Below are 72,089 nucleotides of genomic sequence, written 5' to 3' on the forward strand. Positions count from 1 at the left end.
CATCAGCCTGGCTGCCCCCAGCATAGCTGCCCCGGGGCTACAGGGGATGGCCTGGCATGGAAGGCATGTGGCCTGCCTGTTTACTTTACCAATAAGACTGCTGAAGCCAGGCCTCCCACGCTCTTGCTTGAGGTAGGATGCCGCATGGCTCTTCATGCCATTGCAATTGCTCATGGCAGGATGCTGCATGGCACTTCACACCATTGCTGTTGCCCAAAGTACCACGCAGTGTCCTGCCACGAGAAACAGCAATGACATGGGAGGCCTGGCTGTGGTAGTCCTACTGTTAAGGTAAGCAGGTGTGTGGGGAAGCTTCACCCCCCTGCCCCCACCCTCGCCCCAAACTAGGCTTACTTTGGGGGGGCTTATATTAGGCCCATCCCCAAAAATCAAGCTGGGGCTTACTTTCTGGGGGGGGTTCTTTGGGGGAAACACAGTAATACAGAGAAGCCCTCTAGCTTTTCAAAGCTGGTTGCTAACACTACATGTCATGCTAGTGAATTCCAAAACTGAATTAATGTTGTAAAAAAATAGTACTTTTTGTCTGTCCTAATTTTTCCAAAATCCATTTTTGTTGGGGGACTTCTAGTTCCAATATTCCAGGAAGGAGGAAATTGTTTCTCTTTGTCCACTATATCCCTACCATGCATAAATGTGTACACCCCAAATATATTCCCTGTCATTTGCTCCATATCCTTGATCATCTCAGTTGCACTCACCTGAATTTTTTTTCTGTCTCCATGATATCCTTTTTGAGGTGCCACAACCAGAACTGCACACAATAACCCAAATGGGGTTGCACATCAGTGTTATCAGGTTGTTTTTGACTCCTAATGACCACACAGATAAATCTTCTCCATGACACTCCATCTCTAACCTGTCCTTCCAAGTCTCCTGGTAGTGCCCTCATTGACATCATAAATGAGTCCATCCATCTTGCTGCTAGTTGTCCTCTTCTTCTCCTCATTCCTTCTACCCTTCCTAGCATAAGAGCCTTGTCCAAAAAGTGCAAATAAAAGCAGCCAGTAAATTGTACTTCCTACTCAGACATTAATACATTGCCTCTCCAAGCTAAAATGTCAATAAATATTTCACACGTCTTTCCAAATGGCTCCAGTGACCCATAAGATTTAAGAAAATATGTCTAACTGCCAGTTTGGAGAAAAGCCTTGCTTAATGAAGGTCTGAGAATCTTTTAGAGACCAGAGGCACAGCTGTGTGACCCTTTGGAGAAGGACTGTCAGATCCTCTGATTGCCCCCTTATCTTAGTTTCTAGGACTTTGGCTAACAGCTTCACATCACTGCTGTATTTCAACTAATTTCTTAGCATCCCAGAGAATTCTGACATATGATCAGAAAAGGAAATGGTCACAGAGAACTGTAAGTGTTACATAATCTCTGCAAGAAAGTTAACAAACTTTTTCTCAAATTCTTAGCTCAAATTTCCAAATACTGCATATTGTTTCAGTTGCAGAAATTCACTTTTGAATTTATTTTGGAAGAAACATCTTTGGTTGTTGACACATATCAATAGAGCTTCTTTTCCAACTTGCATCCTTCAACTAGATTGATGACATTTAAATATGCTGAGAAAATATTTCCAAATAGCACATTTTATGTATTTAATGTTTTAGTGCAGTTGCACCCCCCCCACACACACACACCTTTTAGGCACCTGGGATTGGTTCCATGGAGAGAGGTGTTTCCATGAACCAGAGGAGGTGTGGTTTTGCGTGCTGCCTGCATCCCATGGATGGCGCATCAGTTGTTTGCGCGGCCTGGTTTCTGGCATGCCATGGCCCAGTGCTGGTCCATGGAGCAGGAGTTGGGGACCCCTGTTTTAGTTTTTTATTATTTCCATATAGTGCCCTTTAATTATTTTAACAGCCACATTGGTTATTGGGTGATTTACTAATATATGTCATCATAAAATTATTATTATTAATTTGCATATGTATACCTATGTAATCTTGAGGAGAAAAACAAATATTTTAAACATCCATATTTACCATTTCTATTCAAATAATATTTATACAAATGAGGATAATTTAATAGAAATATTAACACAATTAATAAAGGAAGACCATATGTGACTGAATTTTTCTTCACAATAACATTCTTAAAGTTTTTGCTGATATTTTCAATTTTCAATATTTTTCAGTAACTAACTGCAACTATAATGGAATCAATATGTTATAATGTATCAATATAAATGTTCAGATAAAAATGTATTTTACTTATAAAAATAAGTACCAGTAAATACAGTTTACAGTGTGATAATAATAATAAGATTAACTCTCATCCCATATCTTTTTCTCTTTCCACAGTTAAATTAACAAACCAACAAGCAGTATTTTGATGTTCTTTCTGAAAATAGAGATTTAAATTTGTCATCTAAATTACCATCATGCTTACAGGGGGAGATACAGCAAAACCTCTGGAATACTTTTACTGGAATATCTGTTCTAGCCATTTACAAATCAAAATGTGACCCCATTCTAATTTGTTGTCAAACTGTCCGTGCTTAGCCTTCATCTCTCCTAAAAGGCAACATGAATATTTAAGCTATTAAAACTTCCTCAATGTTTTCATAATCCTATTATGTGAAGCTTTGTGAAGACAGCAGTTGTGGTAAATTAGACCTTCCATACTTTCGTGATATTTGATGGTGGCCCTTAAAGTTATTTGTGAGAATTCTGTTTATTTTTGTGATCAGAGACAATTTGAACGCTATTTGTCACTAGCGTTTGTCTCGTTGCCTCTAGATATATTTGGCAGGTAACTACATTTCTGGACTTCACAGTGTGGGAGAACTCTATGAAAGCAATACATTGTTTAAATGTATTCTGCACACCTCCTGAACAAAGCAAACTTCAAAGTAACCTTTTGCACAAAAGGCAGCACAAAAGAACTTATTGTGCAGGCCTCCAAGACTTCCAGTGATTACTTATTTATTCTCTGATAAATAAAAAAAGAAACTTGAACTAGGAAAGGTGGAGAATCTAGCATTATAGATTACAAGGAGCTTTTGACACTGCGGCTCCCTTATCTCTGCCTTCAAGGCCCCACTTGAATGGACCTATTCAGAAACTAGCAGCTATGTGCTATAGCTAAACACAGCAACCTGAAGAAGTTCTGTTTTGCATTGTTCAGCTGCCTCTTCCCATTAAGGTCAGTATCAGTCTGTCGATCCTGTGGCTTTAGCTTGCATTGTGAGCAAAAAAAAATCAAGCCCCATTCCCCATTTATATTTCTTTTCTGTAGAATTTGAAGCACTTGAGAAAGAAAGTGGATGGGTACAGAGATCCAAAACTGCACTTTTATATTGCAAGAACTGCACTTTAGTTGTCTTGTAGTACAATTCTGGGAGTTTGGTTTAATCCATATTTCATTAGAAGGTTGATATCCAACTTCAGAGGTATTTCAGAGTTGGCTTTGGTTGGCAGAACCTGATGTTCTTGTTTATTCACTTGAAAATATGGCTATATGAAAAGTTACAGATGTTCCTTTGGTAATGTAAAAGCTGACTTACATATTCTTAAATTTATGCACATTTTTCCATAAGCCATATCTAAAACTGTCAAGGTTTATAAAAATGTGCATTATATATATATACTGTAATGCAAAATGGTATACCATGTGGATGAATTTTCTTGGGGGGATTATAAAGTAGGCATCATGTTCCAGAAGGCACATGGTCACATGTTCTCATAATTACCATGTGGATGTGTATTGCTTCATCTCACAGTCTTTAATGTTATTTCACTCCATATTGCAATCATTAATGGAAAGAGATCAAATGACAATAAGAGTGCAGAAACATATGTGTAGAGTCAATGGTTTAGGTCAGAGCCCAACAGCACTTTTTGAAGACTGGTTCATCAATTATGGAACAATGGTGCAGAAAGAAGGACATTTAAGATTTCCTTGTCATTGATAATGTTCCTGGTCATGCTACATATTTAGATAATTATTATCCAAATGTTAATATTCATGTTCCTACTTTCAAATCAACATCACTCACCAGCCCATTAATTAGAGGGGTCATTGCATATTTTGAGGTCTATTATCTATATACAACATTTGCAAATGCATTAGATGCAACACGCACAATCAATTTGTACAATTTCTGAAAATTGTAAATATTTCCTAAACTATCAGAAATATTGCTAAGATCCAGCAGAATTTTCTCAGAGTTGATTAATAGATTATTTAATATAGATTCAACTTGTAAATGTGCTATCCAACTTAAAAAAATGTGACTCTGGGCTGTTAAAGTTAGATTGAAACAGCACCACACATCACACACACACATACAACACATGCACACCACCACAAAACTGCATTGTGTCCAAGGTCAGTCCTATATTTGTCTAATCACATCTTAAAGATGGTTTCATCTTGGCCCGATGTGCAAGGAAAGTCTTCAGTGCTATACAAATGATCAGCAAGGTCAGTGCTATCCAGATCATATAGATATATCCTTTTCCATAAGGCAGATATTACAACAAAGAAGGTATGTCTCCCAAGTCCCATCAGATGGTGTAGTTTAGTAGAGAGGTTTTGAAATATGCCCATCCTCACACTATCAAAATGGGTGGGACATACTAAAATAATAGGAGACAGGTGGTCACACCAATAACTGGCATGAAGGGTTTGTAGGTTATAACCAGCATCTTGAACTGATTCCAGAGGCTGATGGAAGCCAGTACAGCTAGCAAAATAAAGGTGTTACTTGGCATACTATGTAGAGCAAAATTGTTTGCCACTTTAATTTTCACACATTAATCCTTAAGAAATATTCTTAGCTGTGTGTAGGTGGCTTTGTTCTTCATCTTCCTCCAGTGACCCCCCTCCCCTGGAATAGGACAACTTGCCATGACCAACTTGCCAATTTTTGTCATTCACATTTCATTCTGTCCTTCCTTTTGCATCCTTTCTTTAATTATTCCATTCCACCATCACTTTAATATGTGTAACTCTTATCCTGGGGCAAGTTAGGAGCCGTGACCAGGGGGGCTTTTGCACAGGTTCGCCTGGTGCGCCAGTTGCGTCCCTATCTGGACCGAGACGCCCTACGCACAGTCACTCATGCGCTTGTGACCTCCCGTTTGGACTACTGTAACGCTCTCTACATGGGGCTGCCCTTGAAGACCACTCGGAGGCTTCAACTGGTGCAGAATGCGGCCGCGCAAGTTGTAATGGGGGTCTCCCGATACTCCCATGTAACACCTCTACTCCGCGAGCTGCATTGGCTTCCGGTTGCCCTCCGGGTGAAATTCAAGGTGCTGGTTATCACCTATAAAGCCCTACATGGCCTGGGTCCGGGGTATTTGAGGGAACACCTGCTGCCGGCATCAAACGCCCTTCGCCCAGTGCGCTCCCACAGGGAGGGTCTGCTCAGGGTCCCGCCGGTGAGAGATTGCCGGCGGGTGACACCCAGGGATAGGGCCTTCTCAGTGGGAGCGCCTGCCCTCTGGAACCAGCTGCCGGTAGAGTTGAGGACTGCTCCCGACCTCCGATCATTCCGCCGGGGCCTGAAGACCTGGCTCTTTGAGCTCTCGGGCCCAGGCTGAGGAGAAAATTTTAACTGGGGTTTTAATGTACAGGGTGATTTAATGCTTTTTAATTGGTTTTAACTTTTGTATGTTTTGATTTTTAATTCCCTGTAAACCGCCCTGAGTCCTCAGGGAAAGGGCGGTATACAAATGCAAATATTAAATTAAATTTTAAATTAAGTTGTCCACAGTGAGTTGTTCTAGACCCATGAGCCCCTCCCCCAGTACCTCTTCTACATTTCATTACCTAGAGGTGCTCTGAGAATGAGCAGGAGGAGACGGATTCCTTAGGATCTATAAGTCACATAGATGTAATCTGAACCACAGCTATTGATGTGTTCTCTTTCCTAATTAAAGCTAAAAGAACTTTTATCAGAACCAGAGGAACAATCCCAAGGTCCCTCTGAGTAGGCTTTTTTGGGGGGGGGAATTTGGCAAATGGCATTAAAACCTCTCTACCTTATAAATTAAGACTATACAAATACTGATTTGGCAGCCAGGTTGACCTGGGAACTTGATGGGCACCAGGACATATGGTGATATATATTCACTAATATATGGTACCTGTAGGCATCACAATCCTATCGAAATAATAGAAGTTGGCTGAATTCCCTCCTATTTTGATTCAAATGAGCTTTTCCCCAGAATGTCTTAATCAGAACTCTTATGAATTCTCCAAAATATTGGGACATGCTTTTTGGACATGCTTCTGATCTACTTTTCCAACTTCTTACATTGGTTTCTCCTGCCTTCCTACAAAGCTATCTGAACAAAGGTTCTTTTTCTTATTTTTCTACCACTTCCATTCAAGGGCAACAGATCATTGAGAATTCTCAATTGCTGACATATTCTGGATCCTGATTAGTCTATGCTAGGAGTGACTTTTTATGAAATGTAATCTATGTTTGTGCTGCACCCCATCTTTGCTGTAGAAATATGTTTTTTTAAGAGAATGAAGATGATGATTAGAAGCTGAGTCTTTTAAACCATGATTTCCCAGTTTTGGTGGCTAGAAATTCCCTTGTCATAAGCTCTATTCAACTTTCCTGTACATTTATTCTAATGTGTTATTTTATCAACTCCATCCTTCCATAAAACTCTCAGTCTGACAAAAAAAGATGAGGAAGGCTTTCAGAAGGATTCCTTTTGGTTTCACAAAGCCTGGTTTATTTCAGAACTCTTCAAGAAACCATTTGACAGGTCATAACAACTGAAATTCAACAGATGTGCTAAGAAATGTGTCTGAAAATATATAAGTATCCAGCCACCTCAACGCTTCTTCGCACATCAGCCTAGGACACCTTGAAACAATCCTGGAAGACTGTGAGGGATAGAATTAATTTCTTCTGAATTTTGCTGAAAGTTTCAGAAAAAGCAGGGACACAGATTCTCCCTCTTCCTCCTTCACAATTCAGGGCCCACTAATGGAATTAATTGGCTAGAGATACAGGATAGACAATCATGTTTCCCTTTCAAACAACATTTCATTATCTTAAAGAGAATAGACAGTGCACAACTTGGAAGTATTATTTCCCTCCAGCAGAACTAAATTCAGCACATCCTCAAAACAGATTTTTGAGTTAAAGAAGAGACTCCCTTCAAGCAGCAAATCAAATCAAATGGCTTTGCAGCACATCAAGCTCTTTCAAAATGCTTTAAAATCTCAGTGGCTCTTCTATTGCTTCTGGAGTTGTCACACATAATATATAATACAACTACTTCACTTCCATACAAGAAAAATGCTGGAAGGGAAAATAGAATGTTCTTATGGGCTCTCTTAATGAGTTTAATACCTCATTACATTTTCTGCCTGTTACAGCTCTTTTGGAGTGATGAGACTAATCTTGTTTTGGGCTTAATTCACTTTCCCAATTCGCAAGTAAAACTAGAATCCACTCTTGGATCAAACTTTTCTTTCAAATTTTCCATAATTGTACTGAATGAGTGAATAGAGAGCAAATTGAGAAGTTCTTTTTGGGAATTTGGCAGGGTGTACACATGGGGTTAACTTTGAGCAACTCCAAGTAATGTGGATCTTATTTCTTTTCTGACAGAGTTTTTAGCTTAACAGATTGGAAAGATGCTTTGAACACAGTGTACTTTGACCTCAGGCAACTATTTGATCAAGTTGTTCACAATATCCTCATGAATAAAATAGTAAAGCATGAGCTAGATGTTACAAAATTGGCTGAGTGGAGAAAACACAGAACAAAACTGGCTTAGTAGAGAACACAGATTGGCTGAGTAGAGTAGAAAGAACACAGAAATGGAGAGTAGCCCTGAAGGGGGTGTCCAAAGCAATATTCCCTGTTTATTAATGAGCTGGGTGAAGGGATCAAGGGATCAAGGGGACAATAATCAAATTCACAATGATACAAGACTAGGAGGAAAGTCCAAAAGAAAATTTTTTTTAAAAATCCAAACAATGAGTTGAAAAGAATTAAATTTAATAGGGGAAAATTAAACAGTTCATCTGGGGAGAGAAAAAATGGAAGGCCTAGGTTTACCGAGTCTCCCGGTACTCCCATGTTACACCTTTGCTCCGCGAGCTGCATTGGCTGCCAGTTGTCTTCCGGGTGAGGTTCAAGGTTTTGGTAATGGTTTTTAAAGCCCTACATGGCATGGGTCCGGAGTACCTCGGGGACCACCTGCTGCCGGCGTCAACTTCCCTCCGCCCTGTGCGTTCCCACAGAGAGGGCCTCCTCAGGGTGCCACCGGTCAGAGAATGTCGGCTGGTGGCCCCCAGGGGGAGGGCCTTCTCTGTGGGCGCCCCGGCTTTATGGAATCAGCTGCTGGTTGAGCTCCGGATGGCACCTGACCTTTGTTCCTTCCAACGCGACTTGAAGACCTACCTGTTTGAACAGGCCGGCCTGGCCTGATGGGGGATGCGTTGGGGTTTTTTATTGGGGATTTTTTTACATTTTTCTACTGTTTTTAGTTTGGGCTCGTGTTTAATTCTTTTTTAATTTTTGTAATTTGTATTTTTATATATGCCCTGTTCACCACCCTGAGTCCTTCGGGAGAAGGGCGGTATACAAATATAATAAACTTTAAACTTTAAACTTTATAACTGTGGAGCTGGTTTAGCAAAGAATTAATAGATGCCAAGCTAACACCTATAGACACTAGTCTAAGTATTTATTGTTTTAAAGCCACAAGGTGTGACACAATTATTATTGGTATGTTTTCCATGTCAAGTCCTGTCTCTGACAGTCTGTGTACCAACTCATTATATTTCACTGTATCAGTCTCCTTTCTGTGACCTCTGTTAATATAGGACATTACCAGTGAATCACAACCTGAATACAGCTGAGTCCTGCCAATGATGGGGGAGTTCATCAACTTTGCCAGGAGATTCCATACAGCCCAGGGCCACAGGTGACAAACTGTATCATCTCACAAGGAGAGGTCAATAGCCACTCTTTCAATTCTTTCCGAAAACTTAGTAAAGGCAGGTGGGGGTAACCTTGGAAGACAGGAGGAAGAGACACAGCCTAGACTACTATCATGCCAATGGTATCTCAGCCTACAAACAGAAAAGGGGACTGGGGAGGGTCTCATTATTTTCTAGAAAATAAAAGAGGGGCAAATGTTTTCAGACTTACAAGATTCTATTACTGTAACCTTACAATTAAGGTAATGTTGGTACTCATGGTTTGTATTTCTTGTCTGGATTACCTTGAAGGGCTGACAGAGCCAATTCATTAACACAATGCAATATAATAATACAGTAGCTCTTTTCAGGAGGTGTCAAGCTTGGAACCAGATGTGCCAAGCATCCTGTCTCCCCCCCCCCCAGAGACACATCAGTCCGACAAACAAAAAAAATGATACAAAGCAGTAAAACATTTTCATTAATTTTAAAGATGTGCAGAGGGAATTATTCAAAACATTATCATAGTGAAACCCTTGAAGGCATCCATATGAATCTCGGTGGCATTAATGTCGTACAAAAGGCTCATCGTCCCAGTTGTTTTTACACTATTCAGCTGAAAATGGGAGCATCTGCAGGTGTTTCGATGTTTCCATATTACAGTGGATGAATTCATTCTGAATCAAACCTCAAAATAGTAGTGTAAGTAGCATCTCAAGTTACAAACTTGAATTACATCAGCTCTTTTTAAGTCACCTGTTCAGACTGAATTAGGCTTAGAAGAGATGGCCACTTGTTTAAATGGCTTTTTAAAAGGAATTGAACAAATCACACGGGTATTTCCCTCTCACTATTCAGTGGCTGTATACTATTTAAGACTAATTATACTGGAAGAAATGATAGTTGCTTGTCAGCTTTCTGGACAAAGTTGGTTGGTCATTATTGGAAATGAGATGCTGAACTGGATGAATTTTAATTAAATTCAACAATGCTCTGCCACCTACTCAGTTCAGTCCCGATGGCACTTTTGTACATAGACTCCTCAAACTGCCATAGTCTGACTCGAAAATAATTAACCAAGATTTCTGGGAGGAGAAAGATTGTCTCATTGGTCAAATTCAGTGTTGGATTTGATTCAATTCAATTGAAGCAATACAAGATAGCCATGTTATCACCTGCCATGCATGTGAGTTTATCAAAGCCGGGCACTCCACAAGGAATTCCATCACCGGACACATTGACCTACAACCAGCCTATGAACCCCTCAGAATTCAAATCAACTGCACAGCCAGCTAGACACTGTACTGACCCTCAACCAACCCACGCAACCCTCCCCAACCAGCACTTCAGTTCCCAGTGACCCTCATTTAACCTGACCTCCCCATCACAAGATCTACTGACCACATGAAGCCCTTATAAGCAGAAGAATACGGACACTGGCATCCCCTGAACTCCACTGGAGATATTACCTAGCCTGGTAACAAAACATTCAGAAACCAACCCACAAGCTTGGAGAACAAACTTCCACCCTCATATCCCTTCATGCAATATCGTGCAATATCATTGGTCAGCAAAGGGTCAGTAGTTTGCTTGTGCATATCCACAGTCAGAGTACGTTTGTCTTAATATATAACTTCCAGGATATAGCAGAAGGCTCTATTAGATGTGTATTATTCCAAATATATCTAAATTCAGAAAAAAAAATAAGGTTTAAATGACTTTATTTGCTTCATTCTCCTCTTTCATGTATACCATGGTCATAAGGATAATAACTTGATGATGCTCTGTAATTTATAAAGAAGCTGAAGCACATGGATTTATAGCCAAGAAAGGATATTGGGGCTCTGTTTTAACTTTTCACCTTGTTCTTTTTCTGACATTATTTGATTGCAATCTTTGTTGAAAGCAATTTTTGCCTAAATACACACCTGCAAGAAAATAAAACTTCTTTAAAAGGATCTCATAATTCTTCCTGGAACTGCATAGAACAGTATGGGCTTCTTTATGGCTTGTAAAAAAAAGATCAAGATTTTTACAAATCTCTCTTGTTCCCAAAGCAGAAGATAAATAATCAGGGGGGAAAACTTGCACTGGTTAGGGCAGTATAATTCAATCCTAATTTCTCAAATCTCTGTACAGTTTATGTAACCAAATTGTCTGCACACCATTTAAACAAATTTAGAGAAACTTTTGGATACAAAAGAAATCAAGAATAAACTAGATATATTATGCATTTATTTTCAGAGTAGATGGGGTGGATGAGAGAAGGAAGGAAGGAAGGAAGGAAGGAAGGGAGGGAGGAAGGAAGGAAGGAAGGAAGGAAGGAAGGAAGGAAGGAAGGAAGGAAGGAAGGAAATATTTTCCTCACATTTTTTTAAAAAACTGTGGAAGATGATATTTTAAAAATTATGAAGAAAGTAAAATGAATAAATTCATCCATTCAAGCAGAAGGCTGATTGCTTTGTTCTTAGAAATCCCATTTTCAGTCTCAGTGTGTTTAATTTCAAATTCTTTAAACAAGTTTGTGATGTAAATTAGGACTGCTATTTCTTCATCTCAGATAGCTACATCACAGCAAAGATATACAGAAAGAATTGTTGCACTTCTCATATGTCCCTTATCATAGGAATTTTGCAAATGGAGTTCTTGAAAATGCCCAGAGTTGAACAATAGGTTTTAAACTTGCAATTTGCCTAATAAAAATCTTAAGAAAAAAACAGAGTTGGAAGAGAACTTGTAGGTCTTCTAGTCCAACCCCATGCTCAAGCAGGAGACCCTATACCATTTAAGACAAATGGCTGTCCAATTTCTTCTTAAAAATCTCCACTGATGGAGCACCCACTATGTGCCTTAGACCTTTTGACTTATTAAAGAAAAGCTTAAATTTGTATTTACTTATGTACTAAAAACATTTTTAGACTTTTTCTCACTGAAGCTTTTTACAAAACTGTAGAATCAGTCTAAAGAAAACAAGAGACAAAGAGAAAATAATAAATTCATTTATGAAGAGGTAACAAGGGGGCCAGAGGTTAGAGAAAGCAAATACTGTATTAAAACTTAAGTATCTTCTTGAAACAGCAAAGTGAGGCATGATTAGCTTTTGGATAAGAGACCTCTAGAAAATCTTGGTGCTGTAGATTTGATGGGAAATTGAAGAAATATCTCAGAAGAAGGCAATTGGAAATAACTTCTGTATTGTTGTCAAGGATGTTAAATAGCGGGTTCTTTGGTGCAGGAATGAAGACGAGGTAGCTGAGTACAGGGAAACTCATATTTTATTTTGTGCAGAATCTGTACTGAGGAAATGGCTGCAGCTAGCTGCAATATATAGTCTAGCCCCTAGGCGGCAGCCAATAGGCTTGAAACAACCATTGCCGCCTAGGGATAGCCAATTGTATCACTGGAGACTTGTAGTCTGGGTTGCTGGAGAGCCGTTAGCTGCTCCAGCGAACCATATGGTATGACTATAAGCCCAGTACATAACAAAGGAAATCTTCCCAGGACCCTTTTTCTTCTGTGGGTTGAAACATGGGCCATGGATGATATATATATATACTATGAAAGAGATCTAGGAGTCCTGGTGGATCACCATTGAAGTATGTCAGCAGTGTGCTGCAGCTGCCAAAAAAGACAGTTCTAGGCTGTATCAACAGAGGGATAGCATCAAGATCATGGGAAATGATAGTACCACTTTATACTGCACTGAGACTACACTTGGAATACTGCATCCAGTTCTGGTCACCACAATTGAAGAAAGATGCTGAGGCCCAAGAAAGAGTGCAGAGAAGAGCAACAAAGATGATAAGAGGTCTGAAGACTAAATCATACAATGAATGGCTAAGAAAACTAGGTCATTAGTAGTAGTAGTAGTACAACATTGTTTCATTAGTCAGGAGACTACAATGCAATTGCAGAGTAGTAGTTTGGCTGCCTGTTTGCCAGCCCTGTAGGTACATGCTTCCACGCTTCCCATGATGTTCCACAAGAAGGTGAGCTGGCTTCGCACCAAAAAGAAAGACAAGTAGCTTTTCCTGTAGCATCATCTAAGGCCCCCTCTATCCCTGGAGCCCTTCACAAATGGGTGCCACAATTAGGAAAATTCAGAGGGAAGGAATCTGACTGCCTGCACAGGGCACCAGCTTGTCTCCCTCTGAAGTGGTCCCTATTTATTTACTCAATAGAACATGCTTTTAAACTGTTAGGTGGACAGAAACTGAGGCAAGTGACAGGAGCTCACCCTGACACACAGTGCTAGAACTCAAATTGGTGAAGCAGAAACCATTTTCAGGATCATTAAATCACTGAGCCACTGTGCCTCTAGGAAACTAGGTATGTTTAGCTTTATGAAGAGAAGACTCAAGGGAGACATGACAGCAGCCTTCAATAATTGAAAGTCTATCACAAGGAAGAGGGGATCAGTTTGTTCATAGCACCTGAGGGCAGGACAAGATATAATGGGTGGAAACTCATTAGAGGGAGATTCAACATGGACATAAGGAGGAATTCCTGACAGTGAAAACTATTAAGCAGTGGACAGTTTGATACCCAGTAGAGCGGGTGCACCATTGCTGGAGGTTTTCAAGAAAAGATTGGACAACCATTTACCTAGGCTGGACTCCTGTCTTGGGCAGTGGATTGGACTTGAAGACCTCCAAGGACCCTTCCAGCCCTATGATTCTGTGATTTAGGTTTGAGCATAAAGGACATTACAAAATGTAACATCCCTGCGATTGTATCGAACCCATGTATTAGTATGCCCTTGCTCATCTTAAGCCACACAATATGTTAGCCCAGTTGCTGTGGTGGTGCAGTGGTTAGAATGTGGTATTGCAGGCTAATTCTGCTGATTGCCAGCAGTTTGATCCTGACTGGCTCAAGGTTGACTCAGATTTCCATCCTTCTGAGGTCAATAAAATGAGGAACCAGATTGTTGAGGGCAATACACTGTAAGCCACTTAGAGAGGGCTGTAAAGCCCTATGAAGTGGTGTATAAATCTAAGTGCTATTGCTATTGCTAGTCATCAATATATACAGCATCTTCCTCCATTATGCAGACAGAACAAAGTTAATACTATTTGGGATCTTTTCCACAGCTATATCTCTAGGCTGCTTTGACATAAGCAAGATGCATTAGTAACAATTTTGGGCTTATCAGTCCTTGTATTGGAGAGTCAGTTGCCTCAAAGGTGCTTTTTCAAAAGGCAATTGGGCTGTGTGTTTTTGTTGTTGTTTTTGAGGAAGAAGATGTTTTGCTTCTCATCCAAGAAGCTTCATCAGTTCTGAAGTTTTGAACTGATGAAGCTTCTTGGATGAGAAGTGAAGCAGCTTCTTCCTCAAGGGGAAAAAACAACAACAACATAGTCCAGTTGCCTTTTGAAAAAGCACCTTTGAGACAGCCATGACCTGGACGACTGAGAATCTCCACAGACAGTTGCATTTTTACAGGCTCGTTTTAATTGCTCTCTTCCCTCAATACTGAAGCAATCTACCTTTTCACGAGCTCAACAATCTAAGGATAAACACTGTAATAGGGCAGGCTTCCAAATGATCCACCTTATAGATCAGACATGTCAAACACAAGGCCCGGGGGCCGGATGCGGCCCGTGAAGTGGTTTCATGCGGCCCGCGAAGCCATCCTGGAAACAGTGAGGGAATGGCCCCCACTGCCTTGGCTCTGGCCCAGAGACCCTCCTCCTGCCAGAGACCCTCAGATCTGTCCCACCCCTGCCCAGGCCCCCATAGGCACCCTTGATGCAAACGATGTAGAGCTGGCCACACCCACCCAGTAGGCCATACGCACTCTAGCCACACCCACCCAGTAGGCCACACCCACCCAGGCCACACCCACCCGGCCCCCTGAGGGCAACCGCAATGCTGATGCGGCCCTCAATGAAATTGAGTTTGACACCCCTGTTATAGATAGTCTAGTTTGGTCATACTAAATGGCTCTGCTAGAGCAGACTTAAATGGAGACTAACCTTCTGGGACTGCAAAGGAGAAAATGAGGTCAAATATTTTATGGCTTCATGTACTTATACCCATCCAATAACTTATTTCTATGTAGGGAAACATCCAGATAGTAGCAATTTTCCATTGTTCTGCTATCTGAATCCTAAAGTAACTATTAAGTTCCTGTCTCCCTGGCGCCACAACAGAAAGACTCATTTGGAATAATGGTCTTCCAGAATAGCAAAAACTTGTCCACTCTGTTAAATTTAGAGCCCCCACCCCGTCTTTAACTCTTCTCCCAGATTTGTTTAGCAGACTGCTCTGAAGAGATATTGCCACATTGCTAGTCTATTATTCACACTCTCCAGGCTTCACTATGTAGAATTTCTTCAAAAGCCCCCTTCATATGAAATTCAAAACTTGGTTTGTCATAGATTGCAAAAAAGCCCCTTCTTTTTGCAATATATACTTTTCGATCTGACAACTCATTATGTTCCTTTCAATCACTCAGAGAGCATAAGAAGTTTTATAAAGCACTTATAAAATCTAAGAAAGAATAAGAACTAAGAGAGTATTAGGGGAGATTAATTGCAGCAGCTAAGTTTAAGAACCCTGCTTGCTTCTGGCATCTAGTTAACTGCTCACCTATGGGTAGTCACTTACAGTTGGTCCCATTTGCCAAATACCTGCAGATATTTTGGAGAGTTACTTTCAGAATATTTTTGCACACAGAAATATTAAATAATCCACTTTTGGTTTTCTACCCAATGGTGACTTCTCCTGAATGGCCTCCTGTGCATAGCCAAAGCTAAGGATCTCATTGTACAAGTGAAAGTGGAGATGATTTTATCCTTCCAGAGTTGCTAAAAGAAAATCAAGATTGGTGGGCTTCTTTTTTTACATATATTAATAGAACAGCATGTTTTCCATCTGAGCTGAATGACACCATAGATATCCTTCTTTATAAGAATACAGGAAATAGATTTAACCCTGCCAACTGTACGCCAGTTGCTTTGCTTAATACGGTATGCAAACAATGTGCAAAGTATTTTTGTTTAAAACTATTGAGTTGGATCCAAAGTGAAAATATTCTTGAGGACCAGGTGGGATTTAGAGGAGACTGTTCAACCTTAGACTGCTGTCTGGTCTTGTACTATTTAGCTGAAAAATACACCTCACTGCCCAAAGGCACCTTTTTGCAAGCCTTTGTAGATTTCAACTCAGCTTTTGAACAGCTTTTAGCAGAGACTATGGTAAAAACATTAGGAATCCTCAATGGATAAAAGATTGTTCGTCCTTATCCAGACTCTTTACCTCACTGAAAGTCAGATGTTCCCCTTGGAGGCAGCTTTCTAGAGCTGTTTCCATCAGCTGTATTCTAGGCCCCTTTCTTTTTTTACTTGTACATCAATTCAATAATTTAGGCTCCTTCATCTTCTAATCATCACTTCCAAAAGTAGCATAGCATGCAATTCCAGGCTTGCTATATGCAAAGGATTTCTTAATTTTGTTTGTCTCTAAAAGAACACTTTGTAGTAAATTATTAAAAAAATAAAATAAAGTACTAGTGCTTGTCTGACACAATCACTGTTTATATAAATGGCAAATTAATGGGATCTGAATAGAGCATCCTGGGCTGCAGTTCCAGGCTTTCTTATCTTGGAGCGCACATTTCTTCAACTGGTGCAGAATGCGGCCGCGCGAGTTGTAATGGGGGTCTCCCGATACTCCCATGTAACACCTCTACTCCGCGAGCTGCATTGGCTTCCGGTTGCCCTCCGGGTGAAATTCAAGATGCTGGTTATCACCTATAAAGCCCTACATGGCCTGGGTCTGGGGTATTTGAGGGAACACCTGCTGCTGGCATCAAACGCCCTTCGCCCAGTGCGCTCCCACAGGGAGGGTCTGCTCAGGGTCCCGCCGGTAAGAGATTGCTGGCGGGTGACACCCAGGGATAGGGCCTTCTCAGTGGGGGCGCCTGCCCTCTGGAACCAGCTGCCGGTGGAGCTGAGGACTGCTCCCGACCTCCGATCATTCCGCCGGGGCCTGAAGACCTGGCTCTTTGAGCTCTCGGGCCCAGGCTGAGGAGACATTCATTTTAATTGGGGTTTTTAATAGTACAGGGTTGATTTAATATTTTTTAAATTGGGTTTTAACTTTTGTATGGTTGATTTTTAACTCCCTGTAAACCGCCCTGAGTCCTCAGGGAAAGGGCGGTATATAAATGCAATAAAATAAATAAATAATAAATAAAATTTCTTTCATTGGGCAAACGTGGCCCAACACAGCTCCCCAGCTGTCTTAACATTCTTCTATTCAAAGGGGCACATTTTATTCCTGCAACTTACAAGACTTTTTTTTTTTTGCTAACTTAATCTCTTAAACTTCTTTATGATGTTCCAATTCACACTTTTGCAAAGTTTAATATCCTGGAAGCTGTCCAGTCCAAATTTATAAGAGCAATACTTGCGATTTCAAGATGCATCATGAACAGAATTTTATGGTTATAGGATGTTTGCTTTCTGTGAGTCCCAGAATCTGGTTCCATTTCCTTATTTTCTAGTTGAAATTGATATTTTTTTCTCCAGTTTTAAAGAATGACCTTGTTAGAGAGCACAATGTCTGTCACTTTTTCTTCCTGACCAGGACCCTGAGACATCTTGCCAGGTTGCCTGACATTGTACTACCATTTGTTGTATCCATCTAACTACAATTTAGCACAAATGTTGATGATTGTGACAGCTATCTGTACTACAATTACTATAACAACATATTTTATGTAATTTTATTACCATTTTTAAAATGTTATTAATAATTACAGGTCTATGTATTTTATGGTTGTGCCTTCTGGCTTATAGGCTGTAATAAAGGTTTGATTACTTCATGTCAAAGGCCTGTTTTTCTCAGAGCTTTTTGCCATCTTATATGGTGGCAGAGAGTCCCCCAGTGTACCTTCACTCTGCTGTTTCAACATGACTCCCATTGAATTCACAACCATGTCTCAGCATGAGTTCTTTGCACAGGTAGTCTATTTATCTCAAAGCAATAATAAATATAAATATAAGAACCACTATTAGTATAACAAACATAAATTAGTCAAATCTTAGGTCTGGCTCTTCCTTGGAGCAGCATAATTAATATTAGTATAGAAAAAACATTTAGACCATGTTTCTCTCGACAAATCCTTGCAAAATCAGTCTGGCATCCCTTATGTATATTGATGGCATGGATTCAGTTGCTTCATTAATACCTTGCTAATATTGCTGCTTTATTGCTGAGGATGTGTGTTTTCTTTCCTACCCCAGTAGAATCTTAACAAACTCATTTTGTTTTTCTTGCAAGGTTTTCAGGCATTCATCAGAGTAATAGACTAATCAATATTCATTCTTTTGGTAATTATTAATATTAATTACCCAATTTGTTGGCTAATGGGGTGAGAACACAGAGAAAGTAATTCCAAAACTGTCTTGCTGAATGTTGAGTTTCATTTTCACAACATGTTGCTTCCACAGGTTGCAGGAAACTCTGACTACAAAGAGAAGGGAGATTAATATTAAGGAAAACTTTCTAAGTCTGATTTGGGAACAGGGGAAAGGGGTAATGGACCTCCTCACAATGCTGTCTTTAATTTCATTTTAAAGCTAGAAGAATGACTGGCGCTATTTCTTCTTTTTTTTAAAAAAAAAAAAGCCTTGCATTTTGGCTGCTTTTTTAGAAGTCATTTTTGCCACTACTACTAATAGTGTGGGAATGAAATTTCAATGAAATGTCAGATTCCACTCATACCTCATAAATAAGATGGTCAAAATGAAGAAACATCTGAATCAAGATCACTGCATTATGTTCTGTTTTCTCTTTTTTCCTCTTAAATTCTGAGATCTGGATTTTGTTGTAGGTCCAAATCCAAATCTTCACCAGTCTATGATGTACTGACCACAGATGGGAAGTAGGAGATAGGTAAAGAGCTAACCTAGATAGTGAGATCTGTATTCCTTCCTTCTCTGCTGATTCTTTTCTGTTTCAAATTGCTTCTTTCTGTCTTTCTTCCTAGGCATGCATGTATGGAGCATATAATCTTTTACTTTTTTCGATAACATGCAATTGGCTAGGTGTGAGGTTTGCCTGTCTCTATCATGTATTTCCTATAAAGAACATTTTCTTTTAAAATAATAAAATGTGCTTCAGTAATAATTGCTTATGTCCATGTCTTGCAGTCAGTAATACTTTACTCACACAGAAAATGCCTCCACTTCCAATCAAAATGTTAGTATTTTCACACTGTCACCTTCAAATTTAGTTTTTATATTATTAAAAAAAAGATTCCTGGCTGTTTACAGGAGAAGATAAAATTTCTAAGAAAAATAAGGTAAAAAGTAAAGTAAAATTTATAGTTCTGACAGAAGAACTGTAATATATTAATATATATTAATCGTTCATCCTACAAATGTTTAATCTTCATATCTAAGGCAGGCTTAATTAATTCTGCTGCTTGAGGTATAGGCTAAGATAGCAACTGTTCTCCATTCTGTGTTCAGAAACTGATTTGGCTATTTGTTGGATATTTATTTATTAGATTTTTATCCTGCTTTTAATTCAGGAAGTCAAAGTGTTGTACCTAGTGCTCCCTCTTGCTATTTTTTCCCCACAACAGCACTTCTGAGAGGGAAGTTGGACTGAATGAAATTGACTGACCAGAATCACCCATTGGGCTTCCATGGCTTAGGGGAGGCCTAGAATCTGGCCCAACACCTTAACTATGTTCTCACATTGGCTTTCATGCTAGAACTTTGGAAGAATTTGATGGGGTAATTCAATCTGATGGCCATGCATTTGAGTCACTCTAGAGAAAAGTACTGTGAATGAAGCATCAATGGGAATTCAGGAAGAATAGTAAGGGGGCACTGCTGCTGCTCTTCTACAATGAATACTTGAGATAGAACCATACTTATTACTGTATAGTCACTGAACAGTGATTTGAAGCTCAGTGTGTCAACATGATACCAATACTACTTCTATAACCTTGGGGAAGATCTTCTAGTCCAAAGAAAACTTTCCAGGAAGGAATGTTTTGCATTTTAATATCTTCAGGTATTTTCTTCAGACAGGAGGAGGCAATATCTAACTTCCTTTGTTTTGTAGCTTTGAGTATGTCCCCTTGAGATGTTCCCATTTGACATCATATACTAACTGAATAAGCTTTGCATTTTTGAGTTTCCTTCACTGCAAATTTGCCCTTTGTCCCAGGGAAAAACATAATAATGTTCAGGTGCTTGGCTTTGTTTTGTTTTGCTTGATCTCAGTTCATGGTTTAATCTTTCTATCATTTATGAATTGCAACAAGCCTAGAGGAGAATTTATATCACAGAGTAAAGGGAGAGGGGGAAAAATAAGATAAGAAAAAAAAGAAACAAAACAATATAGGATTCTCCAAGGACAATATTGTAACTATATTTGTGCAATAGTTTTCCAACCCTTGGTTTAGTAAACAGGGTTGGAATTAGTTTAGCAAATTAATTAATTATATTTTTATTCTGCCATAATCTTGTAACTCTGTTACCAGCTGACCTGATATGGTAATTATAAACATCCGTGGTGAATCTAAAGAGAAGAACTTAAAAGAAATTCAGATCACAAACCCAATAAAATAAGTAAATAAATCATTTAAATCCACCACCTACAAATCAAATTATAAGAAGAACAATAAATAATGAAAGATGGCAGAGTTCACTAACTGATCAGAATCCTGTCCAAAACAGGTTGGCATTTACCACACTCCGGGAAGCCACCAGAGAAAGCACCAGTTGCTCTTTTGCCAGGAAGCTGCTCCAAAATATTGATGCTGCTTCTGAAAAGCAGCTCCTTTTAGATTTAATTCCCTTAACTTCTCAAAACTGGGGAACTGGATCAGCTGTAGTTTCTTAAAGGTACATGTTTCCCCTGACTAGTTGTGTCCAACTCTAGAGGGTAGTGCCCATCTCTATTTCTTAGCCAAGGGAGCCAGCATTGTCCAGACACTTGTGTGGTCATGTGGCATGACTATATACCAAGGTTCATGGAATGCTGTTACCTTTCCACTGAAGTGGTACCTATTTAACTACTTGCATTTGCATGCTTTAGAATGGCTAGGTTTTCGGAAGCTGGGCAAGTAACAGGAGCTCACCCTGTTGTGTGGTGCTTGGGTCTGAAACCCATGCTGTCAGTTTTCCAGCTGACAAGGTCAGCATCTTTAACTGCTGAAGCACTTGTATATAGAGCAGAGAAACAGCTGGATGGTCATGAGGGCATGAGTTATTGTAGCCAGATTGTCCTAGCCAGATATGGCTGCAAGTGATACACCAGCCCAGGCTGGGTAAAATCCTCTCTAGTTCCCTTTCACCCACTGCCCAAGCATAATCCTGGAGTGCAGATGGATTCCCAAATTGCAAGTCTGCTCCTTCAAAGTTTGTGCCTACCCTTTATATTGCTGTTGATGGTGAACCTGGATGAACAAATCAATCCGTCTTCAGCCGATTCTGTGCCATCCACATTTTCATAGACTCCAAGCACCAAATCAGACATCAGGAGCATTTCCTATACATCCAGGTTGTTGTTGAGGAGGTGGTGGTGGTGGTATCATACTGATACCATACCCAAATTGCCAGATGACTCCTCCCATGAGAATCATATAGGCATTAAAAAGCAGGCAGAGAGGACCAATAACTATGGAGCTCTATTCAGGCATCCCATACAAGCACTCCAGCAGGATACCATGGTCAAGTTGCTGAGAAATCTAAGAGGACTGTGAAGAGGTCTCAACAAAACTCATTCAGAAGATGATGTCTTTTTAGTCTTATATCTCTACCTGAAACCCATCTGAAGATGTCCAGATAACCCACTAATTCTAGAGCACTGTGTAAGTGACTTGCCATCACCATCTCATTAATCTCCTCATAGTAGAGGTTGGAGACTGGGATGTAGCTGTCTAAGACCATGGGATCCAGGAATTGACATTTCAGAAGGGAATATGCCACAGCTTCTTTCAAGACTGTTAGTACACCCTATCATGAAAATAACTGTTGACATAGCCCCACTACTCACAAAGACCAGGCAGGGATCAAAGTTACAAGTACCAGGGGATAACCTATACAGAACTATCAACTTCCCAAAGTTCACGGTCTAAAAGGAGTCCCTGATAATATGGTGAGAGAGTGCCCTACTTATCTCCATAGATCTTCCCTAGATCATTGTGAACCTTAGCAGCTTTATGATCTATTTGAGTGATCTCAGATTAATATAGAAAAAGAGGTCCAAGATACAGTGTTGTTAGAATGGGAGAAAATGAGGGCAAATAATTATGGACATTTTGGAACACTATGTATTCATGCAAAATTTGATATCTCCAAGATCTGACAAAAATGGGTAGGTAAATCTATTTGGTTTCTCTCCATTTTTCAAACCTAAAGTTCTTTTTACCCCATTTTGTTAGCATGAAAACCCATCTGATTTTCATGCACATGTAAATCTTTTGTAGAAAATGAACCTGTAGTTACTTATTACTATTACTTAACTAATCAGTAATGTTAATTATAAAGAGATAGTGGGTAATATGGATAGAGATAGTTGATCTATAAGGACCAGATATAGTGAACCTGTTATATTTTGAGGCATCTCACCAACCTGCACAATTGCAGTGATCTCATTCAAGAGGAAACAGGATCTCAGTTATACACTTTGAGTTAAGACGGCTAGGCAAGCTGACTCTATCCAACTGCTTATGCTGCTATACCACATCTGCAAAGGGCCCATTTAGTATCCAGACTGAAATCGAGCAGCCACTGATCTGGTATTTCAAAAGGAGACAACACTTCAATCCAGAATGACTCTTAAAAGGAACACTTTGATTGAGGCTTTGTGAAACATGGTCCCCTTGAAAGATCTGCATGGCTCCAGTAATTACTCTTTGAAATGGAAGTCAAGCACAGTTAACAGCATGGCAGTGGAGGGAAAAGGCACAAAACACATATTACTGTCAGGATATTAAGCTCACTTTTCCCTCTGATTCTGCTAACTTCTTACCCTTTCCCACTTTAAATTCAGAGGAGAGAACCTATTTCAGACAGAAAGCTAATAGGGCATATGTAAAATGTCTCCTCTGAAATTTCTTTATGACATTACATTGCAAAGCAGTTTACATAAGAGAAATCAAGCAGATTGATAACAAACTGGATCTCAGGCATAACCCAAGGTTTATAATATATCAATATAGTTTTGGTAATTAAATAGATGTACATACATTTGAGTGCATCTACAAATAAATAGTTTGAAGCTAACATAGCTTACAGAAATTAAAATATAATTACGCTCTACTGAATCTCCATGTGAAATTGCTAATTTTATCTTAGTTCATTCTGATTCCTATTCAAAATGGATTCAATATCTTTTTTAAAAAAAAAATAACCTTACCTTTATTATTTTTATTAATAACACAAGGTGGTGAACATACCTTAGACTCCTACCTCTTCCTATTTTCCCCACAACAGCCTTGTGAGATGAGTTAGACTGAGAGCAAGTGACTGGCCCAAAGCAACCCAGCAGGCTTTTATGCCTGATGTGGGATTAAAACTCTCATTTCCTGGTTTCTAGTCTGGTGCCTGAACCACTAGACCAAATTGGCTTTCTTATTATCTTAGCCATGTTTCAATCCTGTCATTCCATTGAGAAAACACACATATTGTAAAGCAAAAACTTACAGTAGAAGACCTGTTTGAAGATAAGTGTAGAAATTTGCTGCTGTAGGAGATGATCAACTGAACCCCGAGGAAGAAATCAAATGCATCATCATCAGTCATCAGTTCCTTTGTGCCCACAAGAGATGTAATCCAGCCTGCTGTTATTTCCTTATCTATCGCCAAATTGCTTTGACTGTTCGTAGTTCAGCTTCTTGTAGAGATCTTACACTTACAAAAAATCTTTAAACTCATTTGAACAGCCTGGATCTCTTGATTTCTCTGGAGCTTAACAGCTGCAATGTATTGCAGTATATATCTATTAGCACAAAACTGGTTATGTTTCCAATGCATTCCAAAGAGAAACTTTTTTCTTTCATTAACTATTACCCATTCTGTTTAGTGAAAAGAGCAGTTTAAGATATGCTTGCCATTTAATTAATGTTACTTCTTCTGAACCACCAACCTTGTATTTCAGTTCGTAGCGAAGTACAGCAATGCAAAAATAAGATATGTGTGGTGACATTATCATGTTGTGATATTTTTTTAAAAAAGTAAATGTTATGACATCATCACAACACAAGTATATAAGTCATGGCATCTATGTGATGATACCGCCATACAGATTTTGTTATTTGCTTCCATTTACCTATTCTATAATCAAGTCAATAAACTTTGGCCAGAACATTAACTTTATGTACACTATGAATATCTTGTCTTCTAGACATTGCTATATTTTCTACCTGAGTGATAACACTTGAAACACTTTGATAATGCAAATAATAATAATGACAACATTCAAAATATGCAAGATGTGTGAAGATTAGAATTCAAATTTCTCTAGTTCAGATGCTTGCATTAGGAATTCAAAGTGGTATTTAGATTGCTTTTGTTTTAACACATTGAATTCAATAATACAAATGAGTTTTTTCCCTGCTTTTTAGTACCTTCCTTTGAGTATAGTGTACTTCACAGTAAAATTCTATCCATGTTTATTCAGTAGCAAACTTTAATGTTGAATACAGCTGATTCCCACCTTAATATTTATAGGATGATGGCCTATCATTAATATCTTTTATCAGATATGCTGATCATTGGATGCAACTCTTTTTCTCCTTCACACACACTAAGAGAAGGTAGGTGGCAATTTTTACTGTGCATCCATGCATTGAACTCTGGAAGTTTCCATGGCAACTCATCAAACTGTCACACCAGTTTTCCAACATGCCATCATGTCACAAACGCTGGTATGCATAACATTATAATGTTCTTTTTTCTGTTCAAAGCCTCAAGGATGAACAATTTGCAGAATGAAGACATTACTAAGAAATGCCACCAAAATCAAGTTTCTATATAAAGAAATACAGAAAGCCATGTCTCGTTTTGTAATGTTATTTGTAGATGCAATGCAAACAATTTAGCAAATACAAGCAACTGGAATCGGGCAACTCCTCACCCCATAAGAATGGAGCAATTGCTTTTCCCAGTGCTGAGAATATGGCTCCTCCTTGTGGAGAAAGCTTTGTTTTTTGAGTGAACTGGGAGTGTTTATCTTTTACTTTTTGTCAAATCACCTCAGGTCAGGACCATTCAATATCACTTTTAACCTAAGGTTCAGGGCTGGTAGGAGATGGAATGAGGCAATTATCTAAGGCAACAGGTATTTGGTGTCATAAAGGGGCAAGTAAATATTATCCACTAAGTTTATTATGATAATATTTTCATTGCCAGGCGTGGAACAAGGCAAAGAAAAATATTCTGCCTGATGTGTAAAAAATAGTTCCTTGAAAAGAGGGCCCTCCCTGGATACACCTATATGTGGCATGTAAGGCAGAGGGACGGAGTCTGCTTTAAGGCAGGGGTCCCCAATCTTGGCAACTTTAAGACCTGTGGACTTCAACTTCCACAATTCCCCTGCTCTAAGGTTACCCAGTGAATATCATATGTGAAGATAAATCTGGTTCTCTGTCCTTCTGGCCAAATGTTGCAACTATTTCACATTACTTGGTGGACAGGCTTCATAGTTCTCATGTCATTCATCAGCCCTAGATTGATGTTCTTGTTTGCTTGGTTTCTTCACCCCATCAACTTCAAAATCAGTGAATAAAGCAATTCCTTTCAAGAAATGTATTAAGTTAATGTGGCACCATTGGATCCACTTAAATTTAAGTTCAGTTTCTCCATGACAAAGCTTTAATACCAAGGAGACCTAATTCATGCATTTATATATTGGCTAGAAAAAGAAATTTAGCAGGCAACAAAAACAGTATTTATTACACTAGCCTCTCCAACATGCAGAAAACCTGTTCTCATTGTGTTTGCTCTTTGCTATGCCATTTTGATCATTAATTTTGTCTAAAGGGGCTATTAAATAACAATTATTATGAAAAGCTTTTTCATTTAATGTTAATTGAAAATCATTGGTTGCTAGTCCTAGATGCTACTCGATAGTCACAAATTGCACACAGGGATAAAGCCTATAAAAAGCTTAAGGCATATTTATGTGTTTTAGTGATGACTATGCCTTTACAAAAGATTAAGACGTATTGGATGAGTTTCAAGTAACGTATGCTGTAGTTCCAGGAAAATAAGCTTTCTGCTATCATTGATAATTAAGCTAGACAATGGCTATTTTGAGTGGAAACAGGCTTGTAATCTTTGAAAAATTTTAGGTCAAAGTATACGGTAACTTTGAAAGCTGTCTAGCCTTTCTGGCACAAGATCACGTCATCATCTAAAGCCTTGGTTGGGCAATCTATAGGCTGTGGGTCATATGTAGCCCCCTCCCCAGGACTCCATTTGCCTCAAACACCCTATTTCTAGCCCTGCTATCAGCCCATTTGCAGCTCCAGTGAGTTGAGCATTGCTAAAATTTGGCAGCAAAACAACCACCAAAATGAGTTTGCATGATTTGTTTGGATTTTGGAGTGGTTAGGTGTGTAATGAACTGTGAGAATAACAATGAAAAAGAGGAGGAGGGGCTGATTGATGTCAGCCCTCCAAGACAAATTAGATGTGAACACCAAAGTGATGAATACTAATTTTTTATTATAGGATTATAGTAACAGAATCTTACAACTTTGAATGTGCCTCTCCTGTCTGTGCCTTTACCCTAAAGAGATCTAGGGAGAGTCAAGTCTGAGATACTTCCTCAAATTACATTTTTGCTCTGGGCTCAGAGTTCTCTTATCTGACGGTTGTTTTCTCTGTGGCTTTTCCCCTCACTTCCTCCAGGTTATTCTCACAGCTCATTACAAAGTATAAGGACAGGAGTGTATTTTTCCTTAGAAGAACTAAAAAGACTCCCATTTTCACAATGAAACTCTCCTTAAAAGCCTCACCATTTTATAAAATTTCTAGTTAACATTTTGGAGATGGAACTTTGAATTCTCTCCTTTATCACTTTAGAAATTTAGGAGACTGACGTTGCTCTGAAGCCATTTCTTTTCCAAAAGTAATATACTAACTCCTGCCAGACAGAGAGAACTTACCTACCATTATTTTAGAAATAACATAAACAAATTCCTACAAATGATTCAGTATGGCCCTTGAACATACCGTAATTGAGAAACTGCAATAATACAAAATAGGGCAACTTTTTTTTATTAATGGGGAGGCAGAAAATGCAGCAGATCTTTCTGCCTTAAAACAGCAGTATTGTCCTTAGTACAATCTGATCCAATCAGACATGGTAGCATAACTCTTAAAGGCTGAAATATCCTGATGTCTGGTTTCTTTAAGAACGTCCACATCACTTTAAAAGATATGTCCATGGGATGTCTTCTTCTTCTCTCCAGTCTCTTTCTAGATAGAGCTTTTTTGATAGAAGTGCCCTGATATTTGAAAGGCCATGGATAGAACATAATATTATAAATGCAATAATTCCCAGTGAAAGAATGTATGCTTTCAGTACTGCCAGTCAGCATATGAAATATTGAGCCAGATGGAATAACTCAATCAAAAGAATCTCTCTACAATATTCTAGGTGCCAGGACTGTATACTATAGCCTGCGTGCTGGAGGCAAGGGCCGGCTGTTTTCCATCGGTGTCAGATGGACCGGAGCCGGGGACTGCTGGAGGGCGGCCCTGGGACGTGTGGACAAGCCCGCTGGAGCCAGATACGGATGAGGGGGGGCAGTTGGTTGGAGAGGGATAGGCACACACTGGGAGCACGTTAGCGTTTTCACCCGGGTTGGGGTAGAGGGGGTTTGGATAAGAGTCACCCGGGATACTAACAGCAGCAAGGTTTACAACGCTGAAGTTGTCGAGAGTCAGAAGCATGTGGAGGTTAAAGAAACGCAGGCAGGCTCTGGATGCCGGAAGTGTACTTTGTACATTGCTAAGCACATTGATTTGTGCTTTATATTGTAAGCTGCCCTGAGTCTTTGGAGAAGGGCAGGATATAAATGGGATTTTTTTTAAAAAAATTGCGTACTACCGCTCGGATCGTCTTGGAGACAGGGAGCGCTGGGCAGGCAGGGAGGGGGAGCTGACCCACCCAATCCAAGCAGACTTTGTATGCAGTGGGATAGTCTTATATGGTGAGTATAGCCCAAACCCTATAATTTAACAGGAAAAGTAGGGGGTCATCTTATACGCCCAGTCGTCTTATACGCCGGAAAATACGGTACAGAGAAGAGCAACAAAGATGATTAGGGGACTGGAGACTAAAACATATAAGGAAAGGTTCCTGGAATTGGGTATGTCTAGTTTAATGAAGAGAAGAACGAGGGGTGACATGATAGCTGTGTTCTAATATCTCATGGGTTGCCACAAAGAAGAGGGAGTCAAGCTATTCTCAAAAGCGCCCGAAGGCAGGACAAGAAGCAATGGATGGAAACTAGCCAAGGAGAGAAGCAACCTAGAACTAAGGAGAAACTTCCTGACAGTTAGAACAATTAACCAGTGGAACAACCTGCCTCCAGAGGTGGTGAATGCTCCAACACTGGAAGTTTTTAAGAAGAGACTGGACAGCCATTTGTCTAAAATGGTATAGAATTTCCTGCCTGAGCAGGCGGTTGGACTAGATGACCTCCAAGGTCCCTTCCAACTTTATTATATTGTTGTTGTTGTTGTTGTTGTTGTTATTTTATGGTATTTATATATAACATTTTATGTCACGCTTGTTAACACAAAATGTTTCTACAAAGAGTATATACATCTTCACAATATCTGGAGGGGAGAATGAATGGAGCACAAATAAACCTTCAAACTGAACTGCTTATAGATAGCAATAGAAGGAAAAATCTTCCTGTGCCACAAATTTCAGTGACCCAGCTGATTCTGAACAATTTCTGAACAGTAATGGATAATGTAATCCCACAAAAATAATGCACCTGGATGGTAGGGATGGATAGACCAATTTCAGTCAGCCATTTTACATAATTGTTAATAAATTCTTATTTCTATACTCAGCCATAATCAAAACACATGCATACACATAAACTGTTTTGTCAATGAAATTCATGGGTTTTTGTATGTTTCATTCTGCAATAGAGTCAGGTATGAATTATGCATCAAAATAAGTTTTTTTTAATGTAACATGGGTTAAAATATAATATTCTGATACTTATCTTAGCAAGATGTGCATTGTATAGTTTGCATAAATGGAAAACCAGAAGGCAAATATGTTCCAATCCATGGAAATCTAAAATTTCAAGGAAGGCCATTGCACCCAACCTTCTCTTCAATGCAGGAATACAAATTAAAACAGCCCCAACAGATGGCTGTCTTGCCTCTGATTAGATATATTCAGTGAAGATGAAAGCCACCACCTGTCTACACAATTGAATCCATTGCCCAAATGTTGCCCAACATTCAACTGAAATCTGACTTCTTGATGCGTAAAACCTTATGTCATGTCCTACATGCTGGGACAATAGAGAATAGATTTTTGAAAGTTTTGTTTTTCTATGTGATACCTCTTGGGATACTTGAACAATGCAATCATATCCTTCCTTTATCATCTTTTTCTAAGGAATAACATTCATTTCCCTCCCCATAGGGGTTTTTTTTCACTAACCTGACCTTTCTTATTGTTCTTCTTTGTATTTGCATCCTTCTTCAAGTGCGACACATAAAGAACTTAATGTAAGGTCTGACTGATGTAGAATATACTCCTTCCCCCAATTTTGGCTACCTTCAACTTGTTCACAATCACTAGCAGCAGTTTTCAAAGAAGTGGGAGAACTAATTGTCTTTCTTAACCAGAAACCATTTTTCAAGGCTGAATGGCTTGGATTTACTATTCGTCCAAGATAATGACTAAAGAGTGCTCCTCAAATGACCAAGTCAACAGTAGACCCATTATTTTTTTAAAAAAATCCACAATCAATCTAAATATTTAAATGTCATGTCAAATGTCATCTCAGTGAAACAAATACTTCAGAGGATGATGGTGGAGGATATGGAGTTTGGGTTTTGATAAATCAAGTACCAAATGAATGCAAATACTCTCTAGTGGATATGTAAAAAAGCCTTTACCCAATAGATAAGGAATGGAATTCATTGCCTTCATGTGTTCACCAATTTAGATGAGCTTTAATGGAAATTAGACTAATTCATGGAAAATCGGACTATAAGGAGCTGGTGACCCCTGATTAGGGCTTATCCATAAATGCCAAAGATCCTTGGAATGATAGGCCACATGTTATATTAGGAAAAAGGAGTTTCTGTATGAGTATATTTTCTTCCTTTCACCAGCTCTTCCAATATTTCCTTCTAATGTATTGAGTTCAGATTAAAAAAAGATCTACTCCTTGGTAGGGCTAACAAGGGCAATCATCTATCTAACAGTGTTGCAGCCTCCTTGGCTTCCCTTACATGAAGAAAAGAGTCTCTGAGGGAGATTCTCTGACAAAGAGATCCCCTCTTCCATAGGGCTAATTTTACCTCTGTGGGGGAGTCCTATCCTTGAGAAATTGTGGAAGAACTTCTTAAAAAATTTAGAGAACTCATCCATCCAATTTCTCTACCCATAAAATGAATGGAACATTTCAAAAGCTCTTTGCATTAATTCTAACTCTTCAACATCTCCCATTCTCCCCTCCTTCTTCACTTTAAATGACTATTCCTAGACCTGTAGGACAGATTGGATAAAAACTATCCAAATGACTCCTGATTCGATGAGCTAAACCAGATTGTTTGCTCTGGGATTAGAGTAGTGTATGAAGTTTCAAAGTCTGCTTTATGACTTTGCATGTTTTGTGAACTTTGCAAACGGTGGGCTGTTCAGTAAGTCATGGTTAAGTGTGCTGTGACTTAATGGCCTGTGCAAAGTAGCTTGCCTCAGTGAAGCTGATTGGATTATTTTTCTTGAAGAAAAGAGGAAAAACAATTTGTTTTAAAGAAGCAATTTATATCACCCCAAAATGCTTCCAGCCAGCTCTGTGGGAGAAGGCATTTTCCATCCTTCTCCCTCAGCAGTGGCCAAATTGCTTCTATGCTGTTTGGCTTCTTGTAGGCTGCCTAAAGCATTTCATGGAACCCACACAGCCTGAAAATATTTCAACCTCCACTGCAGATAGATTCCTCTTGATCTTTTCCTATCTCATAGTCTCTGCAGGAAATGCTTAAGGGGAGCTCCAAAAAAGGCTAACGTGACTTTTAGAAATGAGTGGGCAACATTGTTTTACAAAACAGTTTTTTTTGGGGGGGGAGCCTTCTCTCAAGCCTTCATTAAAGCAAAATACCCCTTTGAACCTTTGTCATACAGCAGTGCTTTAACATGTTGTGTGACTCCAGACAATAACACATTTTTCCACAAAGCAAATTGCAAGGAACAGAAGGGGAACAACCTGGGTCAGGCTGAGCTGTCTGGCTTAAATATCTCACGGGTGGAGTAAGAGATGGAGCAATCCACATTTCAATCCTTCTCTTTGGTTCCTTTCCCTTTTAGAATGAAAATACTGTATCCATGTGCCATCTAGGTCATCCCCTTTCCATCCTTTCCACAGGCAAACATCTCCCTAAACCAGGGGTCAGCAACCTGAAACAGTGAAAGAGCCACTCGGAACCGGTTCCCTCACAAAAGGAAAAACTGGGAGCCGCAAAAATGTGTTCACATGCGCGTACATGCGCGCATGCGCAGAACAGGGTTTGACTGAAGAGTGGAGCCAAGGTGAGATATGCACCTACCCTGCATATTTGAATTGATTGATTGAACTTTTTTAGTCCCACTTTTTTGTTTTGTTTTGGACTGCACATGGCAGAGGACTGGGAGCCGCAGGAGACGGCTGAAAGAGCCACATGCGGCTCCAGAGCCGTGGGTTGCAGTCCTGTGCCCTAAACCTTCTAGCAAAGCCACATGCAGAGCTATAAAAACTGCTTGAAGCCCTTTCATCCTATGTAGGCTGAAACTGACAAAGTGCATCACCCCAGGAAGCCAGCCAATACTGGCAAATAAATCATGAAGCAAAATTCTCTCAAGATAGGGAAATCTCTTAATCACAGTACTGCTCCCCAACAGCAGATTCCACCCCCAAGTCCTCAATACCAGACCCTTCACCCAAATCCCCCATATCAGACCCCTCACTCAAATCCCCCATTACCACACTCCTTGCAAAATTCCTTATCTGGAGAAAATCAACATACCCCACAGAGAGATGACATTTTCCCCACTACTTCAGGACAAAACACCTCAACTGACATGTCTACACAACTCATGATCAAAGCCCACTCTTACTATAAATATTATTCTCAGCTTTCCAATTTTTTGGCCACCTTCAAGAGCTGCATTCATATTAAGCTGTCAAATAAAACAACCCTCCTTTTCAAGCAGTTGACTTGCATGTTCATTTGCAATCCGGCCGAGATTAGAAATCAGAATCTTTTCTTCTATCACCGTAAACCACCATCTTATTCCTACATTTCCAGAGCTTTATTGAGAAACCTCTCAAATGTTCAACCCAGTTTGTAGCAAAAGAGAAAAAGACAAAGGGAATTAATTTGTCCATGAAGAAGGAAACATTTCCCAACTGTTTTTCGAGGAGGATGCTTGCCCTTACAAGGTTTAAAGTTCTAGGTTAGCAAGTCTGCCGGCAAGAAGCTCATAGTTTTTTCACTAGTTGATTTAAAGCTTTTTGATTTAAAAGCATATTTGTCTGACTTTTCAGTCAATGAGGCTCTGAGAATAGACAAATGGTTGGGGAAGAACAAGAGTCCATGTCCAGATGCATCCAGGTTAAATGTCATAAGATGAATTGGCAAAAAGCTATTTTAACTCCCAGTCCTTAAAGGGTCATTTAAAAATAAATCATGAACAGGATACAGTTCAGGTAAAGAAGGTGCTTGGTGGATTGATCTTTCAGGAGGGATGATGAAATGGTTCTGCTTCCCTGCTGCTCTCTCTTCACCATGTAGAATCTTTTTGTTTTTTGAATCATTTATAATGTCTAAATGTTGCTGCTATTCTGAGATATGGCTTAAGAGGGGCAGACATGAGGGAGTCGTTCCTTTTTTTAAAAAAAAAAGATTTCACCTCTTTTTGCTAGCAAAGTGAAAAAAGATTGGTTCATATTTATTTTAGTTTCCAGTATCAATATTTTTTGTTTTTAATTTCACCAAATTTCAGCCCACAATATTTTCAAAACAATTTTGTATCTTGAATTGTGGTGGGATCACATTACGGCCATCTTTGTTGTTTTTTAAGAAGTTGATAAATTAAGATATTCTTTTCTCCTTTTCATTCTAAATAAAGCTTTGCTCTTTATCATAAAAAGAAAGGGGAAAGCATAGAGCTTCCATATTATTTCAAACTGTCTCAAATCATCTCTTTTAATTAATACTTACAGCCAAGCAGTACTCTGAGAAATATTATGCATTTGTTCACTTCCTCTCTCTGTGCCTCTTAGTTGAATTATTCAGATATCCCAAAGGAGCAAAGACATGTCCCTTTGGGAATTATTTGGCATTTTTTTAATGTTAAGCAGACAATTCAATAACAACACCAGTTGTCATCAAACCATCTGAAAATCTGCTGATTCTAAATTGGTGATATATGCCTCCAGAGAAAGTATGCTGCAAGATTAATATGTACAAAGATTTATGTTTATTCAAATTTCAGCTGGTTGATGGCGTCCCTTGGCTGGTTTTCCTTTAATTTTCCCTTTTAAGCAATCATAAAAGCTCTGTTTGTATAATGAGCACTTTGTTAATTAAGTAGCAACATACTTTGCTAGGGTTTTTTTTGTCCCCCAACAGCTTTAGCTAGAGAAGAAGAAGGGAGCCAAATAAGGCTTAATTTCTCAGCATCTTGGCAGACTGGATCATACGGTATCAGGGGTGCAGCTCTTAATCTCTTCTTTTTCTTTGATCCACATAAAATATTCCATTCCAAAGGACACTGAAAGACACTTGTCCAGCCACTGTCTTTTCTCATTGTGCATGGCCATCTTTCTCTATTCAGAAAAAGAAAGGGAATAATAACTCTATTATAATAATGATCTTTCTGCTCTGAACTAAATCTGATCCTCAGACGTTCCCAGTTGGCCAGTCACTGTTGGGGAATGCTTACTGAAGTCTCAGCTCACAATTTTTATGGGAAAGAGGATAAAGGTGTAGGGCTCCTTTATCACTAGCTTGATGACCACAAAGTATTGCCAAATTGATACATAGCATTGTAACTCTTTAGTGGTTGTCAGAAGTTTTGCAACCCAGATCTTGTTAGCCCAATGAACAAGATGCTACTATCTGTGTTTACTTATATCGTAAAAAGTGTTATAGATAAGTAGTGGTTTAAGGATGCACCCACAGGCTTCGGTAATCCTTGGTTAACAATAGCAGTTGGAACTGGAATTTCTGTCCCTGAGTGATGCAGTTGTAAAGCATGACATTACATGTCTGCACCATTACTTCCAATACTTGCTGTCATTCAGTGAATACTACACTGTGCATGGCATGTTGACTTTCCTTGTCAGAAGCCAGCAGGAAAAATCACAAATGGTAATCATGTGACCACAGGGTGAAGGTGAGGACCACCTTCAAGGACCATCCATAAGTACCCCTCATTTAGCATCTTTGTAAATATAAATGATTGCTGAATCAGTGATTGAAAAGTGAAGACCACCTGTATGGATGAACCATCAAATATGAAATCATAGTTTCCACAATAGAGAAAGCATTAGTAAGGCAGCTGGAAGTGAACATTCTGGTGTGTTTTTCCGCCCTATAATATTGTCTGACCAATATTAGTTATCACTACCCTTAACTTTACATGTTTTTGTTCAATATACAAAGGGCAACAATCTTCTCACCAATCCTATAGCATCTCTGTGAGGTATCAATATTTTTCCTATATTCTGGGTAATAATATTGTGGAGGTTATGACAAAGAATTGGGTATGTGTAGTTTAATGAAGAGAAGGGTGAGGGGTGACATGATAGCATTGTTCCAATATCTCAGGGGCTGCCACAAAGAAGAGGGAGTCAAGCTATTCTCCAAAGCACCTGAAAGCAGGACAAGAAGCAATGGATGGAAACTAACCAAGGAGAGAAGCAACCTAGAACTAAGGAGAAACTTCCTGACAGTTAGAACAATTAACCAGTGGAACAACCTGCCTCCAGAGGTGGTGAATGCTCCAACACTGGAGGCTTTTAAGAAGAGACTGGACAGCCATTTGCCTGAAATGGTGTAGGGTTTCCTGCCTGAGCAGGGGGTTGGACTAGATGACCTCCAAGGTCCCTTCCAACTTTATCATTATTATTATTATTATTATTATTATTATTATTATTATTATTATTATTATAACTTGCAGTATACAGTAGGGATTTTTTTATTATTTCGCAGATGACTGATCATATACATAGCACTAAATTTTTGTAAGAAGGTTCTGCAGATTCAGGAAACCAAATCCATTCCCCTTCCAACAGCCACAGCAGAAACCTTTTTGTTTCCCTTTTGTTGATGAGAAAATAGAACCCATCCAACGGTGAGCCTGTGACACCATCAAAAGAAAGGCTCTGCAGATCACCCATGGTCCCCTTCACTTCACCGAAGATTCACATAGAGAAAAAAGAGGGATTGACGGGAGGAAGAGCTTACCAAGACAACAATTAGATAAAAGAGGACTGAGTGCAGGGTAGGAAGGTAACCTGGATTATTGTTTCAGAGAGGGCATTACCTGGTTCTCACAAAGACAAAGAAGTGGCGAAGCACATTCGGACTTGCAAGGTTCTGTTACTATCGCTTTACAATAAAAGTACTATTGTCCTGCATGACACTGGATTCCTAGCCTGAGCTACCTTGACGAGCCAGCACAAGGGAAGGATATCCTCCAGCAGAAGTATTTTTGAGTCAAGTTAGTCTTTTCCTATGTTCTCACTGCCTGCCCTCCCTGTTTCCTCTAAAACTGTGGTCCCCATCAGTGTGTGCGCTGCTGCAGCTAAGGAAAAACACTGCTCTTGTTTCTTGCTAAGCAAAATCTAAAACTAAGTTCCAGTGGGGTGAGTGGATCAGGGCTGAAACTGGCCACCTGGAGTCAAATGAGGTGCACAAGGAGGTTAGATGAAGATTTCCCTGTGGATGCATTATGTCCGGTGAAGGAAGCAGGGGCAGAAGAAAGCCAACTTGCTTAGAGACAACCTTTAAACTGGATCTTTAGTTCACATAAACAAACCATAATATGCTTTCTTTAAAACTAGCCAGATTATCAAGGCTTCAGAATGGAGTTTGCAGTAAATGATGGAAACGGCATTGTGCTGTCACAATGCAACCTCTTTCCCTTATTCATATGCATTTTGATGTCACATGTATGTTCCAAAAAAGTTATGATGGTGCTTTTATCATTTTGACAAAAGCCTCCAATCCTGCATATACCTCCTGAACACAGCCAAATATGGATTATTCAATAAGCCACAGTTCAGTGTATTAGTACTTCTTTTCTTCTTATTAATTACTTTGATTTTTTTTTATTTTCATGTTGAATTAACATCAGAACTGGTTGTTGCCTAATTCGGAGAACACCCCTGCCTTTCATGCTGCTTAAAAAAATGCAGGTCAGACATCTTGCTTCTAAGAGCAAAACGCAACAGCTGTGTTTCTTCATTTTGTTTGCACTGGCTGCCTTCTCCTGCAGTTCTAACAGAGGGGAGAGGTGTCTGTAGTGCAGGCAAATGCTCTTCTATCTGTTGAAATGGCTACTCAAGGCATCAAAGGAATGCAAAACGCTACCTTGAGGCAAGGGACTTTACCTTAGCAAAGAAAATTACATCCCCTCCACAACACACAACTCCTCAAGATGAAGCCAAGCTGCCTCACTACACAACCACACTTGCAAGGCTTTTTCATCACGGCTCTCTTTTAAGACAGACAATCTGCTCCTTTGGATAGCTTAATCAATATGAATTCATTACAACCCTATGGCAGACTGTTTTAATTGACTTCTTTCAGGAATATTAAAAATATGAACACCTCCACTCCCACCTCATACAAGGTGATGTAGATAACAGGACACTAAATATTATTTTTGAGGACAAGAGGCTAACCCTTTATACACTTTAGTGAGGGCAAGATAATCTTACCAGACATGTATTTTGCAGGCAGTTATTTGGAGTTGGAGTCATCTGCTTGCCAAAGATGAATCAAGCAATGGGAAAGCTATATCTCCATTTTCTATCCAGATTCTAGAAGATTCCAGTTCCAATCCAAGTGAGAGGTCTAGTGGTTAAGGTACCAGACTAGAAAGCTGGAGACTGAGTTCAAGTCCCACCCTAGCCAAGAAAGACAGCTAGCCAGTCACTCTTTCTCAGCTGAATTCACCTCACAGGGTTATTATTGTGAGGAAAATAAGAAGAGGGAGGTTATTGGATATGTTCTCTGCCTTGAGTTATTTGTAAAAATGTTAAAGACAGGACACAGATAAAATAAATAGCCATTGCTGATCTACTTATGTGAGTCACTGTGTGTAAGGAGGCTTCCTATTTTTCAGTACTTTAACATGGTGTCTTTTTAATAATGTTTTAATCATTGCCATCATAGCAAACACTCTCTAGTGCATATGCCAGATCACCACTAAGATCAACTTTATACATTCCCTTGCCGTGTTTATGCAGTGCATATCATACATCACGTATGTTGCCTCAACTGATGTATTTCCAACCTACGTACAGTAGACTTGGCGGAAGAGGAAACTTTCAAAAAAGACAAAAGACAATTGAAATTGTGACACATTTCTTAATAACTGCATTAGATATAGTAATGTGTTGTAGCACATTACAAAATCTTGTGACATCCACCAGTTAAGTAATTACAGCCATGGTGTGAAACCTAATAAAATACATCTCTGGGTGGGGAGGTTAGATGACACATATTTCCAGAAAGGCAAAGCTGGTGCGTAATGAAGACCCACTACTGAGATAAAAAAAATCTCTAGAGGAGCACAATATGTTTTTGTGTGTGCATGCATGAGCGTACATGAATGCTTCATTATGAAAACAAATGCATGCTCTAGTAATGAGGTAGCCCATTATGTCAGCTCACCCTACATGGGCACCATCTCTCACAGGTATGCTGTAGGGAATTTGCAGTTCAGACATGGTAGGCCAGTGTTTCTCAATCTTGGTAACTTTATGATGTATGGATTTCAATTCCCAGAATTTCCCAGCTAGTATAATTAAATGAGATTAAATAATGAAAGGGTCATCACATATATTTATAGGTGTTCACAGAGATGTGGGTAGGGTGAAGAGATGCAAGTATATAAAGCTGGAAATCTATGGAGATTCTCAATCATCCAGGTCATGGTTCTCCCTGATGTGCTTTTCCAAAAAGCAACTGGACTTTCTTGGTTTTTTTCTTGACAACATTTCACTAATTAGAACTTAAGAAGCTTCTTGGATGAGAAAGAAGCGAAATGTTTTCAAGGAAAAACTCAAGAAACTCCAGTTGCCTTTTGGAAAAGCACCTTTGGGACATAAAGCTAAAACTTGTGTAGGGATGTCACAGTACAAATGTCATCATAACATCTATGATTGCTGTCAGTAGTGGACCTTTATATATATCCTTATTCTCTCCTTCTGTTAAATGCAGGTTTCCAGGACTCTAGGCAGACAGAGTGTCAAGAATGCATTTTCTGTGATACAATGAATATTTTCCCAAAGTTTTTGGCTACTGTATACTGCTTTTGCCTCCCTATTTTTTCTCCCTTCACTGGGAGACTATCATTAGCTCAAACCTTCCCAAAGGGAATTCTCAAGTTTTTCCTGCAAGATAATTTGGTGGCTTTCATTTGAGAAGCAGACAGAATGTCAGCATCCTTTTGGAAATGGTGACAGAAAGCTAAAACCACTTGGGGAAAAGATGAACAGCATTTGCTATCTCAACACCCAATTGTTTATTAAATAGTCAACAAGCCATCCTAAATACATTTTAAAACAGACTTCCCAACCTGGTTTCTCTAGCTGAACTGGGAAGATGGGTCTTCAATCAATCAATCAATCAATCAATCAATCAATCAGAATAGAGCTGGAAGGGACCTTGGATGTCTTCTAGTCCAATCCCCTGCTAAAGCAGGAGACCCTATACTATTTCAGACAGGTAGCTGTCCAGTCTTTAAAAAAAAATCTCCAGTTATAAAGCACCTACAACTTCTGAAGGCACACTGTTCCACTGGTTAATTGTTAGGAAGTTTGTCCTTAATTCTAGATTGCTTCTCTCCTTGATTAGTTTCCATCTATTGTTTCTTGTCCTGACTTCTGGTGCTTTGGAAAATAAGTTGGCCCCCTCTTCTTTGTGGTAACCCTTCAAATACTGGAATACTGCTATCATGTCACTCCTAGTCCTTCTTTTCTCTAGACCAGGGATGTCAAACTTGCAATGTCAAGTGATGTGTCACAACGTATCATGACTTTTTTCCCCCATTGCCGGCAATGGGGGGGCACGGTTTTGGCATGATGCTCCACCCCATGGGTCGGCAGTTTGACACCCCTGCACTAGACTATACATACCCAATTTCTGCAATCATTCTTCGTATGTTTTTGTCTCCAGGCTTTTAACTATCTTTGTTGCTTTTCTCTGCACTTTTTTCAAAGTGTCAACATCTTCTCTGTAATGTGGTGACCAAAACTGGATGCAGTATTCCAGGTGTGATCTTAAGGATTTATGAAGTGGTACTAATACTTCACAGTCTCTGCATGGAGCCCCACATTGTGGTTAATTTCTCATCCTGGCTGCTCGATCAATCTTGAGTTGCTCTGAAGCTAGTCTGTTTCTCTTCCATTGGCTTGGTAAGCCATGATCCTGCCCCCAGCCAAATTCACTGGGTGCTCCTTGCAAGGGAAACTTGCCAATCTCTTTATCCACAACCCATCAAAGTCCCAAAATGCTGCTCAAGAGCAATTCATTTCTTTTGCGAGATGCCAGCTGGGTACCATCCTGCAAGAAGAAAAGCCATTTACTTTCACCCTTTCCCCTTGCTCATGAGTAATCTTTCTACAGCAGAAGAGATTCTCCCTCAGCTGCCTACTACTAATCATTTTCCTTTTTCCCCCTGCCTCTTCTGCCCCTGCATTTTTAAAATTTTTATTTTAATTAAATTTATATGCCGCCCTTCTCCCCGAGGACTCAGGGCGGCTCACAACAATAAATTTTTTTTTAAAAAAACAAAGTACAAAATTTAAAAAAGAATTAAACAATGGATGTAGTAAATAAATGACAATTTAACCCAATAAAAACCAAATTTAAAACCATAGTTAGTCCAGGCCCACTTGTTGGAACATCCACGTCTTCAGGTCATTTGTGTATATGTATGCAATTTTCTGTGTGCAATTATTCTTTTCTGTCTTCTATTTATGACAAACTTCTCTAAGCCTCCACCAATTCTGTCTCCAATTCTGATTTCCTTGCAGGCTTCATTACTATCTGTGAAGCAGACCCTTTATTGTTCCCAACAGCTATTTTCCTATATTGTCCTGACCTTGAAAGACCTTTTTTTTTCTCTGTTTCTGACTCCTTCCAATTACAGACTTGGGCAACCCAATATTTCCCATTCAACCTAGCTTCCTTTGTTTCCTTGGCAAAGGTCCAGTCACTTTATATCAAATTTTTATATTCCCCAACTCCACTATAATGTTCTGGGTTGCAAAATTGGTCACTGTGCCAAGGGTCAGACTAAAAAAATTAGAAAGTGGGAAGAGCCTGGCAGAAATAAATGAGGTAATATTAGAAAGAGGTCAAGTCAGATAATAAAACTATATTTTTATTTCCAGAAAAATAAGTGTCCAGGTCTGTCCTTTTCTGTATAGTCCTACCATAGTTGTTTCCCATTTTTATAAAGGAATCTCAGGGAAGTTTAGGCAAAATATGCACAGCCGTTCTCTTTCAAAAGTTGAAATTCAAAGGGGAGGTCAAAGATACCACTGCAGAGCTAAATATCTTGTCTTTTCATGATTGTCAGAAGCTCGGAGACAAGAGATATAATATCAGTAGGACATGCTGTAAAACCAAGTAGCCTTATGGCTATTTTCTGAAGAAGAAAGCCCACATGTTTACTAGGAAATACAGATTTACAAGTAGATAATGTGATGCTTCCTCCCAGACATATGTTTGAAACATGCTGGGAAAGTAAAAAAAAACATTTTCTTCTTATTTGCTTACCCAGGTTAGCTCATTTTTCATATCACTATTGCTCCAGGTACTTCTACAAGATCAATCTCAAACATCTAGATCCAGTTAAATCTGGGCAAAATCTTCTTAATTTGGGTACAGTCAATGAGAAGGCCCTTCTTTTGGGGTCATATCCCATCAGATGCCTTTGGAAGGTGCCTCATCCATAGAATGCAACTAGCATCTCTCAACTTTGTTCATGCTTTTATTGGGCAAAGCAGATAATGTTTCAATACCTTGATTTCAGCTCTCCTCCTTGACTGACAGTTATAAATTCACCTTTTTATGAAATGGTGCCCATGCTTCCCCCCCCCCCAAAGTAAGCTGTACGGAGTGTACCACCATTGAAAAGTATAACTTAGTAGCTAAATAAATAATTAAAATGCTCTATATAAAATGAAAGAAACAAACCTGAGATCTCTCTTGCATGTACTGTTTTACGTGCTTAGGCTTGACTCAAACATTTCACTGTGCATGCATCCAAATATGTTCTGGATGCACCAAGCATATGCATTAATGAAAAAAGAGAGTCCCATCCATTCCCTATATTATGTCTATGATGGGTCCTCAATAGAAAAGCGAAATAAATGTACAGTGCATTTCAATGAAAATATTTGCCATAATCCACCAAAACAGACTCTATTACACTGTAGATTAGCAGCAATAAATAAAGATCATTAGCCTCATCTATCTGTTCTTGAGCCTAACTTCATAAGAGCTAGGATTTGAGAAAGATGCCATTTATATATAAATTAAATAAAACGTAAACGTAAACGTAAACGTATATATATATAAACACACACACATGATAAATGTAGTTTTTCCCCCTTTATGTTTAACACTGTGAATAAATTCATGGAATGGAATAACTTTGTGACACAGATCATAGAGATCATGGAATCATAGGGCTGGACAAATGAAGGTTCAGTCTTTTCTTGAAAACCTCTAGCAATGGAGCACCCATAACTCTGGAAGCAAGCTGTTCCATTGATTAATTGCTCTCAAAGTCAGGAAATTTCTCCTTAGTTCCAGGTATTATCTTTTTAAAATGAGCTTCTACCAATTGATGCATACAATGGACTTTTCTCCAGTATGTCCACTTTTCAACATTTAAAAGCTTCCAGAAGGTACATTAAGAGCAAGTTTGGTGTGATGGTTAAGGTATCCAGGTAGAAACTGGCAGATCATGAGTTCTAGTCCTGCCTTAGGTACAAAGCCAGTTGGGTGATCGTGGGCCAGTCATATTGTCTCTCAGCCCTAGGAAGAAGGCAGCAATGGCAAACCACTTCTTGCCAAGAATACTGCAAGTATTCATCCATTCTCTGCTCATTTCTTCTTTAACATTGTCTCAAAAGTGGGCATACACAGAAGGAGATAACTCAATGTACTCTGAAATAGCTTTCACTCTACTGCAGTTAAGATCTCATCTCCAGAGTCTACATATTATGTTTGTCGTGGGAAAAAACCTCTAAGCTATAGAAATAAAGGAGAGTATTTGTAGCTCAGGGTTGAAATGAGGGGTACTTGGTTGTGTTCTCACAGATGTTTCATTACCCAAACCCCAACCTCCTATTTTTTGTAAGGGCCTAAAGATGTTACTTTGCCAGTCGGCTTGGGCCTTGGTGTGGGGGGGGGGGAGGAGGACAGCATAATGGAGTTGGTTGATTGAGTAATAACAGATCCCACTTCCCTCCCCCCCACTCCACTCCTCCCTCCCCATGTGTCTTTGGTTTTAATGTTTTCACTTTTTAGGTTTCAAGCTTACATGTAACTGGAAGCTGCCCAGAGTTATCCTATGGTAAGATGGGCAGCCAATAAATTTTATAAATAAGTAAATAAACTAGATAACATCATCAGTGTTAGTAACTAGCTAGTGACATCAGACTCATGATGTTACCTAGTTTGGTAATGAAATGTCCGCAAGAAAACAACCAAGCTCAGAGAGCACTAAGAATCCCTCATATTAAAGAAATCTATTTCCACCCTCATATGGAAACTGTGGGAACTATAGTGCTATTGAGCAGAATTCCACATTTGTTTTTAGTTTTGGTAAGATATTAGAAAAACCTAGAGAAGCTAACATCTTTGCTGTTAATTATTACTGTGCAAAAACATTAGGCACCTCTGTGAAAAGAGGAGATGTTCCCAGCAGAACAGTTTTCCCTGGGCTGAAGAAAACCATTTTAAAAACATTCATGCTGAAGTCAACTGATGGAAAGCAATTAAGGCTGTCTGGCTGCCCTTAAAAGCAAACAGTGGCATAATTGACATATTGTACTTTGCACATTTAAAAAGCAACAAAGCAATGCATACACAAGCATATATACATAACCAAGCCATTATATTCCAGTTCTTCCTTTGTGGATTCTTTTCAGAATTGGCTCAAACAATGACAAGGCTGGAGACTAATTATCTTCTGCAGAGCTTGCCTGCTGGAGAGAGCCAGTGACAGCAAAGATTCAATTAGTATGGAAGGCTACATCTAGTCAATATTTAAAAGTCCTGCTGTACTATGGAACAATTCCAGGCTGGGAAAAATTGGGTAAATAAAAATGGCACCAAAGCCTTCCACTTAGCATTGTTTGAGATGCTGAGCTGGAATTGGGAGAATCAGCCAATTCCAATGTTGCAAAGACCTGAAAGCTACTCAAATATTCCAGATGTTGACTTTGGCCCATATGTCTCCATTTCAAGGACCTAACATGTCCATCATGTTCTTTTTCCAGGTTTGTATTACATTAGGAAATAAAATAAACGGATTGTGCTTAGCTTGCTCATTCATTAAAAAAAACAACAACCTGAAGTCCTTGATATCAAGGCTGCTTATCTGTTTTCAAGATTAACTAAAACTGAACGCAATTAAACAAACAGCCAGGAAGGACTTCCGGTTTGTCACGCAGCCACTATGGACAGCTGGGAGGCTTACTCTCTCTCCCCCATCCAGTTTCCCATTGCTGGGGGCCCCTGAAAAGGGCTGAAAGTCACCCTGAAGAGTCAACCAGCAAGGAGGGGCACTTGCTGGATTGCGGGAGAGCCGCAACTCTCCCGTTGGACCTGGCGATCCCTCCAAACCGGCAGAGGAAAGGACCGGCCATTATGGCTCATCCCTAGGCTATGAACAGCTGAAGTCACATTCTCCACCAGGCTACTCTTAAAGCAGCATGGGAGAGACTGGGTGAGATTTACCTCTTTTACACACTAATTACTTTCTGTACCTCCTTAAGCTGCTAAGCATTTCCCCCCCCCTGCGGTGAGGGAAGGGGGATTTCAGCCCTCCCTCTAGAAGGAGCGGCGACTAAATACCCAGGGGCATTTTAAACATTAAAAAAGTAACTGAATCCCAATTGGAACTTTATTTCTCAAAGCATGTGGTTTGAAAGATTTTTTATTTCCTATTGTTCATTGTCTACTTCTGTTGGAAATCTGGATTCTTTCTTATGAAAAAAAGAAAGAAAAACTGAAAAGATTAAGACAACTTTGGGACTCAAAGGGAAACTTTAAAAGGGGCCTAGCTGACTGCCCAGGGAAATAGATAAGATACATAACCTTGAGAACTTTGAAACAACAGCTGTAAAAGGCTTTGAGTTCCCTATCTATATATATAAAAATATTTCTGTTGGATTTTCTAAGTGTAAAGCCTTTTGTTTAAAATACCAACATGGAAGAAGACCAGGAACAAAATTTATTTATAGCTGAAGATCAACAAACTCTTGCTATGTTAAAAACACTAATCCAAATTCTTACCACAACCAATGAAATACTAAGAGGCTATGTGAAGGAACAAGAAGACAGCCCAGATATGAAAGCCCAAACTCTGACTACAGTTAAAGAACCATCTATACAAAATACAATAGAAAAAAATGAAACATTCAAGTACCATGACAGAAGAATCTACTATTAAACAAATATTGATATTTGAAAACCCAGAAAAGAGATTGACAACCTGGAAAAAGGAAAAGGTTTCTTATACAACTTAGAAGGAACTAGAGGATCCAGAAAAAAGAACAGTTGGATGGGAAGACAAACAATTCAGAACAACTATGTCGATATGGAAGAATAAAGAGACAACCCACCAGACCTACAAGTCCTCTCAAAAAAATGGTGATCAGATGGTTTTGCCAATATCAATTAATATACAAGATATTACAAGGAGATTGGTTCGATGACCCAAGAACAAGGACATGGAAGATGATTTGGCAAAGGAAAAAAGCTAGAATAAGACTCAAGAAGAATGGAGTTTCGACCATCTTATTGAAATCTGAAACAGAATGTACTTAAATAGATAAATGTGTATGTTGAACACAAGACATTGTTATAAACTGAGATAAAGAAAAAAATTGGTCATTAAAATTTAGCAGTATAAATATTAATAGCTAATTTGATTATTGATATGTGCATAAAGGTCATGTAAAGGTGAATAATGTAGATAAGCTAAAAACTTATTGTTGAAAGTAATAAATAGGTCTATATGGAATGTTAAAAAGGAAAATTATTAGTTTAAGCAAGAGATAGCAGATATAAAGAGGAAGAGAGGAAGCATTAAATATTGAAATAAAAAGAAATTTTGATTGCTACTTAAAAAAGAAACAAGTGAAAATTAGCAAAAAGGAAGGATATCATATTGTATCCTTAACTTGTTGACATAGAGGGTGAGAAGTTAAGTAAATGGGATGTGTATTTTGAATATTAGATTTTGTGAGGAATGGTGATAGATGAATTGGGAGTATACTAAAAATCTTGGGAATGATAAATATCAAACATTAAATCTAAATGTTAGTGGAAATTAAAATTGAAAAATCTAGTAGGTCATTGATTGTCTAAAAGATTGTATGTTAAAACAATTAGAATATGTGTAAACTAAAAACTATGGATATATTAAGAAAGTTATTTTCTATGTGATGGATAGGATAAAACTTGTCTTTTAATTTACAAATAGACAGAATATATGAAGGGGAAAAGAGAGGAAATATTTATGGTAACAATTTGAAATCTGTACTAATGATATCTGTATGTAACTGAATTACTACTACCCAGCCACCACGTTGCTTTTCAAATACGTGAATGTAATATCAGAAAATCAATAAAACTTGTATTTAAAAAACATACATAGCCAGGAGAACACCTGAGGCTTTTATAAAGTATGCTTTGGTGTTTTTTTTAAGGCAACCATCCTGATTTGAGATATCAGTGTAACTCAGCTGCTGGAAAATTCATGAAACTTTAGGCTTTACAGAAATATAAATATTGCTTCCAAATCATTGTCATAGTTTCACATTTCCAGAGAAGAAGCTAGAGCAGGAAATATAAAAAATCTGCTTTATCATGTGGTATTTTAATGAGGCTTAGGATCGTCAAGAAATTGTCTGCTTTGGAAGTAACAACAACAGCAAAAAAGGATTTATGTTAATCTGTTATGACATCAATTGTTTATCCGCTCTGTGATGATGGATCTGGTGTGAAATTCTGTGACAGCAGCAGTTATAGTATGTCAGACTGTACCCAAAGACCTGTAAACTGCTGGTAAATTCATGAAAAGGGAGAAATGCAGGTGGAGGGGGGAAAAAGAGAAAATATCTCTTCGTATAGGTAGTCCTTGACTTACAACATAATAGTTATAATAGAATGTCTGTGGAGATTCTCAATCATCCAGGTCATAGTTATCCCAAAGATGTCTTTTCACAAGGCAACTGTTGAAGGACTGTGTTGTACACACAGTCTACATCTCTATCTCCAGTCTATAACACAGTCCTTTCGACAGTTCCAAGAAGGCTCCACACACATTTGCACTACTCAGGTGACTCTGAAAACACTGATAAGCCTCCAGGTAGCACTAATGACTCACTAAAAGAATGCAAATGACCAGCTGTCTTCAAGGAGTATGAATCTTTCCATTCCCCACCATCCAGTCAGAGCTGAAGAAGCTTCTTGGATGAGAATCAAAACTTCTTCAACACACACACACACACACACACACACACACACACACACACACACACACACAGACACACACACACACACAAGAAAGTCCAGTTGCTGCGTGAAAAAGTCTTACTAGAAGCCTGTGGTACTCCAGATGTTGCTGATCTATGGAACCAGTACACCAGCCAACATGACAAATGGTTAGGGGTGCTAGGGGTTATAGTTTGGCAGCATCTAGACTGCAGATAAAAGCATTTCTATGACATTAGCTCACCTCATGAACTGTGTTTGCAGAATATGATAATTTAAATTGTTTATGACTTGCTATGTTGAGTAGATCCAGCCCATATGGTTAGTTCAGGGTAATGTGTAAATCTAGACAATTAGATTATTTCAGTATGTTACTGGAGGTAGGTAGCCAATATAGAGGAAGATACTGTATTTTCCCTCTCTGCTAAAACATTATTGGAGTTTTCTGTCAATTATATAGGTGAAGAATACAAATCCACTGCATTCTTATTGTGGAGTTGGTCAGTTTGCTCCAAAGTAAGCGAACTTTCATTCCTCAGTATTCCCCAATCATAATATTAGATTAATAAGCAATAAGAAAGATTTCACTATACATCAGAATCTAACATCCACCAAGTTTTGTAACAGAGAGATAAAGTGTAAATGAAAGCATGTATGTATGTATGCTTGCATGCATGTATTTATTTATACCTCACCTTTATTATTTATATAAATAACTCAAGGCAGAAAACATACTTTATACTCCTTTATCATTCACTTTTCTTCACAACAACAAGCTTTTGAGGTGAGTTGGGCTGAGAGTGACTGGAGGTCACCCATCCGTCTTTCATGCCTAAGAACTAGAACTCACAGTCATCCACCTTCAAAGTTTGGACTAAGATTTAGTATGTAAAATGATTAGAGTGCTGACTCAGAGTTTCAAAATGGAGTTTCAAATCCATTAATCCATGAAATGTATTGGATGACTTTCGATCTCTCATTGTCTCTTATCCTAATCATTTTCATTATAATACAATATCTCAGCTGAAAAATCTAGATGCCTACTAAATGAAATTAAAAAGTATAGAGAACTTCATATCATAGACTTGTTTGGATGAAAAACAGGGAAGAGAAGCATGCATAGCATCTTGAGCTTGTTGAGGAAGGGACAAGATTAATGGAATAAATATATAATGGGCTCATTGTCCACAAAAATAAAGCCCAGAGATTAGAAATGAATTAATTTTAAAGTTTCAACTGATTTTGCTTGAGAAATTATTTTCTTTAGATCTTTTAGTGCTAAAAATGTTTTTCTCCAAAATAAAAAAAAGGAAAAAACCCAACATGCAGATCATCAGGGATTATTTGGAGCTGGTTATATCTTATAGCAATGCACAAATGGATGGCAAAACCTGGTTACAACTAGATTATCATCCATATTAGATTAAATTGTGTGCCAAACTGACTGTGGAGAGAAATGATCTGTGAACTGTTAATGCATACTTTCCATAAACATGTCTTGCAAAGATGGCTGGACCATAAAGGATAAAGGAAATGCATTTTTCATAATGATGTGCAGGTAGTGCTTGATTTATGACTGCAATTAAGCCTAAAATTTCTGTTGCTAAGTCAGACATTTATTAAATGACTTTTGCCCATTTTACACTTTCTTGCCACAGTTGTTAATCACTGCAGTTGTTAGGTTAATAACACGGTTGTTAAGTGAATCTGGCTTCCCCATTGGTTTTCCTTGTCAGAAGGTGGCAAAAAGTGATCACATGACCTGGGGCATTGCAACCATCATAAATATGAATCAGTTGCCAAGCATTTGAATTTTGATCACATGACCAAAGGGATGCCACAAAAATTTAAGTGTGAAAAACAATCATAAGTAACTTTTTTCAGTGTCGTAACTTTGAATGGTCACTAAATGAACTGTTGTAAGTCAAGGACTGGCTGTTGTACAGGGGTAAATAAATTTCTTGTGCTGGGAATCTTGTTTTGTGAAGTCTTGAACCACCCCAGCTGAATCAGGAGAATTGGCATGATAGAACATTCTGGGATTCTAAGAACCGAAGTGGACATCCCAGCTCTTGCAGATTTTGTCTCTTAACTCACTTCCCCCATCAAAGTAGAAGAAAAAAAGGGCCACAAAGTTGGCCAGCTGTGATGACCACAAAATTTGTGTTGGAAACTCCAAGTAGATTACAAATCAACCACCTTCTCTGTAACTTTTCATGCAGGAAACCAGATTAGTATCCTAATGCAATGGCTGAAGTATGTTGTACAGCTAGAAGACCATGGGAATTTTTCACAAAAGATTTTGGGATAGCTGATTTTGGTCAGTCCTTTAGGACAGTTACCAGCACTCTCCTCAGCATAGCACAGGCTATACTGCAATCTGTCATTGCCTATCACCACGATGCCAGGGTTTTGCATTGATTTCGCTTGGTACCTAGTGGCTGTTTTGGGTATCATGAAAACCTACCTATTGTTCATCCCTAGGCTTAGTTCATCTGCTTCTTACTCACAGTACTGCTGAGTTCTCCAGTTTTATTTTCAGTTTGTTTTCCTTCATCCAGCCCATTTGGCAACATCCAAGATTGCTGACTGTTTCTTTGGAGTTAGAAGGTAGGAAGCAATAAAGCTGGATGTTATTAGTATGTATGTATGTATGTATGTATGAATGAATGAATGAACCTTTATTATCAAAGTACAACATGTATACAGTGAGATTGGCTGAGCTTCCCTTCATGCCCCCTCCCACCACAACTCATAGTGACAACAAACCCACCATCTTGTTACACCATGTGAGCTAATTGTGCAACACACCGGCCTCACATGTCTATCATACATAGAGTTATTTCCCGTTCAGGAGCCTGACAGCGCATGGATAGAAACTATTCTTCAGCCTGTTGGTGCGGCTGGCTATACTTCTGTATCTCCTACCTGATGGTAGGAGAGTAAAGAGGTACCGACCAGGGTGTGAGTCGTATGTTGACAATATCCAGTTCCAAAGTACCCAGTGGCTTCAGATGGATGTTAAACAGCATAAGGAACAAGACGGAACCTGGTAGGATAGCACAGATCAACCACCTATGTACCAAATCTTCTGGCATGAATCTCACAGCATGTATCAACAGGAAGGAAAAATTGAGAACCATTTCTCACCTGGTTCCAGTTCTGCAGAATCAATTCTCACTAGAATTACACTTGGAGTCAGATTTCTTAAAATTTTTAAAAAGCACCAAAACTCTTCTTTTGGTAGGACCCTTGTAAAGTCTTTAAAAAAAATCAATAGCTTGGATGCAAAGGTGTTGTGTTTATTTTGGGCCCTTTTAGTCTTAGACCTCCTTATTTTATATTGTGATTTTACAACTGGCAGTTGTATGGGACAGTACTAATTGCTGTTTCTATTCCACGTTTATACTGTGCTTAATTAGAAGTGCATGATAACTAACTGTACTGCTACCAATATTTTCCAGAGCATTACAATCTAGGTTGCCAACACTGCCTAGGAGTGTAATGAGACTTATTCTAACAAAAATAAGCATTGTGGTTGATTAAATCATTATAATTCAATTTTTGCCTAGACGGTAGCATCTGGCTAACTATGCATGGGCTTGGAAATTAAGAAGGTCAAGCCTAATTCGCCCTTTAGAGACTGCCAGAGAATAGCAGGATGGCAGGCTAGATAAGAAAGTCAAAAACATTCCTGGAAGAAGTCAATGGCAAACCATATCTGTAATGTCAGCAAGGAAACATGATGCTGTCACTGAAGGTCAACCTTTATTTATGGAATCTTTTTCTTTTAAAATTCATTTTGATGGCAAGGACATTGTGGTTTGATCTCCACTGAAAAAAGAAAAAAAATGTGAAAGTTTCATAAGTGAAGCATGGGGTCCTTGCACAATTTAATAACATGGTGGACACAGAAGGTTGTGAGTGTCCTCTCTTTTGCTGTCTGGAAATTGCTGTCCCCAGAACAGACAATTTCTTTGGCCTTTCATGTTTCAGTTGAACCCCAGGAGAAGATGGTATTAAGTCCGCAGAGATTTTACCAATCAAGAAATATGGACAAAGAATGTTGAGGAAATTAAAAGAAAATTGTCACAATGGTCTTGGTCATTATCAATAAAATAAGCTGAAAAACCATTTTTGAGAATGAGATATAAAAATTGAAATCTCCATCACCAGGGAACAAAACATAGGAAATGTTAGAAGGGAGATACTAGCAGATCTTAAGTATGCATTCCAAGTTGATACCTAGTGTTGCTTGATAACTAGTGTTGCTGGTTATTACAGTATTTTGGTCAATAATTGCTACAGTAGACTTAGATTTCTGGCTCTTACAAAGTCATGGCATTGTGAAGCATAAGTCATAACAATGACATGACCCTGGGATTGGGGCAGCTAAGTCTTTGGACTTCTTGGGACAATACATTTTTTTGTGCTAAGACTTCAAATGTACAGATGAAAACCTAAAGGATGAAAACAAATGTGGACAATCTTGTATGGGACAACACATATGCATGTTCTCCTCAGATAGTAAGAATTGAGTGTGGTTTTCTTTTGCATATGATCTTGGTGGCCAACATGAATTTTTCACTGTAGAAAAAAACAATACAAACAAAAACGAAATAATTTTCCATTTCATGCATTAGTTAAGAAATAAGACCATTCTGAAACCTCATATTTAGATGTAGGGTTCAGATCAATTCCACTAAGAACTAGTGTGGTGCAGAGATGGTTTATGGTCTGAATGTTGGGAAGCAACATTTAAATTTTTAGGTCATGAAGCTTCATGGTATAAAAACATTATGCGATAATTGTCCTGATAAAAGAAGGCTGGACATGAAATAAATTTAAAGCATCAACTATAGGGCTTCTGTCCACAAGCAGGAATACTTGAGCAATACTGTGTTGGGCTGTGTTGGGCTTTCCTGAGACAAAATTGTTGAATCCTGGCTCAAATTATGCTCTGCCTCCATGGAGAAAGGAAAAACAGAAAGGTTTTCTGCTCCAGGTATGCAGTTTCCAAATGCAAAGAAAATCTACCCACAAAGTTCTCTTTGTCAGCATAATATGAAGGTGGTGGATAGAGGTACCATACATTGAAATCACAGGTTGCTAGATTTACAGACTCTGTCTTATTAGCCCGTCCAATCTGATTAGCAGCCTCTCTCTTTTGCATATCTCCTATCATTTCAGGTTAGCATTCATGAGCATTTATATTACTGGAAAGCGACTTTCTTAGCATACTATATTAGCTAATACAAATGCTAATGCAGATCGATGGAGAAGGGCTAATATGAGCAGGCTGCCATGCTGCATTAGTGCTGTTAATGTCATTACCAGCTCAAGTTTGATTTGCCATGAGTGATGAGCAACTTGTTATGTTTCACTGTCCCGTCTGCCTAATAAGGCAAATAGTTGTGAAGGGTTAATCCCACCCATTTGCCACTGGGATTCTCTGTTTTAAAAAGGGAAAATGGTTGCTAAGCTTGTAAGCCGCCCTGAGTCTTCGGAGAAGGGCGGGATATAAATGGAATTAAAATAAAAAAATAAATAAATAAAAGAAAACAAACTGATTTTGAAAGAAAACAATTCACAGAGAATGCAGTGTGTCCATTTCTTAAGTCACCCATAGTGAACAAATTTGTAAAACATGCATAGCTGTGAGAAAATATGTGGGATGTGCTTCACTAATTATATCCTAGAAAGAACCCTCTGAAGTGGATAATTGAACCATCATGTATAACTTCTATTTTACCTGGTCTTCAATTTTTTTTAAAGAACTTTTCCTTTATACATGTAACTATTTCAAATGCTTTATCTTAGACTAATATTGATACAAGCATTTAAAATTCTAATGAATTCATGAGGCAAGACAAATATTGTAAAAATGAACATTGATTCAATATTTGCAATTCCTATTCTTACATCTTTAAGCTATTTTAAGCAAATTGATCAATTAAGAACATGTCTATGAGAATGACAGATTTGTTTGTTTGGTTTTTTTTTTAAAAATCCAAATTATAATTTTCTTATGATAATGAAGAGTGGTGGTTGTTTTTTTTTTAAAAAAATAGCACTGGGCGTATATTTTGACTTCTATTTGTGATGGCACAATGGTTAGAATGAAGTATTGCAGGCAAACTCTGCCCACTGTCAGGAGTTCGATCCTGACTGGCTTGAAGTTGACTCAGCCTTCCATATTTCCAAAATTGGTAAAATGGGGAGCCATATTGTTGGGGGCAATATGCTGACTCTGTAAACCTCTTATAAAGTGCTGTAAAGCACTATGAGGTGGTATATAGGTCTAAGTGCTATTGCTATTATATATGAAATTCAAGTGATTGAATGCAAAAAAATGTTGTGGGGTACTAGTTGAGAGCTGATATCTAGACAGATGCTTGGTTCCTATTCTGTGAGATTTCAGTTGTATTTCCAGTGTTGAAGGTTGAAAGCCATGTCTAAGAAATGCGCAGGCCAAAATATAATTTTGACGCTTACTCTGCTAAACAGACAACCCCAGTTTAAAATTTGCAGTTTTTTTAAAGCATCATTTTACACATTAAAGAATTTTTTTTCAAAAACATAAATATAGCTTCTAAACAATCTGAATCACAGTTGATAAAATCACTGTATTGATTAATCTCAGTTACCTTTTATATTGCTCTATATACTTACAACTTCCCTGAATGTAACACTTCTGTCCCAAAGGAAAAAATTAAACAGAAAAAGACCTTCTCAGTAAATCTATTTAAAAGGTAAATCATTTGGAAGCAAATTTAGTATTTTTTCCAAATAAATATAATATATAATGCCATCTTTATTGTTTGGATATGGCAAAAGTTTCTGTTTTTTACAATTTATTCTGAGTGTGTTTTCTTTTTGCCTGTTCTTGAAATGAAAACACAAACAATGAAAAACCTAGTGAGTGAACTATTCATTATATAATCTTAACTTAATTAATGTGAAATTGTGTCTGAGTGCTGGTTCCCAACTGCATGCGAAAGTGTGTATGATGTCTATCTTCATACACATTTGCTAGGCATGAATGGAGATTGAGGATAAAAGATAAAAGCTTTCTCAGTATTGTATCTGCCCACTCAGTCTGGTTGTGTTTTTAAAAGCCTCGGGTAATAACTTTATAATAAATTAGTATTACCTTTCAATGAATTTGTAAAGTGAAAGTGGGCAAGGTTGGAAGAGGAAGACAAAGGGCCATTCTATGCTACAATTTGGATACATTTCTTGTCTTTCTGTTTTCTAAAAACCTGGGCAGAAGTTCAGCCTTACAATGAGCAAATTTTCATATGATTAGAGTTTTATTCCCTTTTTTTTTTTAAAAAAAATGTTTCTTGACCATCCAGAATAGCTATGATCAAAATGTTAGGGCAGATGTTACTGGTTGTGCTATATCCACACAGATCTTGTGTAACAAGAAACAAGCTGCGTTTTGTTCCTTTTTAATCTGACTACCTAGTTTGGTCTTTAGTTCAGCTTAGACATTCTTTGACTCATTCTTGGGCTGCAGCATCTGGACATCATCCTGGACACAATATGAAAAAGTGGAGGGTTTTAATTTATTAAACATGAAATCAAAATGACATTACGCAAAAGTGCACATAACACACTTTGCTTCCTTGGTGCTGATGGAATTTATAGGTTCATTATGTCTAGACATCATCCTGTTGAAAAGTTTGGGGTTACTGCATTTGCTCATACCCATTTTCTGTAACTCTTGTTTGTCCTCCCCCGCCAATCCCTAATTCTCATGGCTTTGTTTCCTTTGCTGCTTGAATCTTGAGGGTTTTTTTTTGTGTAAATGATTATGTTGCAGTATACTCCTCTTACTATGTTGAATCTATGAGGAAATTGCTACCTAATAATTTGGGTTCAGAAAACTTCTTATTTTATTTGAGACATCACGTTGACCTTCCTTTATATTCGACTTCCTTTTGCATTTGTCTGCAAATATCTTTATGTAATGAGGCACTTTGTGACCTGACTGATGTATGCTTAGATAAAAGAGGACAACCTGGAATGATCTAATGTTTTAACAAAATAAAATAAAATAATAAAATAAAATAAAATAAAATAAAATAAAATAATAAAATAATTGAACTGGGAGGTCTACTAGTCTTCAGCTTTGTATAAGAAAGTGTCAAGAGGCTTTAGGACACATTGCTATTAATTTGGAAGAAAGCACAGTCTGGTTTGATTTATCCCTAAAATTCCACTGAAATTATTCCAGATCTGAAATGCAGTACTTGCTGCTCAGTAATTGCAGTTGAGTGAACAGCAACGTTTGGATTGTTAATATGAAACTGTTGCAAAAATAATCTTTCCCAGGGAGTGTTTGCTTCTACAAAACCCCAGAAGATGGTGGAAGAAGAAGCAGAGGTAACACATACAAAAACATGTTTATTAGTTGCTCATTAATCTTGCATCTTAATGTAATGCACAAACTAAGAATACAACTTGGTAGAAGTACGTACATACATATTGCATGTAGGGTAGTTTTGGAATTTCAATTGTGTCTCTAAAATATTCTCTTCAGTTCAGCCCTGTACGAGGTCATTGATGTCAGAGCCCTGACCTCTTGACAGGTTGCAGCTGTTCATATCTGGCATAACATGTTGTAAAGTTGCAACTTTTGAATACAGTGGTCGTATTTCTCCCCTCCATTTTTGATGGCTGGCAACATTATGTAGATTCTCAGAGGTATTTCTCTTCATCAGTCTTTCTTGTATGAACATGGTTTAAATAATATATATATCTATACAGATTATATAAATATATAGCTATTATTTATATTATATATATATATGCATATATGTATATTACTGTGGTTTGGCTTCATGAAGTCAACCATAAATTTGTGCTTATTTTAATGAGACCAAATATATGACATTACTAAGAATGTAGCCAGTGCTTGGAAGCCTTGCTAATTATAAATCAGTTTATGTTCTTCCTTGTTGCATGTGTCCAAGCATCCTTTACAAGTAATGAAACTTTTCATTTTTACAGCATTTTTTAAATTCTGGCCTTTGTAAAAGAACATCAGCATTTTTTTTAAAAAAAACAATTTTTCTTTTTTAAAAAAAATCAAGGATTGCACTCTTCCTTGTACATAGTTTGAAGAGCAACCAGACATTCATATAGTTTTATTTACATTCTAACTGAAGTTCAACAATATATTGTACTATATGTTGTACTATAACTGTACACAGGCCAAGTTATTTTTGGTCATGTTGAAACACACTACTGGTAGATATTTACAAATGCATTAATCAGCCTCCTTAGTTTGATATTAGTAGATACAGAATAAATTTTCAATGAATAACCATTGGCAGTCCCTTATTATTACCATTTTGTAGTTATCTTTGAGGTGTAATTGTAAAAATAGGATGGAATTATTCACGACATCTAAATATCATTCATCCTCCAAGATATAATGGGATGATAGAAAAGTGAAATTAAAAAAAAATTACTCATCTATATCCTTCCATTTCTTATCTTTATATTATCATTTCCCAAACACTCGTTGAAATGATGAATGCATCAAATACATAAGCAAATACATTTAGGATCAGGATTTTCAGTGTGATTTCATATTTTGTTATATATATAAAACAATCTCATTTTGTGGTAAAGTCAGTAATTACATTATTTTTGCTGCCTATGGAAAAATAGATCAATTTGTAACAATTAACAAGACTCTTTCTACTGTATACTCAATAATGGGAAATTATGTGTTCAATCAATTCATGCTTTCATAATTATCTCAGCAAAATGAATTATGTGGTTGATCAACTGTGTAGTTAGGGTGTTGGTTTTTGTTTTTTTTTCAAATGCAAGGCCACTTTTGAGGAGAGATGGGGGAAGGTCACTTGCTACATGGTTAGGAAGACTATTCACCTGGGTTAAGCCAATAGTAAAACCACACCACAGCAGCTACTTACACTTCATCTCTGCAGTCATTCATACAAATAGAAAACAATATTGCAAATTAACTAGGCAGTGAAGCTTCTCAATACTACGGCATTACTTGTATGAAATATCCAATGGGATTTATTGTACCTAAGCCTGTAGAATTACAGTAGCTTAGGTGGAGCTGTGTCAGGTTATACAAGCCTTAATTCTTACAGCAAATATAGATGGATGTCAGAAGTCAGGTAATCCAGGAGCTTCTTTATAAAATAGTTTTAAGAACTAAAACTGCTTTCCAAAAACTGCAGATCATTGCTGTAAGTTTCTCCACAATTGTTTCCACTCAATAGAGCATTGCCAGATTTTGAGGGGTAGAGACTGAGAAGTTCCTCAAATTCTTTTTTCATGGCAAGTCCTAAGCAACCAAGTCCCCCCATTGCATAGAAAGCAAACCAACCGGTATGTTGAGCAAAAGTAGGTCAAAGGACTATCAACAAAGATATGAGTTGAGGAGCTGTAAAGACAAAATATTTGTTCTATCATTGTAGAAAGGATGTTAGAATTGATGCAGAATCCTCAAGGAAAAGAAGATTGGTAATCTGGTACTTTTTCTTTCAATCCTAAATCCACCAATGAACATAAGCAAATTAAAATGAAGAGTGTCAAAATCCTCTGAGATGGATTTAAGCAGTATTGGAAACAGACTTGTCCCTGGAAAAGCTGTTTTCTCCATACTGTTTTGTGACAATTTCTCTTAAGATTTGGTGCCTACAAGAATTTGGGGCTACCCCTATAAAACTGAATACCCAGATGGATCATGGACTGTCTTTTACAGGATGTGTGGAGGCCTCACAGCTATCTATTTCAGTCAAATTCTTATATCCAGCAGACTTAATGATCCTTCCAGCTCTATATTATGGTTCAGATATCATGTAAACAATGGACATTTTGCCTTCTTAGAGATTAATTCATTAATGATACTATGTCATTTAAAGGCTCCATCTCATGGGCAGGTCACCTATTGTAGTCTTTCCACAAAATAATTCCCCACTAAAAACGGAATGTGAATATTTTATGGCAGTTAAGCCACAAAAAGTCATATGTGCATGAAAGTAACATAACATAATAGTATGTAAGTGGAGACTGATTATGTGGGTAAGATGGTCACACTATGTTTTTACCCCATATATGACAAGTCTAGAATTATCAATGTAGGTAGATCTTTTACTATGCCTGTTAGAAGTTGATTAGAAGTGCTTTAGTTAAACTGGGTGCTAGAAATGATGATTTCACATATCATTGAGACATACGAATGCAATCATCAGGAACCAGAATGAAGACAACTAATGACTGCAGTAGAATGGATATAGATGATTGGATCTTCAGATATTACAAGAAGTGGTGAACTATGAGAGAGACACTTTTCCATTTTCTCTTTTTCTCGTCTATCAGTATGAAGCAGAAATTTGTATACAATCCTGTGATACATAATACAACTCCTCACAGGAGAAGGAAGGAAGGAAGGAAGGAAGGAAGGAAGGAAGGAAGGAAGGAAGGAAGGAAGGAAGGATTGATTCACATTTACATCTTGTGGAAGCACACCTCAAAATGGAAATGACATGATGTGAATGCAAAAAGTCCTGTAAATCGGGGGGGGGGGGGGGACAGTGACACCATAAGAAATGAAAAAAATCCCCCACAGATTTTCAGTGATTTAATCTTTCCTCTAAAGATGGAATCATTAAGTAAACAGGAGGGATTTATTTCTGTAGTTCTACAATCCATTTCATGGTCCCTTGTGCACAGTCCCAAAGACATAAATTTTAAAAAATCAGATTTCAACAGCTGAGCAAAAGAGGCCCCAATACTGATATTTTATTAAATAAATGTTGCACTACTATGATATACAATTACAACAACATCTATGATAACATGCATTATCTATAATAATTAAAATAATAAAAAAAATATTTGTGATTACCAGTGAGATCTTGGATTTCAAAGGGCTGGGGATAAAATCTTACCAATGCACAGAATCACTAATACACCAAGGTTTTGCAAGCATTAGGATGCTGATTCATTGAAGTCATTCATTGTGAATTACTCCCAGGCAAGTACAATTTTAGAATATTACTGTGATGACTGATAGAAAGTCATCACTGCATGTGAATCTTGAATATGTTTAATGAATTCTGATAGAAGCAGTGGCACTTGGCAAAAACCTTGATAAATGTTAACAAAAGCCATACCCAAAGAGTTTAAATCCCTATTTAGTCATGGGATTCATTAGGTGATTTAGGCCAAACATACCTTACATACTTTCCATTTTATACCTGAGGGTGAAATGGAAGAATGAAATAAGTTGGGACAAATGTGCATGCTCCCTTAAATTTCTTAAAAGGAAAAAGGTAGTTTGTAAAGATAAGTAAATAAATACATGATTGAGTGGTTTTCCACATTTTAAATTATACAGCAAAGGGGACAACTCTATGATCTTTACTTCAGGTTCCCTTCATCTAGTAGTTACTAGTGTTTCATAATATTTAGCATTTGCTCAACCTTGCCTTGCCTCACAAAGACTATTCTTATCTTACTGTATGCTGATGAGTGGGTTTGAGCTGGGCTTATACATATTCCCAGGAGGTAATAGCTGTAGTTTTATTCCTCTTAATGCCTCTAACCATTTTTCAGTATTGTAAAATAAAGCTCCTTCTAACCTTGCTCTGACCTTGTTGGCTTAAATGTAATAGAGAAGACAGTTGCATTACTAATATTAAAGTTAGATTTAAGTAGATCTGGGAAAAAAATTACCTTTGAAAATTTTCTATCGCTTTGTAGGTAGAAAAAGTGGATGGATGACTGTTATAAATTTCTACAGCGGAGGAATAAATCCTTCAACAATTTCCTAAAGTCAGGAATCCTTCTTTGGGTACTGATAGTAGCATCCAAGATTACATTATCTGTTATCCATATCTGATGAAGACTTTTTTTTTAAATGAAACATTTCTAAAGGAAACTGATAGAACTTTGGAATCAAGATGTGGGTGAGGGAACTACCGACTCAGGTAGCAAAATATCTATGGCAGGCTCCATAAATCTGAAGATGGCTCATTGCTTTCCACTATGGAAAAAGGAGTCTGAAAAAAAAACCCACACAAATTTTAAATAAATATTAATAAATAAATTATATATTTATTTAGTTGTTTCCAGCCTTTCCAACATTAGTGTTCAAGGCGGCCAACAGTAAAGAAGTAAAATAAAATTAAAGTGAGCAATAGAAATAATAGAAATAGAAATAGAAATAATAAAACATGATTAAAGCATATTAATTAAACCAATTACAGCTACCCAACTCAGCAGTTTAACCAGATTACCAAAAGCCTATTAGGAGAACAAAAATTGTTTGCCTGCTAGCGAAAGACTTGAAAAAGGCAGTTTGACCTCTCTTAATAGGGAATTTCAGAAATGAATTCAACTACCCAGATGGTTCCTTCTCACATTTCAATTCTCACATTTCTATCAGCTGTCCTTCTATTAAATCAGGAGCTCTTCAATAGCTTATAAGTAATATACAGGTAGGAGATGACCAGGCTGAGCCTGAGATTGGAGTCATAAGAGTCATCTGTCTTGAGTCCTTTCAAGGCCACAAGAGATCTAAATTCAGCCAACCTTGAATTCCATTGACTCTTCTCTACCACCAATTTTCTTTGACGGTTAGTAGTTCAGATTCATGCAGAGAGCTTAAGCTTGTAATAAACCTTTATAGTCATTTGAACTGCCTGGTTTTCCTGATTTTTCACACTTGACCATACGATTTTCAAATAGACAAGTCACAAGTTGCTACAACTGAGTAAGAAAATAAAAAGTGTGATTCAAAGTGGTCTTGTGGAGTGAAAGACTAATCGGATTGCCCTGAAACTAACTTTCTTTCTTTTTGGTTCCATTTCAAAGGAACTTGAGTAATATATTTGTGCACTGCTTCCATCCATGTAGATAAGATCCTGCCTTTTAAGAGTTCCAAATAAATATACAAGTTTTGGGCATATAGAATCTGTGTGCAAGAAGGATGCTTACATAGGCAATAGTAAGAGGTGGGAATGGTGGACATAAAACCATTCAATTTTCCATCCCAAAAAACCACTATCAAGAGAGAACTAACCTACTGCACTGAATGCTTAGGGGAAGAATGATAAACACTGAGTTCTTGTTTCTAGTATGTATCATACTCAGTTCAGTATGGCTTACTTTCTATTATAATTAGGACTAAAGTCTAGAAAAATAACAACAAAACATTCTTATTACATAACACTTTTTAAGCCAAAAGAATGGCTATAATACTGTTAAATGAAGAGGGATTACCTATACAACATTAATTAAATTTGAGAAACTTTGAATAAAAACAAAATTTTATTCTGAAGCCCAGTAGAATCTCTGGGCCATTTGCTAGAAGAAAGATATGCCTGATTCCATATCATTCCATCTCTCGGATTTCATAAAAATGCAGTAATTTTCTCTATCTTGTGTTATGTGTTAAAGTGATCAGAATTCCCAGCCAACTTGGTTAACAACCATGTTTATTCAGATTTATGGGCCATATATTTCTAGTACTTGTGAAGGAAACCATAATGAGCATAGCTATTTATATAAAACACTGCCAGTTGAAGCGCTAGTAGAGGATTTCAAGATTAGTGAAATATTAGTTCCATTTAACAAAACAGTAAACGTATACTTACAAAACTAGTGCTATACTAAGGTAAAATATTGTAGCCTTGTCTTCTTTGCAACAAGAAGTCCCCATTATGTGGATGCAACAAGATGTCCCATTCTAAAATGATACAGCTCTTGTAAATTTATAAGTCTAGACATTGCAATCATGCAATGAGATCCTAAGCATGTAAATGAAAAGCTGATACTAAAAAACTTCATTAGTAAATGTATTTAAGATATCTCCAGTTTCCACTTCCACAGATCTACCCAGGCTCATATAACATTATGAATCATCCAAAATGTTAATGAGGGAATTCTTGGATGAAAACCTATAACCCAGGTTAGCATCAAACAAGTCCTGAAGTGAATCCTGCTCTCTCCAAATTTTTGGAGTTTGTAGAATGGTTAGCTGACAAAAATGTGCTGGACTGGACTTATTGTAAGATATGGTTAGCATGGAAAATACTATCGCCAGTTAAACATAAGTCAATAAATCTTAATAAATGTTGAGTGCTTGAAGGAGAAATCATCCAGTATATTACTGTTCTGCTTCCCCTATTATGCTCAATAAAATCAACTATTACGTTTTATTTTCTCTAACCTGCTCTACATGCCTCCAGTTTCATTACAATGCAAATTAGATTTTAAGCATGGGTTAGCCAATTTATATCTGAGTTGGAATGAAACAAGTAGGATTACATTTGAACGTTCCTACATATCCCCTCCACTCAGAGAATTGACATGTTTAAAAAACTCAATCTGTGGGACTTGGAAATCTTTTCCGGCATGCCATTTTCTATGGCTGCATTTAGAAGTTGACATAAACTTTGCTTCGGAGGATCAAAAAACAGCTGCATGTAAGCCAAATGTGCATATTCATCTCTTTCATCCTTTTTCACATTGAGAAAACATTCCTGTTTTATCAAAGGAGAGTTTGTTGTGGCTTTTGAAGCACCAATCTGTGGTTCAAGTGATTCTACAGAAGATGTAATCTAAATAAAGTATGCACTGAGAAATGTTTATGTTTACGAATTGGATTCAGTCCAATCTTTTTTTTTTGTAATATACAGACTATAACTTTTTTTAAAAAAAGAAATCTTGCTTTAGACAGTTATAACATTCCTATATGAAGATATACTGAGAATACTTCTGCAAATTTTGATTGCACGCAATTGATTTAGTGGGAATTTAACAACTATGGCATGGGTAATTCTAGCAAACCCTCATGGTTTAATTATTTTCAGCATGTTTAGACGTGAACATGAATTGCTGGTGAGTTTATGGTCACTTATTGTGACTCATGAGAAATTATGAAAAGGCACAGGGAGAAACCAAGTAAATGATTCTAAAACCACTTCTGAGTCAGAGGTTGTTTTAGCCAGAATATGTTACATAAGGCTCCACATGATTTTTTTTAAAACTCAAAACAGAATGACAAACACTATTTCTCAATGAGAAATGAATGAAAAACAAAGTCTACTGGCATGTTGGCCACCTAGTCAAAGAATGTACATATCTGTGAATGCCTAAATATCTGTTTCTTAGCTCTTTTTGGAAACTGTCCAATTGGGTATAAAAAAAATAAATAAGGCTAAGGTGGGCAAGTTGTAGTCCAAAAACTACACACAACCCCCAAGTCCCCTTTTTGTCCTATGAGCCCCTCCAACCATGTTTGCTGAAAACCGTAAATTTTTACCATTTTGAAATGGGAAACAAATGAAAACTGTAATGTAAATCTCAAAATAAGCACATCACAGTTAAAGAACACCCTGAAAACTATGCTAAATTCATTATGTTACATAGTCATCTCACCTCCTTCTTTCCATCCGCCCCAAATAAATGCAAATCATAGCTGAAATTGGTTGCCATCCGGTCTTAAATCATTTATATTACTGGAAAGCAGACTTATGAAAAGCAGTATACAAAACAGTAACATTAGCTAGGATATTAATAGTGACAATTAGCAAAGATGGATCTTCTAACCAACATGATAATGATAGATTCAGTGGGTGGTTTCTTCACAATGTTTTCCTTCTTTTTTCCTTTTTCCCATTTAAAATCCACTGAAAAGCCATTTTTTTTGTCTATTTACATTGTCACTTTTCTAGGAACGTGGCAAGGTGTGAGAAAATGAATTAGCGAAACTGAGGTGCAAGAAAAAGGGGTTAGTGAAACTGAGGGGCTTGGATGAGGATAAATGTTGGTTGCAAAAGTGAACACAGCAGATACCCACTGAACTGCTTAACAGAAGCTCTGATCTTTTAAGTACGTGGATACTTTAGGTGAAATGAAGCAAAAATTTTCACCAAGATTTCCTGTCATCCAGCCTTTTCAATATATGGAGGTGTCACGCTATTACCATTTATCTATAAGCCTTGGCTTAGAAGATTCAGATAAACAATAGGCCTATGGGAAACAACCTAAATTTCCTCTGATGAAGAGATGTGTGTTATGGAGGCAACAGTTTTATAAAGCTCCTCTCAATCTTTCTCCTCCTGCAGTGACTGAAGTGCTCCAAAGCTTTGGCACAGTTGTGCAATTTTGCATGAATCCTATACTTTGGTTTAGAACAGGGGTGTCAAACTCGCAATGTCATGTGATATATCGTGACTTTTTTGCCATTGCCAGCAATGGGACGGGCGCAGTTTCACTATGATGCATCTGGCCCACAGGCTGGCAGTTTGACATCCCTGGTTCAGAAGCAAGGGGCCCTGGTTGTTTCCCAAAGCACTTTCAGAGAATGCTTGCACTTGAATCTTCTTGAAAGTCAAGTACCTCTGAAAGCTATGCACACCCCTAAGAATCATTTAAGCCTTCCTCCTCATCACTCAGTATATAAAACAATTTTATGTAATAGCGTAATAACTCCAACTATTACTGTAATGGCTAAATCTTCTGTACATTTTCTGATGGAAATAGTTGGAGAATGACTTTTGCCCCTTCCATTTTTCTAGTATCTTTCTCCTCTTCATATTTTTCAAATATCGGCAGTTTAGGACAAAAACATTCCATTACAAATACAGTATGGGTAGAAATTCAAATATACAGTATATGCTGTTCCAGTTTAAGTCCCAAAAGTGCTTTTTCAAGAGGCAACTGGAGTATTTTTGTTTTTTCTTGAAGACATTTTGCTTCTCATCCAATATGTTTCTTCAGTTCTAACCTGAAGAACTGAAGAAGCTTCTTGGATGAGAAGCAAAACATCTTCAAGGAAAAAAACAAAGGAAATCCAGTTGTCTTTTGAAAAAGCACCTTTTTGACAACTATAATCCGGATGACTGACAATCTCCATAGATATTCCAGTTTAAGATATATACAAAGAGATTTAACTGGAATAAAGAAGAAAAATATCCCAAAAGCTTTGGGAAGCTTTTCTTTTAAAATAATATCAACAGACTTGACTATTTGGGGTATATTCTGGCTATGATATTTCTTTGTAATGAAGATTGATCATATTAGGACTTACATTTCTTTCTCAGCAACATGATGCTTGGGACACCTGATTTCATGAATTTGTATTAATGACATAGCAAAAATGTCTGCAAGATAGTCACGAACTATGACTATGATTTGAAAATTCTGTAGATTTGAACTCTTAATTGGCCAATTCTTTTTTTTTCTGAAGTTATTTATGATTGTCTGCTCAATGTCTACTGAAAATAGGGGAGGCTGATGGACATAAGGCCAAGAATGTCAGATATGGTTTTGCTGCATCTAAGAGTATTCTGCAAGAATTGTCCTCCTTGCTGTTTGTATCCTCCAGTTAATTTCAGGAAAGACACTCTCATTGGGTCATCTGATCTTGATTGATTCCCGCCCCCCTTGTTTGGCTTTATAAAGCAGGACAGTGTCCCAAAATGAAACCTTTCCTGACATCTCTTATATTAACAATTCAACATATGGTATGCTATAGGTTTCAGCCCTGGATATACAGTATAACTCATCAGATTATGTATTTGAAGAAACAGAATCTTTGATAAACAAACAATGGAGAGGTAATACAGTTGCTAACTGAACCATGAACTTACACAATCACATTAGTTTGATAATGTCTATTCAATGTACCATTGTTGATCATGGCTATAAATATAACCTGCTCATTGTATTCTTTGGAAGAGTTCCTCCATTTTCAAAAGTCATCCTCAGAAAGATTTTAAGGTGTGCTAAATGCTCTACTCCAGGGCTCTTCAAACTTGGCCCTTTTATGACTTGTGGACCGCAACTTCCAGAATTCCTCAACCAATGTGCCTGGCTGAGGAATTCTGGGAGTTGAAGCCCACAAGTCATAAAAGGGCCAAGTTTGAAGACCCCTGCTCTACCATTTCCATCTTTTTCTTCTGTTTGATTGAAAAATCTGATCCAATGAGAAAGGGTCAATTAACACAAGGTACCTTTGAAATGATCATGATGGCAATCAATCAATCCAAATTCTAGCATTTTTACTTCACGATGGCTGGATTCACATCTCAATTTAAGCTGAAACTTTGGTAGCCATCGTCTGGCAGCTAAACCACTGGCTGGGTTGATGCATCAGACTATGTCATAAATCATCATTTACAAACCACAATGGCCATTTTGTACAACACACTAAACCCACACCAAACCCCAAACAAATCACAGTATGGCTCAGCATGATTTAATTCTAGCCATAACACCAAACCAGCATAATAGTTCATGCTCAACAAAAATGGAAGGAATCAGGCTGGGGAAAGTCGATGTATTATATTTTAGATGCTTGTCTGAAAACATTCTTATTATGAGGTAAAGTATATTTTCCCCCAAAGTATAATAAAGCCACATAAGAGAAGTAACTACAGGTATCCTCGACTTACCACAATTTATTTAGTGACCGGTCAAAGTTACCATGGCAGTGAAAAAAGTGACTTATGACTGTTTTTCACGCTTACGACTGTTGCAGCATCCCCATGGTCGTATGATCAAATTTTAGATGCTTGGCAACTGACTCATATTTATGACAGTTGCAGTGTCCTGGGGTCATGTGATCACATTTTGTGACCTTCTTACAAGCAAAATCAATAGGGAAGCCAGATTCATTTAACAACCATGTTACTAACTTAACAACTGCAGGGATTCACTTAACAACTTGGCATGAAAAGTCATAAAATGGGGCAAATTTTACTTAACGAATGTTTCACTTAGCAACAAAAATTTTGGGCTCAATTGTGGTTGTAAGTCGAGGACTACCTATTTTAACAGTAAACTCCTTAAACACAAGCCTTTCCCTTTGCATTTCTATATTAATAAATAATTCAGAAACAAACTGGCTGGAATTATTCCATGTTTTCTGTTCCAGTTTTTCTTATAGCTTTCATGAAGTATGTTAGATGTCACCCCCCCTCACTTTCCCTCAGTTTGAAATGAACACATAAACTGGAAAATGGCTCTAGAATACTTGGCTATACCTAGTCAGTTCAGCTTCCTGAAATGCTTTTGTGTAGTTTTTCCCTTTAGCAAAACAAACCCCAAAAAGCTTTGCTCAGAAGAATTTTTTCAGGGACAGGTTGCACCCACAGATGAAGAATGGATTCAAAAGCCCTTCTGCCATGAGAGAGGAAGGAACATTGTCTCAGGTCTTTTACTCAGTTATAGTCTTCCCTCCAAATGACTCACAGATCCAAAAGTTTTCATTTTTGAAATGCAGATATTGGCGAGGGAGCACAAAAACTCAACTTCTTGTCACATTCTCCAGCTTCTTGATTTCATACTAGAGCATAAAGTGCTATGGCATTGTTTTATAAAATCTGGAGCTCTCTTCCCCCAATTTTGAGGCCCCCTTCCCATTATTCTGGTTTTACCTCGTGGCTCCTATGTTCTTGTAGTTACACATAAGGAGATGCTTAAAGGTTTTCTTGAAAGTAGCGTTGCAGAGAGCATAGCAAGCAGGGTTGATGGTGCTATTGATATAGCATAACCAGTAACCAATGGTCCATACTGTGTTGGGAATACAAGATGAACAGAAGCTGTTGATGAGTACCATGACATTGTATGGTGTCCAAGTAATTATGAAGGCCAGCAGAATAGCCAAAATAGTCCTGGTTACTTTTTTCTCCCTGGAAGGAGGTGCCTTCTTTTTGGCAGGCTGTTTTGTCATCTTGACAATCTTACGTGCTACAATGTTCTGCTTCTCCTCTCCATTTTGTCCATCAGTGGCGACAATCTCCACAGCAGTATTAGTAGAGCCACCATAATCTCCTTTGGGGGACTTTGTGAGTATCCGAATGCACGTCAATTTAGAATTCTCCACTTTTGCATTAACTTGGGAGACAGAAGCTCTGGGATTCTCTGGGATTGCTTCATCCTCTTTCACATTGGAAGCACCTGCGCTGACAGAAGTGGAGTCATTTGAGCTTTCTTTTTCTTCTGCTGGAACACAATTCTCCATTACTGGCTCTCCAGTGGCTTTACCATTCAGGATTTTATTGTGTTCAGTCCCATCTTCATTGGTTGGGAGGTTGTTATTATTTGGTTTCCCTATTTTACCCTGAACTAAACTTGGTGATGCTGGATCCTGGTTTGGGCCTCCCTCCTTTTTATCTTTTTTAATCCTGCTCCTACTAGCACGGGATATTTGCCAGTACAGAACGGTCATGATCACAACAGGCAGGTAGAAAGCTGCAATAGCTGTGCCAAAGGTGACAGCCGCATTGGATAGGAACTGGATGTAGCATTCCTTATCGGGTACCGTCCTTTGTCCTACAATAAACTGCCAAAAGAGAATTGCAGGTGCCCATAAGATAAAAGAAAGAACCCAGGCAGCTGCAATCATCATCCCTGCCATCTTAGTGGTCCGTCTGACTGGATAGGTCAGGGGTTTGGTCACACAAAAATACCTGTCAAAACTGATTATGAGAAGATTCATGACAGAAGCATTGCTGACTACATAGTCAAGGGCCAGCCACAAGTCACAAACCACAGGTCCTAATGGCCAGGAGCCTGTCACAGTGTAAAGTGTATACAGATTCATGGAAAAGACACCAATGATCAAATCAGCACAGGCCAAGCTGAAAAGAAAGTAATTGTTGACAGTTTGTAGGTGCCTATTGACTTTTATGGACACCATAACCAGGATGTTCCCAATGATGGTTACTAGGCTGAGGGACCCAGCCACCAGGACAATGAAGATAACCTCAACTGTTTTATAAGGACTTGGCATGGTCATTCTGTCCTCCAAATAACTTATGTTCGTGGAGTTATTCATTTCTGCATCTGTTGATTGAATGACTGTTTAAGCCTGCAGAAGACAAGAAAGAAAGAAACAAAGATGTGAGACAAATGAAGTAAAGAACCAGACCTCACTGGCACAGCATAGGTTCTCTATGCAGAAGGTCCTGGTATCTCTGGGCTTAGTCTGGAAAACCTCTTTTCTGAAAACCTGAAATGATGATCCAGGTCATTGTTGATGCCATCCAACTATAGTATAGGTTAATGGACTGATTCAGTCAAAGGCACTTTCATACATTGCTTAAGATAGGGGTGAAAAGAGTGAAAATATGTAACATAGAGAGAGAAGAAAAAGAGATATCAGACAGAACAAGATTAAAAATAGAAAACATTCATATATAACTCATGAATTATGAAGTAGTTGGAGTTCAACATTTTGATCTGGCACTTGCCTCACAGAAACATGGCAATTAGCTAATGCCAATTGAAGCAACACTTGCACAGCTTGCCAGATTCTGAATAGATCAGAGAAGGGTCCTGTGAAACATCCCTCATTAATGTTTAAAAGGAAATTATCTAAATATTTGCATGTGCAAAGTAGTCATCAATTGTCAAGACCAGGTGCTGGGCACTTTTAAGACAATGCGGCTATCCTCAACTGGTGGTCTATAATGCAAATACTTTTCAAACAGAGCATGGTAGACACTCTACACTACTTAGAAGTAGAGTGCTACTTCCTGCTCAGTGTTCTTTTAATCAAGAGGTCACCTTGATCAAAATTTCATCAAAAGAAAAAGCACATTTAAAGCTGTGCCTAGCTGCACTTAGCAATAGCAACAGCACTTAGACTTATATACTGTTTCATAGTGCTTTGCAGCATCTCTGAGGACAATCTGGGTCCTCATTTTACCAACTGCAGAAGGGTGGAAGACTGAGTCACTTTGAGCCGAGCAGGATCAACCTCTTGGTTGTGGGCAGAGTTAACGTGCAATACTGCATTTAATACTGCAATACTGCAGGCAAGATTGGCCTGCAATACTGCTTTTGACCACTGCTCCACCATGGCTCCTAAGCAGCAATATCACTGAGTATTTCTGATTATTCTTCTACAAAATATAGCAACCTGTGGAATACACAAGGAAGTGCCTGAAAATAACTTAACAAATTAAAGCAAACTCTTATCCGACTTGTGCAGTGATTATGTTGTACTCCCTTTTCTGGCTCTAGTTTTTTGACAATTTTATAAAAATCAACTCTGAACAAGGTGTGCTGTTGTAAAAGAGTAGTACAGCTGCCCCCCCATCTTTTGAAGAAATACACAAGCATATCTAATTCAAATTAAGGGAAGATTCAACTTCGTTGTGATTCATTTATTTTAACTAAGGTAGGAAAAGCTGTGTCTGTAGGTGCCAATGTACCCACAGACCTCTTAAGGCAGCTGTCATGTTTCCCACACCATGTAAGTGTTTGTGTATGCATTTTAATTAAAAGTAACTATATTAAATGAGGAGCTGCTGTGCCACAAACAAAGCACCTGAATCTTTACAAATATGCTGCTAGAGTTCATGTAACCAATTCAGAAGATGAAAAAAATGGCAGCTGGCTGCAAAACAGATTTTTAATTTGAAAATGAATCCACTTGCTCCAGAAAAGAAGCAAAGATTAGATCCAGTTAGGATGGAATATTTTTTGTTAAGTAGGTATTTTTCCCATAACACTTGTTTGTTAAAGTTTCTCATTGGCAACTCTCTCTTTTATAGGAGAAATACCTGCACTGTGCACTCCAAATGCCAAATGGAAAAGATTACCCATATTACCCATAACTGGCCCATGATTACTAGTTAATGTAAAGTAATAGTTGTATGCAGTGAATTTTCTTCAAATTCTGCCAAATATATTTCCCAACTCCAGTTAAGATCCATCTAGTGATGAATACCCAGGACTAGCTAGCTTACTTACCAGGCATGCCCTCCATCACTGAAGGATAATGGCTCCCCAAGGCATTATGAATGTTAGCCTAATTAATTTCTTTGAAAACAAAATGGCTTGGATTGCAATATTTTGTAGTTTCTTGGAACATCTGCTTCTGTGATCAGTGTTCGTAGATGAACCCCCTCCAAAGATTATTCCAAGAAAAGAACTGAAACACCAATACTAGTTTGACACAGTGGCCCCAAGAGAGCAGGCACTTTTGCCCTTTAATTGCATTTTCATTTTTTCTTCCATTTCTTTGAAACAATTCAAGTGAACAAGCTAGCCTTGCTAAATGAACCATTGAACCTAGTCTTGTTTTATTTAGAAGCTGCATTTAATAGACTGGATACATTTATGATGATTTCCAGAGACAGATTTTGTACTTCTCCAAAGCTTCTTAAGAGGTACATATGGATTCTCAAGGCTATTCCTAGAAGGGAGACACAGTAATGATAAAATAGAAGCCTGCTGATTTCAGCATTTTGTGCAGCTGTTAATGTACAGAGAATTATAAGCAATTAAAATTTCTAACTGATGATCAAATGTTGTCTGAAAGTATTAGTGTTTCCCTTACTTTAAAATCAGATTGCCTTACCCATCCACCTACCCCTGTCCCCACAAAATTCCTGATTCAAGCATATCAAAAGAGAAGGGTCCCACCTTCTATTAAAATGCAGGCAAGTGACTTTGGGGGGGAACAGGTGTTGTTTATAATCCAATGGTAAACACAATCAGTCTTTCACAGTATGAATGATTCATATTGACAAAGGAGCAGAAGAAAAGAATAATCTAATCTTTAAAAAAATCATATTTACTGATTATGAACAGTACTGGTGGTGGTGATTAGCAGCAGAATCTATCTAATCATCTGTCTGTCTGTCTGCCTATCTATCTATCTACCTATCTCACTGTTATACTCTACACCATGTGTGATATAGTCCCACCAAATGAATGGCTTTCAGCCTCCCAGGAATTATTAAATATGTTCCTGGATCTTTACAGCAGCCCACAGAGACTAAAAGTGATTTTATAGTCAACCAAAGATACATGTAAAAGAAAACCAGACACACAGTCATACCATAAATGTCTCTAGCTAAATAGAAATTTAACCAAATTTAACCAACATAATCTATCGGGCTCCTGATGTGAAATTAATGTGAACCAGATACAAA

The 72,089-nt window shown here is 38.1% G+C and overlaps 1 protein-coding gene and 1 long non-coding RNA gene across 2 annotated transcripts; one reads left to right on the forward strand and one right to left on the reverse strand.

Annotated features, from left to right (window-relative positions):
- Positions 1-3,019: 3,019 nt before the first annotated feature.
- On the forward strand, positions 3,020-46,130 carry LOC310641874. The gene is made up of 3 exons (XR_014492788.1): positions 3,020-3,172; positions 31,542-31,705; positions 44,129-46,130. It is a non-coding gene; the product is annotated as an uncharacterized lncRNA (long non-coding RNA).
- A 21,443-nt stretch (positions 46,131-67,573) lies between these two features.
- On the reverse strand, positions 67,574-68,980 carry CHRM2 (cholinergic receptor muscarinic 2; the record flags this gene model as incomplete). The annotated part of the gene is made up of 1 exon (XM_083365430.1): positions 67,574-68,980. One exon carries the CDS (start codon positions 68,978-68,980, stop codon positions 67,574-67,576), a length of 1,407 nt encoding a protein of 468 aa, XP_083221556.1.
- Positions 68,981-72,089: the final 3,109 nt, after the last annotated feature.

Source organism: Vipera ursinii, assembly GCF_947247035.1.
Source record: "Vipera ursinii genome assembly, chromosome: 6".
Lineage (NCBI taxonomy): Eukaryota > Metazoa > Chordata > Lepidosauria > Squamata > Viperidae > Vipera > Vipera ursinii.